A 61,585-nucleotide genomic window follows, 5' to 3' on the forward strand; every position below is an offset into this window, starting at 1 on the left:
TAAAATCTGTCACTACCTCCATTTCTTCCCCATCTATCTGTCAGGAATTGAGAAGGCCAGATGCCATGATTTTAGTTTTCTTAATGTTGAGTTTCAAGCCAACTTTTGCACTCTCCTCCTTCACCGCAATAGCAATAGCAATAGCACTTAGACCAGGGGTGTCTAACTTGTGACGACACTTCGTTACTTGACATATTGCAAATTTTCCCCCCTTCGCTAAAACAGGCGTGGGCATGACCAGCATATGATGCATCCGGCCCACAGGCCACAAATTTGACACACTGACTTAGACTTATATACCACTTCACGGTGCTTTACAGCCCTCTCTAAGGGGTTTACAGAGTCAGCATATTGTCCCCAACAATCTGGGTCCTCATTTTACCGATCTCGGAAGGATGGAAAGCTGAGTCAACCTTGAGCCGGTGAGAATCAAACTACCGAACTCTATCTGATCATAGTCCAGTTTGGATTGAATTTGATCGGGAAAAGGAGGCTAGGAGATCATGGAGGTTGAATGAGAATTTATTTAAATATGAACAAAATGTAAATGAATGTAAAAAGCAAATGAAAGAATTTTTTATTATGAATATGAAAAAAGAGACATCTATAGAGATGATTTGGGACGCTAGCAAGGCTTATATGAGAGGAAATCTTATACAAATGAATATTAAATACAAAAATAAATTGCAGAAAAAGAAAAAAGGAATTGGAAGAGGAAATTAAAAAGAAAGAACAATTATTGATAAATAGCCCAGGAAATAGTAAAATAAAAGAATCAATAAATATATTAAGAGGTCAGTTTAATGGCAGATCAAGTAGCAATTAATTTACAATATGTAAAACATAATACATTTAATAATGCCAATAAGCCAGGAAGATGGCTTGCCTATTTAATAAGGAAAAAACAGAAATCATGAACGATTGATAAAATAGAATATAGGGGTAAGGAAGTTTATCAAAAGAACTTGATTAAAAAAGCATTTTTAGAGTATTATAGTAAGTTATATACTAGGGATATGATTGATGATACAGAGATAGAAAGATATTTACAACAACAAAATATTTGTGAGCTTACAGAAAATCAAAGAGAAGAACTGAATCAATTAATTACTTCAGAGGAAATTTTGTTAGCAATTAAGCAACTTAAAATCGGTAAAGCACCAGGTACAGATGGTTTAACAGCTGTTTATTATAAAAATTTACAAAATGAGATGGTTGAACCACTTAAAGAGTTATTTAATAAAATTCAAATGGGAGGAGATGTTCCCCCTTCATGGAGGACAGCCTTTATTTCGTTAATACCGAAGGAAGATCGAGATGGTATTAAAGCAGAGAAGTATAGGCCTATATCACTTTTAAAAACTGATTACAAGATATTTACCAAGATACTTGCTAATAGATTAATGCCAGTGATGAATCAAGAGGGGAATTGAGAGTGTGATTAAGTGTGGAGTGACTAGAGATTATAATTTAGGAATTATTTTAGATTATGATTGTTAGTTTTGATACCTTGCATTTTGTTCTGGGAAATTGGGGTGGGGTGGGGGTAAGGGGAGGGAATTGGGGATGAGGCAAGAGATGGAGTGATGGTTAATGTACAGGGATTATTGAAGATGTATAAATATAATTAATGTAGGGTCGGGTCTGCCCAGTTACCATTTTAGAACGGTGGGGAGGGAGAAAAGAGAAAATAGGAGGTAGGAAAGAGGAGAAGAGGAAGGAAGAGGGGTAGAAGAGGGAGAAGGAAGGTGGAGGGTGGAGGGAGGAGAGGATGTAGATAAGAGAAGGAGAGGAAGGTTAGGAAAGTAAAAGAAGGTAGAAGAGGGAAGAGTGTTAAAAAGGGGGGCTGGTGACTGGGCAAGCCCGACTAATTGTATATAACTGTACATTGGATGAGTTGTTTGACATGATTGTAAAAATAAAACTTTTTTATGAAAAAAAAAACTACCGAACTACAAACCATGATGCTAACAAGGAAAGCTACACCGCATTGCTTCCCACAAACAGGACTACCCTATAGATCTTCCGGGCTCCTGGCTTATCCTTTTGGGGAAAGCCAACTCTTCAAAGATTTCCGGCACACAGAAGCTGGGAAGTGGCTCAATAGGCTAATGCAGTCTGTTATTAACACACAGCTGCCTGCAATTACAATTACCGCAGGCTTGAGTCCCACCAGGTCCAAGGTTGACTCAGCCTTCCATCCTTTATAAGGTAGGTAAAATGAGGACCCAGATTGTTGGGGGCAATAAAATTTGACTTTGTATATAATATACAAATGGATGAGACTATTGCCTTACACAATGTAAGCCGCCCTGAGTCTTCGGAGAAGGGTGGGATATAAATTCAAATTAAAAAAAAAAAAGCAATGTAATACAAGCAACCCAGATGGTGCCCAGAACTGTGAACACTGTTGTATTCTGAAATACTTATAATTTCCCAATGTTCTTTAAGGGGAGATAGCGTAGGCATGTTCCTGATTTCCTCTCTCCAATATTGTCATCTAATGCAGGGGTGTCAAACACAAGGCCCGCAGGGCAATGTGGTCGGATCCAGCCTGAGGGGCCATCCTGGAAAATGTAAGGGGCCGGCCCACATCACTTTGGCCCTGTCTACCCAATGCGAAGAGGAAACCTTCAGCCAGGGTGGCTTCGGCCCGGTCTACCCAATGAGAAGAGGAAACATTGGGCCAGAGTGGCTTTGGTCTGGTCTACCCAATGCGAAGAGGAAACCTTGGGCCAGAGTGACTTCGGCCCGGTCTACCCAATGCAAAGAGGAAATCTTGGGCCAGGGTGGCTTCGGCCCGGTCTACCCAATGAGAAGAGGAAACATTGGGCCAGAGTTGCTTCGGCCCGGTCTACTGAATGAGAAGAGGAAACATTGGGCCAGAGTGGCTTTAGTCTGCTCTACCCAATGAGAAGAGGAAACATTGGGCCAGGGTGGCTTCGGCCCGGTCTACCGAATGAGAAGAGGAAAAATTGGGCCAGAGTGGCTTTAGTCTGCTCTACCCAATGAGAAGAGGAAACATTGGGCCAGGTGGCTTCGGCCCGGTCTACCCAATGTGAAGAGGAAACATTGGGCCAGGGTGGCTTCGGCCTGGTCTACCCAATGCGAAGAGGAAACATTGGGCCAGAGTGGCTTCGGCCCGGTCTACCCAATGAGAAGAGGAAACATTGGGCCAGAGTGGCTTTAGTCTGGTCTACCCAATGAGAAGAGGAAACATTGGGCCAGGGTGGCTTCGGCCCGGTCTACCCAATGAGAAGAGGAAACATTGGGCCAGGGTGGCTTCGGCCTGGTCTACCCAATGAGAAGAGGAAACATTGGGCCAGGGTGGCTTCGGCCCCGTCTACCCAATGAGAAGAGGAAACATTGGGCCAGGGTGGCTTCGGCCTGGTCTACTCCATGCGAAGAGGAAACATTGAGCCAGCGTGGCTTCGGCCCGTCTACCCAATGAGAAGAGGAAACATCAGGCCAGCATGGCATTGGCCTGGTTTACCCAATGTGACAAGGAAATATGCCAGCAGTTTGGGGAGTGGTGTGAAGCTGGCCACGCCCACCCAGTCAGCCAATGCCCAATGAGTGGCATCAAGCTGGCCACGCCCACCCAGTCGACCACACCCACCCACCCAGTCAGCCACGCCCGCCCAGCCCCACAAAATCAACCACAGCCCTGACGCAGCCCTCAATGTAATTGAGTTTGACACCTCTGATCTAGAAAGTGTCTTTTCTATGACAGCCCTTGCCCTATGGAATATCTTGCTTTCTGAGGTTCAGCAGGCCTTCACCTTTTTGAACCTTTCATAAAGCCTGAAAGACAACGCATTGGGAGATTATACAATGATGTGCTTGCGTGGACAGTGCCAGATTTTTTTTTATTGTTTGTAACCAGTGGTGGGTTTCAAAAATTTTTATTACCAGTTCTGTGGGTGTAGCTTGGTGGGCGTGGCATGGCTTGGTGGGCGTGGCATGGGAAGGATACTGTAAAATCTCCATTCCCACCCGACTCCAGGGAAGGTTACTGCAAAATCCCCATTTCCTCCCGATCAGCTGGGACTCAGGAGGCAGAGAATAGATGGGGGGCGGGGCCAGTCAAAATTTTTACTACCGGTTCTCCGAACTTCTCAAAATTTCCGCTACCGGTTCTCCAGAACTGGTCAGAACCTGCTGAAACCCACCTCTGTTTGTAACGTTTTAATTCAATGTGTTTTACAGGTTTTAAAATGATGTTTTAAGGGCCGGTGAATAGCGCAGGCTGGTAAAGCCTGTTATTAAGAACACAAAGCCTGCAATTACTGCAGGTTCAAGCCCGGCCCAAGGTTGACTCAGCCTTCCATCCTTTATAAGGTAGGTAAAATGAGGACCCAGATTGTTGGGGGGGCAATAAGTTGGCTTTGTAAAAATATACAAATAGAATGAGACTATTGCCTTATACACTGTAAGCCGCCCTGAGTCTTCGGAGAAGGGCGGGGTATAAATGTAAACAACAACAAAAAATGTTATTGGGAGTCACCTAAAGTTGTCTGAAAGATACATGTTTTAAATAAATAGATAAATTTCCTTAAACTTCCCGCCCAGATCTGAAATTTCCTGACATTAAAACAATATACAGGGCCGAAACACTTTGTTTGATTTTAATTGAAAATAGTCTTATATTGCCCAAATTACATGACATTGGGTGGTAGACAACATCTCTGTACTGTAAACCAGGGGTCTCCAACCCCCCCCCCCACCGGTCTGCAGCTCAGTGTTGATCCAGGGAACTGGGCCATGGAAGTGGTGTGTGTGTGGTCCACCAAGCTGGAAAAATTGGAGACCACTGCTGTAAACTATATTGTACACAGGATAGTCCCATTCCTGTCTGTGGATCATCAAGGAGGTTGAGGATGAGAAAACCAAAGTTTTACATTTAGGCAGGAAAAACCAAAAGTATAAGTACAGATTAGGCGAGACCTGGCTCAGAAACAGCAACTGTGTGAGGGAGTCCTAGTTGACGATCAATTGAATATGAGCCAGCAGTGTGGAGCAGCAGCCAAAAAAGCTAATACAATCCTGGGTTGTATAAACAGAGGCATAGAATCAAGATCACATGAAGTATTAGTACCACTTTACAAAATCCTAGTATGACCACACCTAGAATACTGCAGCCAATTTTGGTCACCATACAAAAAAGATGTTGTTGTTAGTTGTGAAGTTGTGTCCGAACCATCGCAACCCCATGGACAACGTTTCTCCAGGCCTTCCGGTCCTCTACCATCCTCTGGAGTCCATTTAAACTCATGCCTACTGCTTCAGTGACTCCATCCAGCCACTTCGTTCTCTGTTGTCCCCTTCTTCTTTTGCCCTCAGTCTTTCCCAGCATTAGACTCTTCTCCAGTGAGTCCTTTGAAAAAGGTTCAGAGAAGAGCAACTAAGATGATCAAATACCTGGAGACTAAACCATATGAAGAACGGCTGCAGATTTGGGGTTTGGCTAGTCTAAAGAAAAGAAGAATTAGGGGGTGACATGATAGCAGTATTCCAGTATTTGAGGGGCTGCCACAAAGAAGAGGGTGTCAAATTCAAAGCACCAGAAGACAGGACAAGAAATAATGGTTGGAAACTAACCAAAGAGAGAAGCAACCTGGAATTAAGGAGAAACTTCCTAACAGAACCATTAACTAGTGGAACAGCTTGCCTTCAGAAATCATGGGAACTTTATCACTGGAGGTTCTCAAGAAGAGACTAGACAGCCACTTGTCTGAAATAGTATAGGTTCTCCTGCTTGAGTAGAGGGCTGGACTAGAAGACCTTCAAGGTCCATTTCTATTCTATTCTGTTCTGTTCTGTTCTGTTCTGTTCTGTTCTAATCTTTAAAAAGTCAGTGTAAAAGGACTATAGAACAACAAGACAGGAAGCACATGAAATTAGAGGAAGACCCAAACTTCAGGGGATAGAAGGGAAATGATGTTTCTGTGCCCCCCGAGCCAGGGCCCCTGCCAGAAAGTGACTCAGAAAGTGAGGGGGAAGGGCCATCAGGACTTACCTCTGGAGCACCGGCTTCCCTGGCTCAGCTCCAGGAACCAGAGGCAGGCCAGGTGGAGGAGATAATGAGACCTCCATCCCCTGACTCTTCCACCCCCCCAGGCCACACCTCCAAACCCGGCTGATGGCAATCAGGCCTGGCTGGACCCTAGGTTTCATAGGCAGGAGAGTCGGGAACAACAGAAGCAGGGGTGGGCCAGGCCTAGGAAGTGCTGAGTCATGGAGCCACCATCCCACAGGATATAAAAGCAGCAAGGGCTGCTATACCACTTCGTGGGAAGCAAATCAACTGCTTAGAGGGAGAATTAGAGCTGAAGTCCTATTTGTTCCTGGTTTCCTGGCTGACTCATCGGCATCAGAGAGATAACAGAGACACTTGGCAGAAGCTCGCTAGTTTGCTGCCAGAGCTGATAGTTGCCGGCTAATTTAGTCATCTCTCGTGTCTCCCGGACTGCGGAGGGGGACAGATCAGGAAAGGAGCAATCAAGCTCAAGGTAAACAAAAGTGAGCTAATATCTAGAAGTAATACTGGAGCTCCATAATAACCTGTCCCCAACTTGGTCCTTCATGTCTTCACATCTTTAACTACTAAACTAAAATCCCAACACATACAAATATTAAATATCTATTTTTTTTAAAAAAATTCTTTGAGACATCTAATTAACCAGAAACATATCCCAATCAAATTACTTTGCCAGAGTATTTTAATGTTTCAAGAAGTGTTTAACATTTCTGTGTTGTCTTCTATAGATCATTTTTGGATCAGTCATTTGGAGGACAATCAGGAAATGCAGCTCTTGCTTTTCTCCCTAAGATTCTAGGCATCTTTCAGCATCTTCAACATCTTCAACAGTTGTAGAAGGTATGGAGGTCTTCAAATACGTACACTAAGTTCCCCTGACATTGAATCCAAGCTATGATGTAGCAGCATCTTAGAGGGTTATGACAATTAAGTAGGATTACTTTGCATTCACGCTCAAACCATCTCTACTTTTTGCTGTTAGCTGTTCCTTTGTGTTCAGGTCCGGTCGTATCAAAACGATGTAGCATTTGGGAATGAACATGCAGCCCACCAGTCCAGCACTGGAGGCCAGGATGGAGAAGACCTGCACGGCCACCATGTACTTTCCTTTGGTGCTGAGATAGGTGGGCACGAAAGACACCCAAACACTGCAGAAGACCAGCATGCTGAAGGTGATCAGCTTGGCTTCATTGAAGGCCCCAGGGAGGTTCCTGGCCAGGAAAGCCACTGTGAAGCAGATGGCAGCCAAGAAGCCCATGTATGAGAGGGCACCATAAAACATGGTGACAGAGCCTTCGTTGCACTTCAGGACAATCTCTTCTGGCTGGGAGTGCATGTCAGCCTCAGGGAATGGGGAAGAAACTCCCAGCCAGATGCTACAGATGATCGCTTGGAGACTAGAACCGGAAAGGACAATACAATTGGCCAGAGTCTTTCCCAGCCATCTCCTCACAGCATTCCCAGGTCTTGTGGCCAGGAAAGCCAACACCACTGTAATCGTTTTGGCTAAGATGGAAGACACTGCAATAGAGAAGATGATGCTGAAGGATGTTTGTCTGAGAAGGCAGGTAGCTGCCCTTGGACGACCAATGAAGAGGAGGGAAGTCAAGAAGGACAATAGAAGAGAGACCAGGAGGATGTAGGAGAGGTCCCGGTTGTTGGCCTTGACTATGGGAGTTTCTAAGAATTTGATGAAGATTGCTAAGATGAATGCTGTGACCAAAGACAAGATGAGGCTAAAGGAAGCCAGGATTATCCCCATGTCTTCTTTGTAAGACAAGAAAGTTACTTTCTTGGGGATGCATTCGGTTTGCTCTTTATTTGGATGTTGATCTTCTGGACATCTTGTGCACTTCTCTGCATCTGGGTAGAAGACAGGCAAGACCTCAAATATTCATTTTATACAAACACAATAAAACACTCTTTTTGAATAGGCATATAATAAGTTATCGTTAAGATCAGTGATGGGTTTCAGCCAGTTCTATCCAGGTTGAGCGAACTGGTAGCGGCGACTGCAGCAGGCTCAGCCCACCCGCCTGGATGTAATGCAGTCCTATTTTGCCATGTTTTGGAGGCCGTGTGCTTGCAATTGCAAACCGGTAGGGAAGGCAAGTGAATTCCACCTCTGGCTTAAGATATTGTTCCTCAAAATGCTGATCTGTTAAAGGAGACATTTGGTTGAAAACGCCTTAGTAGAAAAGAGGAAGGAAAACAACCAGCGTCAACAAAAAGGATGGCTCTGGTGAAGCCAGGAGTAGAAAAGATTGGTTGGAGTAGACAGGATGGTCCTAGTGAAGGGATGAGACTCCTAGGAGCTATGTCACCAGACAGGTTAATTCCAAATATATGAATCCAGATGCAGGTCAATGAGAACTCCATTGTTTACATCTGTATTCATTTCTCAGTGATTGGCCGATGTGCTACTGGAACTATTATTATTTATTAAATTTATTTGCCGCCGGAGGAGAGGGGTGGAAGAAAAGAGAAGAGACCCTGCCCTGTTTAAGTCTCAACTTCCAGTTCTCACACCCATCATAGTCCACAACATTACATTGGGAGACAAAACAGGTGTCCTATGCACTGCTTTGCATCTTCAAACCAACTTGTTTGAAGGAATTTTAGAGGTCTTCTAGTCCAACCCGCTGCTCAGGCAGGAGACTCTATACTAAAGTGACCAGATTTCAGTGATGGCAAAGCGGGATACCATTGATGATGGGGGGGCTGCACATGCACGCTGGGTCTCACCACCTGACTGAAGGAGGAGAAGCGGCTGCTGCACTGCTTCTTGGCTCTTCCTGTTGTGTCTTGCCTGCTCTCACAGCAGCCGGGGCCTTCTTATCTGCTCCCGAACACGGAGGAATGTATGCCTCCCGGTCCCAGCCCTGGCTCCATGCCCAAGCAGGCTGCAGAGGAGGGAGCATCCCCCGGCCCCAGCCCTGGCTCCATGCCCAGGCAAACGGAGCAGCTAGACCCCTCCCCCTCCTCCACAGCATGTGAGCCTGAGGAAAGTTTATTTCCAACAGCTGCTGATTGGAGTGACCCTCGCATCAGAAGACTTGATAGGCAGAGGCAACAGAAGGAAGGGAGGGGCAGGCCTGGATAAGTGCTGAGTCATGGAGCCACACCCCATGGCCTATATAAAGGATCTGCTTTCTGGCAGTCTCTGAGTCAGGCAAAGTCGAACTTATCTTGCTGAAGTCACTTACTGGTCTCCTGCCTGCTCTGAGGACTTTGCTAGGGCTTTGGGCAGAGCTGCAGAGGCAAGCCTGATTCGGATTTCCCTGACCCGGCCGTCAGCGGAGGAGTGGGACACGACACTTCCAGGCAGGCTCGGCTCTCCTCTCGGCTCTTCCAGGCACCTTCTCGGCTCTTCCAGGCAGCCTCCAACGAGCGAAGTCAAGCGGCATCTCTCCTCTGCCCCTCTCGCAAGAGCGGGTGGAGGAAAGACGCCGCTTGATGTCTGTAACACCCACTCCCCCGCCTCCGCCTCCTCCTCCTCCTCTTGCGTTTTCAGAATGGGAGTGAATGGAGTCTGCGTCTGAAGGTGGGACTTTTAAAAAATTTTTTTTAAAAAAAATAGGGACTTTTTTGAAATGCCGCGGGACACGGGACAAATTATTAAAAAGCGGGACTGTCCCACCAAGAGCGGGACATCTGGTCACCTTACTCTATACCATTCCAGAGAAATGGTTGTCCAATCTCTTCTTTAAAACCTCCAGTGATGGAACACCCACAACTTCTGTTTTCACCTGATTTTAATTTTAATTTTATTCGCTGCCACAGTCAAATAATAAGTACATTATTATTTATCTTACTTTGGAAACTACCAAACTAGGCTGACTAGTGGATTAGGCACATGAGGAGAGAAATCCTTTGTGTGTCTAATCACACTTGCCCTAATAAAGTATTCCATTCCATTCTATCAGATGTGGGATACAGAAATCTAGACTCCTACTTAACAGCAGCAAAGAGATAAGGAAACTAATCCTTGGTTTCCATCTTGCAATAATCCAATTGTTGGTAACTCAGAGCTGGTAGGTTTCTTCTGCTGACCAATCCCGTGTGACTTCCCAGCTGTGCCCTTCCTCTTAGCCCCACCCAGAGGTGGTATTCAGCAGGTTCTGGCCAGTTCTGGAGAACCAGTAGTGGAAATTTTGAGTAGTTCAGAGAACCGGTAAAAATTACCTCTGACTGGCCCCGCCCCCATCTATTCTCTGCCTCCCGAGTCCCAGCTGATCAGGAGGAAATGGGGATTTTGCAGTATCCTTCCCCTGGAGTGGGGTGGGAATGGAGATTTTACAGTATCCTTCCCCTGCCATGGCCACCAAGCCATGCCATACCACACCCACCAAGCCACGCCCATAGAACCGATAGTAAAAAAATTTTGAATCCCACCACTGGCCGCACCTTGTAGATCAAACGTGGAAATTAACTCCACAGAAAGACGGAAAACACTTTTAGTAAAGTAAAGCTATTAGTATTAGATAATTTAATGTAAATAAAGAAAAGGGGATAAGAAAGAAAATAAAATAATAAAGATGATTTGTGGGGAAAGTTATAAAAGCGAAAGAAGACCACTAAGAAACACTGTTTAGAAATAGGAAATATTTATGTTATATGCAGGGGTGAAATGCTCCTGGTTTGGACCGGATCGCCCAATCCAGTAGCGATGGCGACAGGGTGGTTCGGAAAACCGGTAGCAAAAATCCCTGCCCCCCTATGCCCAGCTGAGCCATGCGTTGTTGTGTTTTTTTACTTTTAAAAGCGTTGTTTTCTTCGGTCGAAAAAATGCTTTTAAAAGTTTAAAAAAAGCCTCTGATGATTGCGCGACTCAGCTGGGATTGTCAGAGGCTTTTAAAACCTCTTCAGGCGGAAGAGGTTGTAGAAAAAATGCTTTTAAAAGGCTCCTCTGACGATCCCAGCTGAACTGCCTGATCGTGAGAGGCTTTTCTTTTCTTTTAAAGGCAAAACAAAATGCTTTTAAAAGAAAACAAAAGCCTCTGACGATCAGGCAACTCAGCTGGGATCGTCGGAGCCTTTTAAAAGCATTTTTTTACAACCTCTTCGGCCAAAGAGGTTGCAGAAAAAATGCTTTTAAAAGAAAAAAAAAAAAGGCCACGCCCACCGGTCACATTACTACCATCCCCAGCAAGCCATGCCCACAGAACCGGTAGTAAAAAATTTTACATTTCACCCCTGGTTATATGTTGTGTTTGTCAGATTGTGTATCACATTAAAACAATTTTAAAAAAACCTTTTTATTAAGATTGGCACTAATAACTGAATCTTAAAAATCTAATTCCTCCACCTTCTTCTAGTTCAGTTTATAGGGAAAACGTCTCTCTGAGTTATTTCCAGATATCAAATGTGTGTTCTTTAAAAAATGCTTTAGTTCCTTTAGTCTTCATTCGTATCTCCGTCATGACCGTCATGACCGTCCACCGACCCGTACGCTCACACAGAGAGGGGCTCCTCAGGGTGCCGTCCGCCAAACAATGTTGGCTGGCGGCCCCCAGGGGAAGATCCTTCTCTGTGGGGGCTCCTACCCTCTGGAACGAACTTCCCCCTGGTTTGCGCCAAATATCTGACCTTCGGACCTTCCGCCGCGAACTGAAAACACATTTATTTATTCGCGCGGGGCTAGCTTAAATTTTGTTGGTTTTTAAATTTATATTATGAATTTTAATGGGTTTTTAGAATTTTAAATGTTTTTAAAGTCCTAGGCCAATTGTGTAATAAGTTTTTTAATTCTTGTTTTAATTGTATATTGTATTGTTTGTTTTTATTTTGGCTGTACACCGCCCTGAGTCCTTCGGGAGAAGGGCGGTATAGAAATCTAATAAATAATAATAATAAAAATAATAATAATGATCATCTTTGTTCCTCTCTAAAAACCACTTGCAGATGGTTGGCAAGCTTGCTTCCAAACATCTCCGAATGGAAATGCTTCAGTGACTCTCCACCCCATTCTTCACAGCCCTTCGTGCTCCTTACCTTCCTGTGTGGAGATGGTGCCTTTTGCACACATAGCACACCCGTAGCAGCAAAGAGGCCTTCCTTCCAGGACCACTTTGGCTTGGCCAGGACGACAACTTTCGGTACACCTGGAGCGAGGCAGAGACTGACCCAAAGAAAAGGAACATCAACCACAGAAGATTAAATAATTCCATAGTCATGAGACATAAATCTTTTCTTACTTCTCCCTTTTTGGGAAGGAACAATGTGCATTTGTCAGGGGTGGGAGCTTTTTCCAGCGATTTGGAAAAGATAGGCTCTTTTCCAAATTGTGGTGCAGTGGTTAGAATGGAGTATTGCAGGCTGACTCTGCCCACTGCCAGCAGTTCGATCCTGACCAGTGTTGACTCAGCCTTCCATCCTTCCAAGCAGAGGTGGTATTCAGCTGGTTCGGACCGGTTTGCCCGAACTGATAGTGGAAATCGCGGGTGGGCCTGCCCACCCTTCCAGCGCTATGCTGTCCTATTTAGGCACATTTTGAAGTCACACGCATGTGTGCAAGCTGTACGTACGAGCACAGTACATGCGCACACTCACATTTGAGAACCAGTAGGGAAAATAAGTGAATACCACTTCTGAATTCTACACTGAGGACAAGTCTCGGCTAGCTCAGCCACAGTTGTGTCAGACGCCGTGAGACGAAACAAGCCAACTTGGTTTTCTTTCTGATAGTGACTTCGTTTATTGGGTCTGCTACAAACTGGGTCTCAGTATTAGTCGAGGTCTCTCTGTATAAAGTCAGCGCTGAGAGCTTCTGCCTCTCAGCCCCTTTTAAACATCCCGTGCTGCTCATGCCCCGCCCCATGGCTGAACTGCTCCATTGACTGGACGCCCGGCCGTTCTCTCCCTCCTCGTCTGACAGCCTCAGCTGCCACGTCATCTGCTAAATCCTGGAACTCAAGCAGCTCTTCCTAACGCCCAGCCCTCGTCTCCCTCTATCCCAGCGGCCAGTGTGCAGATTCCTTTCTCATGCTTGCCGAACGCAGATCCCGCAGCCCTCAAACAAGTCCTTGATATGTCATCCCTTTGGATCTTTGTTTAGGGGCTGCTCCCATGATCCAGATCCCTGTAGCGTCATGTGTCGAGCCGGAGCTGGACTCGACAACGAGGTTGGGATAGATGACCTCTCAAGCCCACTTCTGGCTCTGGGGTTCAATGGATAAGAAAGGGGCACAGCTGGGTGGGAATAAATAAAGTTATGAACCCAATGCCTGATGGGGGGGGATGGTTGCTCAGCACTCTGGGAGAAGCAGTGAGGATTTCTGAAAGGAGATACAAAATAGACTCAGGAAGTTATTAATGACACAACTTTCAGGAGCTACAGCTATGACTGGATTAGCTCATTACATGAAACCAGGAATTCTTTAAACATGGCAATTAAATTAACCACAGTTTTTTTTTATTTCATTTTGTCACAACAGTATACACAAACATTGTCATAAGTAAAAAAAAACATATCATGAAGAAAAAATATATATATATATAAGTAATGCTCTCTACATGGGGCTCCCCTTGAGGGGCATCCGGAGGCTTCAGTTGGTTCAGAATGCGGCTGCGCGGGTGATAGAGGGAGCCCCTCGTGGCTCCCGTGTGACACCTATCCTGCGCAGACTGCACTGGCTACCTGTGGCCTTCCGGGTGCGCTTCAAGGTTTTGGTAACTATCTTCAAAGCGCTCCATGGCATAGGGCCGGGTTACTTACGGGACCGCCTACTGCTACCGAATACCTCTCACCGACCCGTGCGCTCTCACAGAGAGGGACTCCTCAGGGTGCTGTCAGCTAAGCAATGCCGTCTGGCGACACCCAGGGGAAGGGCCTTCTCTGTGGGGGCTCCCACCCTCTGGAACGAACTCCCCCCAGGACTTCGTCAACTTCCGGACCTCCGAACCTTCCGTCGCGAGCTTAAAACACACTTATTCATCTGCGCAGGACTGGATTAGATTTAAAATTTATACTGGTTTTTAATGGGTTTTATTATTTATGCTGCTTTTTAATAATTCGGCTATGTAGAATAAGTTTTTTAATTGTATTTTAGTTTGTATTTATATGTACTTTTTTACTTGCCTGTGAACCGCCCTGAGTCCCTAGGGAGATAGGGCGGTATATAAATGTGATAAAATAAATAAATAAATAAATAAATAAAGAATATGCATCAGCTATATTAATTTGATATAATGAAGGGAACAATTGGACAGGAACGGTAGCCACTTTTGTGCTCTTATGCACGCCCCTTATAATTATAATGCCCCTTATAGTTGGCAAGATTTTTTTCCTGTAGTTAATACATTTCCAAAGCCTGAAGAGAGAGTAGTTGAAAACTTCCCCAATGAGAGTAATGTCTGAAGGAACATGGAATAAAAAACCAAACACTAGTTCATAAACTACAATAATTATATCAATACATTAGGCCCAATCAACCTTGTTACGACACGTGAAGTGTGAATTCAGTATATTGTCACGCCTGGAAACCCTACTAGGCCTCAGGTTTCCAGACGCTGTCACATTTTTCCCCTGAGGGGAAGAAAGGGGGGTTGAGGGGTATGGTAACATTCTTCAAGCGGTCAAGGTCGGATGGTGTTCACATCTGCAGAAGGAGTGGCAAGAAGAGGTTTCGAATAAAGTGGAAGGACGTTGGACCATGTGACCAGCAAAGGGGTTAGGGGGGTGGAACTCTTGAGGTTTGTATAACTGGGGAAAAAATCCGGAAGTTTCATTTTTGGAATTTCACTCATCGTGTGCCAGTTTCCTTATGCTAGTAAAGAACTCTGGTGGCTCAACAGACTAATGCAGTCTGTTATTAACAGCAGCTGCTTGCAGTTACTGCAGGTTCAAGTCCCACCAGGCCCAAGGTTGACTCAGCCTTCCATCCTTTATAAGGTAGGTAAAATGAGGACCCAGATTGTTGGGGGCAATAAGTTGACTTTGTATATAATATACAAATGGATGAAGACTATGGCTTGACATAGTGTAAGCCACCCTGAGTCTTCGGAGAAGGGTGGGATATAAATGCAAAAAAAAAAAAACCTCTGAAAGACAATGGCTTCTGAGGTTTTTTATATGCAGAGGAGGTTTTTCTGGAACCTTGACATACATGTCCCTTCGAGGATTGACTGTCAGTAGCGTTCTCCCCTCTAATTCCTGGATCTTGGACTCACGTAATCTACCGTGTTTCCCTGAAAATAAGACCCTGTCTTATATTATTTTTGGAACCCCAAAATAAGCGCTTGGCCTTATTTTTCAGGAGGACTTATTACTTTGGGGAACATGGAACGAAACGGGGCTCTTGATGCCGACTTACCTGATTTCCAGTTCTGTCTTCCAATCTCTAACCAGAAGAAATGGCGGGGACCGGCTGCGTACACGTTTAAATATTTTCAGCGAGGTCTTATTTTTGGGGAAACACAGTATTTTACTGTTTGGATTAGCAAGCAAGTACTGTAGCACATAACATCGAACATGTCACTAAAAGGCAGAATCGTAAAACTGCGTCTCGCTTATTTTGGCCATGTCACCTGGGAGAATAACTAGAGAAAGAAAGTCTGTTTGGAAGAGTTAGCAGTAAAAGGAAACCAGGCCGCCAAAGAACATGGTGACTGGATACCATCAAAGCATAGAAAAACTCAAAAGAAATAGTACAAGATTAGGAGATGCGGAGAGACCTGGCCCATAGAATTGCCAAAAGGTGGGTGGCACTGAATGGATGACATTATTATCATCATTGTTTTGACCGCAAGTCAACCAACTAGGGAAAGGAAATTTCTTTCATAAGCCATGGATACCCTGTTTCCCCAAAATAAGACATCCCACGATAATAAGCCCAATCGGGCTTTTGAGTGCATGGAAATAAGGTCAAGCGCTTATTTCATGGTTCAAAAAAACATAAGACAGGGTCTTATTTTCAGGGAAACACAGTAGCAATCATCCAATCACAACTTCTAAGAACATAAATAAGGAAGAAGAACCAAATAGCATCTGAATCTGGTTAATCCTCATGTTTTGTCCCCCTCGCCTCAGTCCGAGCAATGATTTAATTAGCTGGCACTATCAGCTCTGGCAGCAAACTAGCGAGCGTCTGCCAAGTGTCTCTGTTATCTCCCTTGATGCCGATGAGTCAGCAAACAATACTTCAGCTCTAGTCAAGTAGTTGATTTGCCTGCTACGAAGAGGCATAGCAGCCCTCGCTGCTTTTATATCCCGTGGGATGTGGCTCCATGACTCAGCACTTCCTAGGCCTGCCCCGCACCTGCTTCTGTTGTTCCCGCCTCTCCTGCCTACGAAACCTAGGTCCAGCCAGGCCTGATTGCCATCAGCTGGGTCTGGAGGCATGGCCTGGGGGGGAAGAGTCAGGGGACGGAGGCCTCGTTATCTCCTCCACCTGGCCTGCCTCTGGCTCCTGGAGCTGAGCCAGGGAAGCCGGTGCTCCCGAGGTAAGTCCTGATGGCCCTTCCCCCTCACTTTCCAAGTCACTTTCTGGCAGGGGGCCCAGCTCAGGGGGGGGCACAGACACAACACCTCAGTAGGTCTCTTGACCCTGGAGTCCAACTCAGTGATCCAAGGAGCCTAGCAATTTCATCGGAAACCGTGATCCCAAGCAATCCTTCATCCCAGCTCCACCCACTTCCCAAACATAACCCAATGGGTTGAGAGATTGGAAAGCATGACATGAAGACTCTCAGCTCACCTGGTTAAACTTCCGGGACCAGTTTGTGACCTCCTGGTCAAGGATGAATTCCAGATCTTTGGACCCCCGTGGTCGATCTATCCTCCCAAACTTCACTGCCCCAAAGGACTTATTAGGAAAGGGCATCCAGTTCACGATATCAAATTTGGCAGCAAGGTCCCCTTTCTCATCCAGAAAAACTCCCTTCATGCAAGTATTGTAGAAGTGGGAAACTCCCAGGAAAGGATGAAGCTACAATGGCAAAGAAAAGAGTAACGCGAGAGAAGGACAACTAACTTCTCCAAGTAGGAGTTGGCATCATCCGTACAACTCGAGTCCAGAAGTCACGACAAAGGTTGGTGAAGTGGGAGCTTCCCTGCCTCAGAAACCTCACAAAACGGAAGACGGTGGAAATCTAAAACTTACCACAACATCTAAAATATACTTGAAGCCTGAAAGCTCACCTTCAGGATTTTCAAAGGAAACCAAATACCTGCCATTTCTGAAGGATCAGCCTCCGATCTCTTTCCTTCATCGCTTTCGGCTTGGACCTGGATAAGTAGGCAGCGTGTGACGCCCGAGCGACTGCCCAGGCGAGGTTGTAAATGCCGTAGCCATCCAGAGAGAGAGTTTTTTCTACCACCTCTTCCCGCAGGGTCTCCAGATCTTCATTCTCCTGGCACCTCATCCTTCCTTTCACAGAAAAGACGTGTTTGGAATACGAACAATTAAATGCCTTTCTGCCAAACTTTTGCATAGGGATGAAAAACGCTTCATCATATCGTGGTCTTTTTCCAACATGGATTAAGAAAGAGAAGAAACCCTGGAGATGCCGAGGAGACAGAATGTCATAAGATAAATTCATGAAGAGGTCCCACGTTGCCGTGGTGATCCAAACTTTCGCCAGGAGAGGCTTGATGTGACTTTGAACAGAGATTTGAATAAAGCGTATAAAGTGGTAGAAATAGCGAATTTCTCCATAATATATTAAAACGCTGACGTGGTTCCACAAGTCAAATGGTTCATTGCGTAGGAGACTCATTTTCCAGGACAAGGTTGGGATGCTCACTGAGAAGGCAACGCAAATTGTGTTGCTGGTTAATATGGGGTTCAAAGTCTGCAGGAATCTTTTGCCGTTGTTAGTGTCCGGGGCAAGGAGACCGACCCAATTCCACCCAAAACGTTGGAGCATTTTGGCGATTCCCCAATACAAGTAATCTTCTTTGGGGACCATCCGGTAGATGAACGGGAACCGGGTTTTGTCATTCAGAGTTTCAGACACAAAACCGTAACTGATCTTATGAAAAAAAAAAAATGGAAAAATTTTGATGCCAAAACTTGGAGAATTTGATCTTTTGATGAAAGATCATTAATTATACGTGTACCAACACACAGACACACAAACAAACAGAGAGATATACTCAACAGTATATATGGCTCAACAGACTAATGCAGTCTGTTATTAACACAGCTGCTTGCAATTACTGCAAGTTCAAGTCCCACCAGGCCCAAGGTTGACTCAGCCTTCCATCCTTTATAAGGCAGGTAAGATTGTTGGGGGCAATACAAGTTGACTTTGTATATAATATACAGATGGATGAGACTATTGCTTAACACAATGTAAGCCGCCCTGAGTCTTCGGAGAAGGACGGGATACAAATTCAAATTTAAAAAAAAAGTGTAGGAATGTTTGAAGGGTAACCAATGGCAGGGGAGAACTTCCGTTCCCTTGCCCTAATATGTAAAAAATGTAAAAAAAAGATGTAAAAAAGATGCTGAGACTCTAGAAAGAGTGCAGAGAAGAGCAACAAAGATGATTAGGGGACTGGATGCTAAAACATATGATGAACGGTTGCAGGAACTCGGTATGTCTAGTTTAATGAAAAGAAGGACTAGGGGAGACATGATAGCAGTGTTCCAATATCTCAGGGGTTGCCACAAAGAAGAGGGAGTCAAGCTATTCTCCAAAGCACCTGAGGGTAGAACAAGAAGCAATGAGTGGAAACTAATCAAGGAGAGAAGCAACTTAGAACTAAGGAGAAATTTCCTGACAGTTAGAACAATCAATAAGTGGAACGACTTGCCTGCAGAAGTTGTGAATGCTCCAACACTGGAAATTTTTAAGAAAATGTTGGATAACCATCTGTCTGAGATGGTGTAGGGTTTTCCTGCCTGGGCAGGGGGTTGGACTAGAAGACCTCCGAGGTCCCTTCCAACTCTGTTGTTATTATTATTATTATTATTATTATTATTATTATTATTATTATTATTATTAATACTTTGATGGTCAGGCGAATCTAAGCACCAAGACAATTTCCTGGTGAGGACACCTGGATGGTCATGACATTTTCCTAGGCAGGCCATATCAAGAGTTGGCTTTTCTTCCCAAACCCCATTCAGACCTGTGGCATTTTGTAGAGGCTCGACATGGTAGAAATCTGATTGGAAATATCAGATTCGGCCCCTTCAATCACAGCCAGAAGCCTCTTCTCTGTTCCACAAAGGTAGTTTGGAACATTTGCTTGCCCGGTGGAGAGTAAGTCCATCAGGGCGTCAGCAGTCATTCTTGCTTCATAATAGTTCTCGTAAACGTCATAACCCAGGGATATATTGGGCAAAATCTGGGAATTCTGGTTGATCTCATGAATGGCAAGAAGAAAGGAGAGAAGGAACCAGTATGAATGGTAGCCTTTCCTGCATGAAGCCACAAAACAACACACCTTTAATGCAATTCTAAATTTTATTTTATTTTTTTTATTTGCATTTATATCCCGCCCTTCTCCGAAGACTCAGGGCGGCTTACACTTTGTTAAGCAATAGTCTTAATAGAAATTGCCTTAAATTGCCTTAATAGAGAGATTCAATCACGATCATCTGAGGTACTAATATTTATTTATTTATATTTATTTATTTTGTCACAACAATATATATAAGTATCATACAGAAAAGATTATATAGTGTATAAACATATGTAAGAGTAAATATTAGGAGGAATAAGCATATATATATATATATAAGAAGAAGAAGAAGAAAAAGAAAAACAATAGGACAGGAACGATAGGCACGTTTGTGCTCTTATGCACGCCCCTTATGGTCCTCTTAGGAATGGGGTGAAGTCAATAGTAGAAAGTTTTTGGTTAAAGCTTTTGGGATTATGGGAAGAGACCACAGAGTCAGGTAAAGTATTCCAAGCACTGATGATTCTGTTACAGAAGTCATATTTTCTGCAATCTAGATTAAAGCGGTTAACATTAAGTTTAAATCTATTGGTTGCTCTTGTATTATTGCAATTAAAGCTGAAGTAGTCTTTAACAGGAAGGACATTACAATAGATGATTCTATGAGTTAAACTTAGGTCTGTATCACTCTATAAAGCCTTAGTAAGACCACACCTAGAATACTGCATCCAGTTTTGGTCACCACACCATAAAAAAGATGTTGAAACTCTAAAAAAAGTGCAAAGGAAAGCAACAAAGACGATTTGGGGACTGGAGATTAAAACATAAGAATAACAGTTACAGGAACTGGGCATGGCTATTCTAGTGAAGAGAAGGACCAGGGGAGACATGATAGCAGTATTTCAATATTTGAGGGGCTGTCACAGAGATGAGGTTGTCAAGCTATTTTCCAAAGCACCTGAAGGCCAGGCAAGGAATAATGGATGGAAACTGGTCAAGAAGAGATTAATATAGAAATCAAGAGACATTTTCTGAGACTGAGAATAATCAACCAATGAAACAAAAGTTGCCTTCAAACGTTGTGGGAGCTTCATCACTGAAACCTTTCAAGAAAAGACTGGAGAGCCATCTGTCAGAATAAAAGAACGGAATAACAGAATTGGAAGGGATCTTGTAGGTCATCTAATCCAAGACCCTATACCATTTTCTAGCTTTTTCTAGAAATGATACAGTCTCCTGCTTGAGCTGGGTAACCTAGATGACCTAGAAGGTATATTCCAACTCTGTTATTCTATTCTAAATATTCATTCAGTGTTTTATCAGATCTTGCAGTTGAGCAGGATGTGAGATTAATAACACGTTCACATCAACACAATTGAACGTGTCCAGAAATATTTTACAAGAAGAGTTCTCCACTCCTCTGAAAACAACAAAATACCTTATGCCACCAGACTTGAAATCCTGGGTTTAGAAAACTTAGAACTCCGCCGCCTCCGACAGGACCTGTGCTTAACTCATAGAAACATCTATTGCAATGTCCTTCCTGTTGAAAACTACTTCAGCTTCAATCGCAACAATACAAGAGCAAACAATAGATTTAAACTTAATGTTAACTGCTTCAAACTTGATTGTAGAAAATATGATTTCTGTAACAGAGTCATTAACACTTGGAACACACTACCTGACTCTGTGGTCTCTTCTCAAAATCCCAAAATCTTTAACCAACAACTATCTGCTATTGACCTTACCCCATTCCTAAGAGGACTGTAAGGGGCGTGCATAAGAGCACAAAAGTGCCTACCGTTCCTGTCCTATTGTTTCTTTTCATTATATCCAATTAATATAGTTATTACATACTTATGCTCATATATGCTTATATATTATATAGATATTTCATTTCATGTTAATGCCTATATATACTGATATGACTAAATAAATAAATAAATAAACAAACAAACTTTGGTGATCCATTCGAAGTCTCTCCTTACTACTGCTACTACAATTACTAATAATTTTGTCTCAGATTCTTCTTTCCAGAAGCAAAAGAGACAAAATACAAAATATTTCACTGAGGATTATTCCTGATGGAGAGGAACATTAGATATCCTTGAAAGTTTCTTCCATGCAAAGAAGTACAAATTCAGCTCTAGAAACCGACTTACAAAGTTGGCTGGTTCAAGAGAGGCTCCTGAAAGGTCGCTAGACTAAGCTGACCTGCTCTTAGAGGCACAATCCCTCCAAGCAAGAGATCTCCTGGGCGGTAATAGTTGTACACGGTATCCCGATCCTCGGTGAAGTCGAGCGGGCATTTTCTCCCATTGGTTCTGGTGGGCAGCAGAAGTAATAGGAGGAGGAGGAGCAGTTTTCTTCTCATGGCAAAACTTGGTAGCATGTCAGGAAACGGAGTTCTCTCCCAAAAAGTTAGACTGCACCCACCACTCAAGCAAGCCATGATGTTACATCTCGGTGTCCTGTCCCAATCTCTGCCTAGCCACATTGGCTCCCTGTGCATCAGGCAAGATTCAAGATGATGTGGCAACAGGCTGGTCTCAACGTTCAGGGATCCAGGGATGATGGTTGGACAAAACTCCCTTAGGATTTGAAGGAAAGAAGGAACTATGATTTTCACAATTATACAGCACCTGGCCTCCAGGAGCAGGTGCAGAGGTGGAGGAAAGTCAGACATGGGCTTCTGGTGCTTTGTGAATTTTCCCTGAACAAATGGTCACCAAAACAACCAGGATTAGATAGAGAATCAACCTAGAACTAAGAAGAAATTTCCTGGCAGATAGAACAATCAAACAGTGGAACAATTTGCAGAATGGTGAATGCTCCAACAGTGGAAGTTCTTAAGATGAGATTGGATAACAATTTATCTGAAATGGTGTAAGGTTTCCTATCTAAGGAAGGGGTTGGACTTGTAGGCCTCCAAACTCACTTCCAACTCTGTTATTCTACTCTACTCTACTCTACCCTACCCTACCCTACCCTACGCTACTCTACTCTACTCTACTCTACTCTACTCTACTCTACTCTACTCTACTCTACTCTACTCTACTCTACTCTACTCTACTCTACTCTACTCTATTCTCCTCTATTCTCCTCTCCCCTCCTCTCCTCTACCCTACCCTACCCTACTTAAATGTCAGTCTCCTAATTTTATCCTTTCTCTCTAAATGCTCTTTTAACACACAGTGGGGCAGAATAAGAATCTTGGTAATGTTTCTGAATTGCAAAGGGAAAAATAAAAGCTTTTCTTTCCTACATCCCGAATAATATTCACCTAATGATGAAGCAATGCTTGCATCCAGGTTTTGGGTTGGAGCTCAGCCCTATAAGTCCTTAGGTATCCCATCCATCTCTGACTTAGAAGTGAGTCTGAACCAGTGGTGAAATCTGAACCGGTTTGCTACCGGTTCACTGGCCGCGCATGCACAGTACGTGCCAAAAGGAGGCTTTGGAAGGTAAGTAGAACAGCAAGGGGGAGGATCAGCTGTGCTGCATAATTTAGCTTCGCTAGGAAGCAGGATAAACCCCGCGGCATAACTGATCGTCAGAAATACCGGCTCAGAGGAACCGATAGCTAACTTCTGGTTCAACCGAACCAGTAGCTTTTTAAATTACCGGTTCAACTGAACTAGTAGTTAACTACCGGTTTGCCCGAACTGGTAGCTTTTTTTTTACTACCGGTTCACTTGAACCGGTAGTTTTTATCACTACCAGTTTGCCCAAACCAGAGCAAACTGGTAATATTTCACCCCTGGTCTGAATTATTAGTGATTGATCCAGTGTAAATTTTTCTGAGTTAGAAGAGAAAATATCTTGTGATGGAAGACAGCTGATTGCCTGGCCTTGCTGCCAATAGGTGCCAAGGCACATTGTGTCTTTTTAAAGGACATCAGAACTCAAGAGGGGCCTCTGTGGCTCAGACTGGTAAGACAGTCTGTTATTAACAACAGCTGCTTGCAATTACTGCAGGTTCAAGGTTGACTCAGCCTTCCATCCTTTATAAGGTAGGTAAAATGAGGACCCAGATTGTTGGGGGCAATAAGTTGATTTTGTATATAATATACGAGTGATGGCTTAATTAGCCGGCACTATCAGCTCTGGCAGCAGAATAGTGAATGTCTGCCAGATGAGTCACCCAGGAACAAACTTCAGCTCTTAGTTAATCAGTTGATTTGCCTGCTACGAAGAGGCACAGCAGTTCTCGCTGCCTTTATATCCTGTGGGATGTGGCTCCATGACTCAGCACTTCCTAGGCCTGCCCCACCCCTGCTTCTGTTGTTCCCTCCTCTCCTGCCTACGAAACCTAGGGTCCAGCCAAGCGTGATTGCCATCAGCTGGGTCTGAAGGCATGGCCTGGGGGGAGGGAAAGAGTCAGGGGATGGAGGCCTCGTTATCTCTTCCATCTGGCCTGCCTCTGGCTCCTGGAGCTGAGGCAGGGAAGCCGGTACTCCCGAGGTAAGTCCTGACAGCCCTTTCCCCTCACTATCCAAGTCACTTTCTGGCAGGAGGCCCAGCTCGGTGGGCACAGACACAACGGACGGACCTAGTCGCCTAGCCAGCATCCACGATTAAAAGAAAGAAATACAGAGATATTTGACTACCATATTTATTTGTTTATAGAGAAGTACCCCATGAACATGGATCAGGATAATAAGGGAATACTGGGGAGGGAAATTCAAGGACAGAGGAAGAAAAATCTGGAAGACAGTTTGTCATTTCCTGGAAACCAAGGCCAGTTTATGAGGAAAACAGGAGGGAAAGGCAGTTGACAAAAAAGGCAAATGAAAGTCCTAGGCTGCATCAATAGAGGGATAGTATCAAGGTCAGTGGTGGGATTCAAATAATTTAACAACCGGTTCTCTGGCCTAATGACTAGTTGGGTAGGTGTGGCTGGGTGGGCATGTGACTTGGTGGGAATGGCCAACTCAATATCACTCATGTCGGGCACCTGTGGGCCCAGCCCAACACCCTTCCTCCTCCTCCCCCCCCCCCGCGGGTCAAAAACATCACGAAAAAACATGAATGCTATATTAGAGAATGAAAGCCTGATGACAGATAGCAGAAAATTGGGAGGGAAACAGATTAACAGAGTTGGAAGGGACCTTGTAGGTCATCTAGACCAACCCCCCCACCCAAGCAGGAAACCCTACACCCAGGGGTAAAATGCTCCCAGTTCGGACCGGAATAGCTGATCTGGTAGCAATGGCAGCGGTTGGTTCAGAGAATCGGTAGCAAAAATCCCTGCCCCCCCCCCCGCTCATGCCCACCCAATGCCTGGTCACCTGCTTGCTGCTTCTTTTTAAAAAATGCTTTTAAGAACTTTTAAAAAGGCTCTGATGATCCCAGCTGAGCTGCCTGATCGTCAAGAGCCTTTTTTTTACTTTTAAAAGCATTTTTTACAACCGAATAGGTTGTACAAAATGCTTTTAAAAGTAAAAAAAAAATCACACACCACAGCTGCTCACCCCTCCGCCTGCGCTGTTCTACTTAATATAATAATAACAATAATATCAGAGTTGGAAGGGACCTTGGCGGTCTTCTAGTCCAACCCTTTGCCGAGGCAGGAAACCCTACACCATTTCAGACAAATGGCTATCCAACATTTTCTTAAAAATTCCCAGTGTTGGAGCATTCACAACTTCTGCAGGCAAGTCATTCCACTTATTGATTGTTCTAACTGTCAGGAAATTTCTCCTTAGTTCTAAGTTGCTTCTCTCCTTGATTAGTTTCCACCCATTGCTTCTTGTTCTACCCTCAGGTGCTTTGGAGAATAGTTTGACTGCCTCTTCTTTGTGGCAACCCCTGAGATATTGGAACACAGCTATCATGTCTCCCCTAGTCCTTCTTTTTATTAAACTAGACATACTGAGTTCCTGCAACCGTTCTTCATGTTTTAGCCTCTAGTCCCTTAATCATCTTTGTTGCTCTTCTCTGCACTCTTTCTAGAGTCTCAGGATCTTTTTTACCCCATGCCTCCATTTGGCATGCATTGTGCGTGCGCATGCGCACCTTGCATTTGATGCGTGGTGTGCAGTGCGCATGTGCGCGCCCAGCGTGCGTGCTCAGCCAGCAAACCAGTAGTAAACTGGCTCAGATTTCACTCCTGCCTACACCATTTCTGAGAGACGGCAGTTCATTTTGTTTATTTCCTGCCTTTATGACACTGAAAGATTTCCAGACACCTCGTAACATTCAAGCTTTTCAGCTTGAGCTGGAAGGGAGGTGCATTAGCTTCCTCAACCTGTATATGATCAAACTTGAAGCAAGATTATAGTGACCAGACGTCCTGCTTTTGGCGGGACAGTCCCGCTTTTTAATAATTTGTCCCACGTCCCATTGCAATTCCAAAAAGTCCCGACTTTTTTTTTTGTTTCACTTCCATTCGGAAAATGGGAGGCGACAACACAAGAGGAGGAGGCGGAGAAGGGGGAGTGGCGGAGAAGGGGGCGCGAGAGGGAGGAGAGATGCCGCTTGACTTCACCCGAGAGGAAGAGAAGAGTGGAGAGGAGAGCCGAGGAGAGCCGAGCCTGCCTGGAAGAGCTGAGAAGCAGCAGCCGCTCCTCCTCCTTCAGGTAGGTGGCAAGACTCAGCGCGCATGCGCAGCCCCCCCGCCCCCCATCAATGGTGTCCCGCTTTGCCATGGCTGAAATCTGGTCACTTTAAGCAAGATCATGCTCTTCCCTCTTGAAAAGAAAAGCTATAATTGTGCTATACATCTGCACTAGCATCCAGAAAGTGCGATAAATTCCAAGGATCCAAAGACTTCTGGGGCCAGATTCACACTTTCGTTTTGTTTTGAATTTTTTTATTGAATTTTAAAAACAAAACAAAAACAGTGGACTTTGCTCCATGTCTCTGGTTTTTAACATCTATGTCAAATCTAATTTACCATGTCGTATGTTCTCAGTTTATGTATATCTCCTAATTCCATTTATATCAAGTATATACCATGTTATACAACTCTATATATATATTATTACAACTCTATACATATTTAATATAACTATTCTACCCTCATAATTACAATATACAATATACATTGATATATACATTTTCAGACACTCCTTATCCCTACTTTCTGGCATTCTTTCTCCTCTCAAGCCAATCATAAAATTTATTCCAGACCTCGTAGTGCCTTGATTCACATTTATCTTTAAGTTCTAGGGTAAGTCTATCCATCTCCATTATAACCATGCAGTTATAAATTTTATTTATTATGTCTTCTTCTGAGGGTACATCTTTGCACTTCCACTTTTGGGCAAATGTTAGTCTTGCTGCGGTTAGTTTGTGCAATATTAAATAAGTAACACTTTTATCTTGTTTGTCATCCATCATACCCAATAAGAAAAATTCTGGTTTGACCTCGATTTTGAGTATTAACATTTCGTCTAACCAGCTTCTTATTTGCTGCCAGATTCAAACTTCCTTCTGCTCATCACACTTCCCAAAGCCTGACACTCAGGCCAGCCTAGCAAATTGGATGATCGGATTCTGCTGTTTGTTGATGTATAATTTAGAATTTGTCTTCTATTTAGAATTTGTCTTCTATTTAAGGAAGGAAGGAAGGAGGGCAGCCCGCCGCTGCGCCCACTTGCAGGCCACTGTCCACGAAGAGGCCACCCAGGTAGCTGCGCAGCACCAGCAGCAGCTCATGGATCATGGCACTCCACAGGAACTGGGCCTCATCTCCTCTTCACAGGAGCCCCAATGACGCCTCTGGGCTCCTTAGGGCAGAACCAGCCAGGGCGCTAGATCACCTCCCTGCAAAGCCCTTGTCTGCTGAGAAGCTTGGCTGAGGCCTCCCTTGCCATCCACTAAGGCGCCTGGACTCCCAGTGATAGATGAGGTTCTTCAGGCACTGAGCTGGCTGTCTGTTTAGTAATTCCAGCCCCTCCCTCCAGGTGCCTTGTCAGAGCTGCCTTGGTATTTTGCCTGCTTGGATGTCACTTGCTTGGAGGGGGCTGGGGGGGGGCAGTTAGAGGAGTGCCAAGATGTCAAAATGAAAGGGGAGGGGAGGGGAGGAGTGACTGGGAGGGAAGGGGCAAGGCCAGGCTGGGCAATTCAGTCAGTTCATCGAACTAGACAAAAAAAGTAGCTACCGGTTCTCATGAAAACAAACCGGCTGAATCCCACCACTGATCAAGATCACATAAAGTGTTAGTACCACATTTGTAATATTGCATCGACTTTTGGTCACCACAATACAAAAAAGATGTTGAGACTTCTAGAAAGAGTGTAAAGAAAAGCAACAAAGACGGTTTGGGGGCTAGAGGCTAAAACATGATGAACATTTGTGGGACCTGGGCAGGGGTGAAATGCTCCCGGTTCGGACCGCGCAATCATCGGAGGTTTTTTTTTTTTACTTTTAAAAGCATTTTTTCTGCGGCCGAAAAAATCCTTTTAAAAATTAAAAAAAAAAGCCTCTGATGATCAGGCAACTCAGCTGGGATCATCAGAACCTTTTAAAAGCATTTTTTACAACCTCTTTGCCGAAGAAGTTGTAGAAAAAAATGCTTTTAAAAGTTAAAAAAAAAGTTGGCCACGCCCACCCAGTCACATTACCCACCACCACCAAGCCACGCCCACAGAACCGGTAGTAACAAATTTTACATTTCACCACTGGGCCTGAGTATATCTAATCTAACCAAGAGAAGGACTAGGGGCAGTGGTGGGATTCAGCCAGTTCGCACCACTTCGGGAGAACCGGTTGTTAACTTTCTGAGCAGTTTGGTGAACTGGTTATTGGAAGAAATCAGTAGGGCAGAGAACCAGTTGTTAAATTACTTGAATCCCACCACTGACTAGGGGTAACAGAATAGTCTTCCAATATTTAATCTCTGTCACATAGAAGAGGGATCCATCTAATCTCCAAAGTACCTGAGGGCTGGACAAGAAGTAACAGATGGAAATTTGTCAAGGAGACCTCCATCCTAGAACTAAAATTTCCTGACAATGAGAACAATTAATCAGTGGAACAGTTTGCCTCCAGAAGTCGGTGTTCCATCACTGGAGGAATTGGACTGCCATTTCTCTGGAATGATACAGGGCATAAAGGTCAAGGTAAAGGTTCCCCTCGCACATACGTGCTAGTCGTTGCCGATACTAGGGGGTGGTGCTCATCTCCATTTCAAAGCCGAAGAGCCACCGGTTCATGCTCACTCTCACAAATCTAACTGCGTACTGACCAGTGCAACCACAAACAAGAGCCAGGGCTGTGTATCATCGTCTGCGCATGCCTCTTGCGTATCGTGGATTGAGTTTGGGGAGGGGCACTGGCTACTAGCTCTGCTTGTCTGTTACAGCTGGGTGGTGTGGGGGGAGATGTGCGAGCTATTCTGGGACGAGGCTCTTTTGTTTGCTGTCGCACTATAGCGCCATTTAGTTTCACTTACGTAACGTGAACTAAACTTATGCGTGGGCGATACAAATAGTATATTTTCAGAAATTTAAATTGTCACAGCGAATTTTATGAAAACCTAATGAAAATGTTTTTAAATAATGCTATGATTTTTTTTTAAAAAGTCAATTAAATTTAAAAAAAGGAAAGTGCTTCAGTATCGGAAAAAACCACTACCGCTCACCATGAAAGCTGGAACGCCTACTAGTGGGCGGAAGGGACCAGGTTGACTACCACTGCATTATATAGAGGACAAAATGAATCATGTTCTGTCTTTAAGAAGAAACAATAGAGATAAATAGAAAAGGAAAGGAATCACTGCAGCCAAGCAAGGAAATAAAACTGGAGAGGAATTGGACAGACAGGGAAGGGTTGGCCGGCTGATTTGGTTGGATGGAATTTTGCGATTCCTGTTTTTCTGGTTTGCACCATCCTTTGCAAAGCGCTTATATAATCATAAGTAATTAAGGAGCTGGACTAGAAACTGGGAGACCATGAATTCTAGCGCCCCTTGGGCACCAAAGCCAGATGGGTGACTTTGGGCCCATCGTTCTCTCAGCCAACGTATCTCACAGAGTGGCGGTTCTGGGGGAAAATAGAAGGGGATATTTATTTTTGAGTCCTGAAGTCCTTTTTAAAGAAAGGGTTTGTCTTGGCACCTATGGCCAGTTGGCCCACGTAATCGGCCATCTTTTGTGACTGAGATGCCTTCTCTTCTAACTCAGAAAAACTTACACTGGATCAACAAATGGCTCAAACTTCCCTCTAAATGAAAGAACTTCTGCACTGCAGAGGATTCCTAAGGCGTGATAGGACTGGAATTCAACACAAACTCTACATGCAATCACTGCTTTATAATTAGGTGGAGAACATTATCTGGGAACTAGGGAAGAAAACCTTTTATCTTCCACTTTGCAATTCTGGAACACTGCTAGGATTCCTGCCCTGCCCCGTTGCTTGTATTAAAAGTGCACTTAGGAGAGAAATAATAATGTTAGGACACCGCCACTTTATAAAGCGATTCTTCAGATTAAATCCGTTAAAGAGAGAAAACCGAAAGATACATTTTTATTCAAGAAATTATCACAACAAAGCCGAGATTGCCCATCTGTGCCTTAGAACCAGCATGGTTTTTTAATCCCAGTACGCTGAGGAAACCAGAATAGTAAATAGAACACAGAACGTGCTGATAGCAGTGATGAAATCCATTTTTTTACTACCAGTTCTGTGGGTGTGGCTTAGTGGGTGTGGTGTGGCTTGGTGGGCGGGGCAGGGGAAGGATACTGCAAAATCCCCATTCCCTCCCCAGTCCTGGGGGAAGGATACTGCAAAATCTCCATTCCCACCCCACTCTGGGGCCAGCCAGAGTGTCCTGTCCCCCCTCGCCTCCGTCCGAGCAATGGCTTAATTACCCGGCACTATCAGCTCTGGCAACAAACTAGCGAGCGTCTGCCAAGTGTCTCTGTTATCTCCCTCGATGCCGATGAGTCACCCAGGAACAAACTTCAGCTCTTAGTTAAGCAGCTAATTTGCCTGCTACGAAGAGGCACAGCAACTCTTGCTGCCTTTATATCCTGTGGGGTGTGGCTCCATGACTCAGCACTTCCTAGGCCTGCCTCACCCCTGCTTCTATTGTTCCCGCCTCTCCTTGCTACGAAATCTAGGGTCCAGATAGGCCTGATTGCCATCAGCTGGGTCTGGAGGCGTAGCCTGGTGGGGGGAAGAGTCAGGGGACGGAGGCCTCGTTATCTCCTCCACCTGGCCTGCCTTTGGCTCCTGGAGCTGAGCCAGGGAAGCCGGTGCTCCCGAGGTAAGTCCTGATGGCCCTTCCTCTCACTTTCCAAGTCACTTTCTGGCAGGGGGCCCAGCTCAGGGGGCGCAGACACAACACAGAGATGGTATTTGCCAGTTCTCCGAACTACTCAAAATTTCTGCTACCAGTTCTCTGAACCACTGAAAATTTCCACTACTGGTTCTCCAGAACCCATCAGAACCTGCTGGATTTCACCCCTGGTTGACAGCCCTTGCAATTAACAGTCTGAGCAATCAGAGGGTTAACAAGAGAGATGCAAACTAAGATTTTGGCTGCAAAGAGAGCAAACTCCGGAGTTGCTCTACTGTCACTCTGCTGGGTGATTCTAGCGGCAATCAATTGAGAGATACAAACAGTGAAGGGTATCATAGTAGATCTTCCAAAAAAGACTAGATTCAAGGCTCTATAAGGACAAATGCTTAATATCACTGAAGTAATAAACTGTAGTTATTCTTCTCCATTCTCTTCAGAATCGTCATTCCGTATCTTCCACTCTTTTAACATTTCATTGTGGTTAAAAAAAAAACACCACACACAGCATAAAGCTGTAATCCGCAAAATTTTTGACACACAATGCAATTCCAGTCGGTTTTTATGGGTTACTCTTGAATGAATTTTTCTATGCTCATACGGGCACCGATGTTGAGTAAATACCATTCCCCATACAATTATATGATTTTTCATGCGTGTGGATCTTTTGATGGGAAGTGAGGGACCCGGATTCAGTGAAACATTTTCCACACTCCGTGCATCGATATGGCTTCTCCCCAGTGCGGATTGTGTTATGTTCAGTAGAATGATGTTTTTGACTGAACCTTTTGTCACATTTCTTGCCCCGATATGTTTTTTCCCTTGTATGGATCCGTTTATGGGAGGGGAGAAGTTTTTGAGAATGGAAGCTCTTTCCACACTCCATGCATTTATAAGGTTTCTCCCCAGTGTGGATTCTGTTATGAATAGTATAATTATATTTTTGTCTGAAGCTCTTGGAGCAGTTCTTGCATTTATAGGGTTTTTCTCCAGTGTGGATCCGTTTATGAGAGGTGAGAGAACTTGAAGCTCTAAAGCTCTTTCCACACTCCAGGCATTTATATGGTTTTTCCCCAGTGTGGATCCTTTTATGGGAAGTGAGAGAACGGGACTCAGTAAACCGTCGTCCACAATCGGCGCATTCATATGGTTTCTCCCCAGTGTGAATCCTTTGATGGCAAGTAAGGGAACGTGACTCAGTGAAGCATTTCCCACACTGCATGCACTTATACGGTTTCTCCCCAGTGTGGATTCTGCTATGTCTAGTATAATGATGTTTTTGACTAAAACTTTTTCCACATTCCTTACATTGATATGGTTTTTCCCCAGTGTGGATCCTCCTATGGATAGCAAGGGACCCCGAATTAGTGAAGGGCTTTCCGCACTCCACGCATTTATATGGTTTTTCTTCAGCGTGGAACTTTTTATGGGAAGTGAGAAAACTGGAAGCTCTAAAACTCTTTCCACACTCCGTGCATTTATATGGTTTCTCCCCAGTATGGATTCTGTTATGTTCGGTGTATTGATATTTCTGAATGAAGCTCTTTCCACATTCTTTGCATTTATACGGTTTCTCCCCAGTGTGGATCCTTTTGTGGTACGTAAGGTGACTGTTCTTGTGGAAGCCCTTTCCGCACTCCGTGCATTTATATGGTTTCTCTTCGGTGTGGATTCTGTTGTGTATAGCATACTGATAATTTTGACTGAAGCTCATCGCACAGTTCTTGCATTTATACGGTTTCTCCCCCGTGTGGATCCTTTTATGGGAGGTAAGAAAACTTGAAGCTCTGAAGCTCTTTCCACACTCCTGACATTTATAGGGCTTTTCGCCGGTGTGGATCCGCTTGTGGTAAGTCAGGGAACCTGATTCAGTGAAGCATTTTCCACACTCCTGGCATTTATACGGTTTCTCCCCCGTGTGCTTCCTTTTATGGAAACTAAGGTGTTTTGCAGAACGGAAGCTCTTGATACATTCCGTACATTTATATGGTTTCTCCCCGGTGTGGATTCTTATATGGGAAGCAAGTAACACCGAAGCTCTGAAGCTCTTCCCACACTCCTGGCATTCATATGGCTTCACCCCTGTGTGGATTGTTTTATGAGACGCGAGGGAACCTGATTCGCTGAAGCATTTCCCACACTCGGTGCATTTGTACGGCTTTTCCCCGGTGTGGATTCTTTTATGGCAAGTGAGGGAACTTGATTCGGTGAAGCATTTCCCACACTCCAAGCACACGTAAGGTTTTTCCCCGGTGTGGATTCGGTTATGAACCGTATAGCTATGTTTCTGATTGAAACACTTTCCGCATTCTTTACATTCATACGGTTTCTCCCCGGTGTGGATTCTTTTATGGCAAGTGAGGGAACGAGACTCGGTGAAGCGTTTCCCACACTCGGTGCACTTGTACGGTTTCTCTCCCGTGTGGATCCTAGTATGGCAAATAAGATGACTTGGATTTTTGAAGCACTTTCCACACACTGTGCATTTGTATGGTCTCTCTCCTGTGTGGACCCTATAATGAGAAGTAAAATGACTTAAATCTTTGAAGCATTTTCCACACACCAGACATTTGTAGGGTTTTTCTCCTTGTATTCTCTGACATAAAGTAAGGAGAAAGGTCCTTCTGGAACGTTTTCCGCTTTCATTCTGTTTCTCTACAATGTGGCTTCTGCAACGATTGCATAATCCTGATACATCTGAGGCTACTTTTCCACACCTTGGACACGCGTCTCTTTTGGGGTGAACATCTTTGGCTAAGAAGACGTTGATATCTGCACATGGTAAAGTAGAGCATTTCCCCGGCTCCCCCTTTAACACTTTTTCCAAAGGACGTGGCTTTCCGGAAAACTTTTCCGCAACTTCTTTTTTGTCTTTTGGCAAAGGTGCTGCTGCCTCTTGGCCGGAACTCTCCATCTCCCATCCGTCACCTGCTTCAAAGAGAAGAAAAATTGACACAAAGTGAGGTGCAAATGGGCTCAAGCATCATTGTTGAAAGCCCTTATTTGAACACTATCAAACCTTCCCTCCACCTCTTCTTCCTTTTAGCACTTTTTGTGATTCCTCTACCCAGTGGTGGTATTCAACCGGTTCTATTCGGTTCGGGTGAACCGGTACGGCAGCTGGAGGCTCCGCCCACCTGACCAAACGTAATTACGTCCCATTTATCCATGTTTTTCATGCTCTGCGCATGCGCGGAAGGCCCTGTGTATGCGCGGAGGTGCAAATTCACATCGGCAACGAAGGTAAGTGAATACCACCCCTGCTTCTACCTCAGAGGTGTCAAACTCACGGCCCACCGGCTGGATGCATGATACGCTGGCCATGCCGACCCCCGTTTTAGCGATGGGGGGGAAGTTTCAATACATCACATCATGTGTCATCACAAGTTTGACTCTATCTGCTTCGGTCATAACAGGGGGCTGTGCTCGGTATCGGGTTGATGTCCTTCTTGTCCTTCATGATGCAGAATGCAGAACTGAATCCTGCCTACCCTATCCCTGAGCAATATCAGCCCTACTACTCCTTCAGATTCAGTTCCAAAGAAGAAGAAAGCAGGGGGTAGTTTCGATATTCAATAACGGGCTTGATGATGGAGAACCTACCGGTTTAATTTCAAACTGAGAAAAGGGAAGCGCTAATGGACTTGGATCTTGAGAACTGAGCTTCAGGGTCCTCTTCATGAGGGAACTCTGCCTTGAAAATAACTGGGTCTCAGTCTGGTTATGTGTTGTGCCTCGTCCTCCCTCCTCTCCTCAGCCGGGCCCCTCCCTCCTCCTGCCGGGCCTGCTATCAGATTCAGAGTCTGATAATGAAGAGGAACGGCCTGGCATGCCTCCAGCCCCCAGCCCTGCCCCATGCCTGGAGGAGATGTCAGGAATGAACAAACAAACCTCACTCACACGCAGCCATCAGAGGAAGTCAGCCAGGGATTGGAATTATCTGGACCTACTCCTTCCGACCCCTCCCTTTCTCAAACAGCAGAAGACAATCTAAAGTGGGAGGATCCTTGCTTCCGGAGATCTGAGAGGCGACGTCAGCAGAAGGAAGGGAGGGGCAGGCCTGGATAAATGCTGAGTCATGGAGCCACACCCCATAGCCTATATAAAGGATCTGCTTTTTGGCATTCCTTGAGTCAAGCAAAGTCTCATCTGGTTTGCTGAAGTCACACCTTGGATTTATACATTTTTCTTTTATGTTCATAAGTGCTTTGTGAGCAGTGTATTGTCTGGGTCAGTTTGCATACACATAGTAATATTTATCCAATTTCTAATCTCTATTTCTATTATCAAGCCATTGATAAAAAAATTCCATGTTAAAAAATATTTCGTATCTTCTTTATCCTTTATCTTTAATATCAACCTATCCATTTCTGCACAATCTAGTATTTTTTTTTATTACACTCTCTTCTGTAGGTATTTCCTCATTTTTCCAGTCCTGTGCAAATAGCAATAGCAATGGCACTTAGACTTATATACTGCTTCATAGTGCTTTACAGCCCTCTCTATACGGTTTACAGAGTCAGCCTATTGCCCCCAACAATCTGGCTCCTCATTTTACTGACCTCAGAAGGATGGAAGGCTGAGTCGACATTGAGCCTGGTTTGATTTGATCTGCCAAACTGCTGGCAGCCAGTGATCAGCAGAAATAGCCTACAGTACTACACTCTAACCACTGCACCACTGAGGCTCATGTACAATTCTTGCTGCTGTCCAGACATGCAGTATTACCCTGTTTCCCCCAAAATAAGACATCCCTTGATAATAAGCCCAATCGGGCTTTTGAGCACATGGCAATAAGGCCAAGTGCTTATTTCAGGGTTCAAAAAAATATAAGAGAGGGCCTTATTTTTGGGGAAACACGGTAAGTATATAGTCCCTTTATCATACTTTTCTGGTAGTTTGCCTAACAAAAATATTTCTGGCTTATAATGTCAGTTTCGGAAGGCATTTTTCTTTTTGCTTCTTAACCGCCACATATTTTAGCTGGGGAAGTTGGGAGGGGGTTGTTGTTGGAGCGGTAGAAAGTTAGTCATAACAGCATTCCGTATTCAAGGACTTTTGTCTGCATCTGATGTAGACTGCTGGAAGACTGTATCCAATTGAGTGTGAAGAATGGATTGGACAATGTGATGAACTTGTGGGTATGGGGCAGGGCTGTGAACTGTCAACTGGGTGTGGAAAACCTGGAAGCTTTCAGTTTTGGGTTTTCCCAGCTGTGCCAAAATGACATCTCTAATAAATTGGAACTTTGAGGAACCTCAAGCCTCAGAGCTTTATTTCGTTGGGGGTGTTCCTTGAAACCCTGACATTAAACCTATGTGTTGTTGTTTTTTTTTGTTGTTGTTTTTTTGTTTACATTTATACCCCGCCCTTCTCCGAAGACTCAGGGCGGCTTACAGTGTATAAGGCAATGTATACATTTTTGTCCAATTTTTTTTTTTGCCTTTCCACATGTCCACCATATAGGATACTATGTGCCCGGTGTCTGATTAAATTTTCAACATTTGGCGGACATGTTTTGGGACATCTCTGCTAGCCTCGCCGGTGATTTTAGCCCTTCTTAACTAACCAAAGAGAAGTAGAAATGCAGCTGAGGACACTCTCTTCTACTATAGGAAAAGAAGAGGCCAGCATTTTCCGAGAAAGAAATCAGCTGCATATATCTGGCTAGCTCGAAAATACCACAATTTCAGGCTAGAGAAACACCAGTTCCTTACTTAAGGAGGCCACGTTCTTTGCGTTTTCCAGCATGACCTCTTGGTACAAAGTCTTTTGCTCACAATCCAGCAGGGTCCACTCCTCCACAGAGAAAAACACAGCGACATCCTCAAAGGAAACGGAATTCTGAAACAGAAACCACACATTCTACAAATGTCCCCCTTAAGAAACAATTGAATAATATATACACAAGTTTTTCTTCTCAAAGAACAAACCTGGTTCCCAACTAGAATAGATAAGCAACTGCCCTGAGTTCTGAGCTTCTGATTAAAAATATACCTGAGGGATAATCTTCTATGAATTTGGTGAATTCTAAATTATGTAATCACACTGCCGACAAAAGTGGTATAGTCAAGGCTTTGGTTTTCCCAGTTGCAATGTATGGCTAGGGGCCGGATAGCTCAGGCTGGTAAGGCCTGTTATTAAGAACACAAAGCCTGCAATTACTGCAGGTTCAAGCCCGGCCCAAGGTTGACTCAGCTTTCCATCCTTTATAAGGTAAGTAAAATGAGGACCCAGATTGTTGGGGGGGCAATAAGTTGACTTTGTAAAAATATACAAATAGAATGAGACTATTGCCTTATACACTGTAAGCCGCCCTGAGTCTTCGGAGAAGGGCGGGGTATAAATGTAAACAAACAAAAAAAAAAGTTGGACCATAAGGAAGGCTGAGTGCCAAAGAATGGAGGCCTTTGAACTCTGGTGCTGGAGAAGACTCCTGCGAGTCCCTTGGACTGCAAAGCAAACAAACAAGTCAGTCCTAGAGGAGATCAACCCTGACTGCTCTTTAGAAGGCCAGATCCTGAAGATGAAACTGAAATACTTTGGCCACATAATGAGAAGGAAGGACTCACTGGAGAACAGCCTAATGCTGGGAAAGATTGAGGGCAAAAGAAGAACTGGATGACAGAGAACGAGGTGGCTGGATGGAGTCACTGAAGCAGTCGGCATGAGATTAAATGGACTCTGGAGGATGGTAGAGGACAGAAAGGCCTGGAGGAATGTTGTCGCGATGGGTCGGACACGACTTCGCAACTAACAACAACAACAAATTATATAATGTACAGTAGCAATGTAACTTGTTGTACACCCTTCTATTAACGTCCAAGGACACAGGTAAAACATGAAGAAATCGCCTTGTTACCAGGGAGGTTAAGAATAAAATTAAATATACTTCGCTGAACTTCTTGAGGATAAAAATGGATCTTGTTGCATTTTTAAAAATCAAAACCTAATCGAAGGAAGGAGGACTAGAACAAGAGTAGATAAATGGTAGATATTAACTACATAGTATAAACTTAAGAGGAACTTTCTGCTTCCTCTTAAAACAGATCATCTTAAACTACAGTCAATTAAGAATTTTAATACACTAAGCCGGCCTTACTCAACTTATCATCCTAATTTCTTTCCACTTTTAACATCCACATCTGTGTCCAATGTATTTAGTTGGTTTTTTTTTAAGACTGCTGACCGATAATATTGCATGGCCATGTATTGTAGAGTTCAAACCATAATTACATTACCAGGTACATTCCATTCAGCATCCAAGGGAGAAGAGGGTGGCTTTGCATTGCAAGCTGGTCTCACTTGAATTACCTGCACAGTACCTGCAGCACTATGTGACTTCCTATCAAAGTATCAGGAAGCCGCTTATGAAAAAAAACCTCCCCTCCATTTTGGACAGGGCTGGACGATAGCGGTTTGAGGACGGAAAGATCTTCCTACCTTCCTTGGAAAAACAAGGGCTCCACCACGGACAACCAATGTTCCAGAAGATAACATCGATGTTACTTTGGTCTCTGAGAGTGAGAAAAAAACAACAGAAGAACTACTTGTTATAAAAACTCCTCCTCTATTCTTTCACATTCAGATATCCATTCTTTGTGTCTGCTAACTGGGTGACTGAGAGGTGTGGAGTGCCTTGTGGGCAGAGAACAGCCCATCTAGAATATACAGATTAACAGAGTTGGAAGGGACCTTCTATGTCATCTAGTCCAGGGATTGGCAACCTTAAACACTCAAAGACCACAAAGGTCATAACCAGAAGTCCCCGTTCAATTCTGGAGCCGACTGGAAGTTCAGTTCCCCCATCACAGTCTCCTCCTAGCGAGGCATTCTTTTTCCTCTGCTGACCGGAAGTCCGGTTCCCTCACCATAGAGTCTCCTCTAGTGTGGCATCCTTTTTCCTCTACCTGTCCTAACCAAAAGCCGTATCAATTTTCTCACCTTAGTGTAGGACTTTACTTTTCTCTACATTGAATTTCATTTTGTTAGATAGGGCCCAATGTTCAAGTCTGTCAAGATCCATCTGGATCTTAAGCTTATCTTCTAGGGTTTTGTCTATTCCTACCAGTTTAGTGTCATGTGCAAATTTATTAAGTTCCCCTTCTACTCCCTCATCTAAATCGTTTATGAAGATATTGAAGATACTGGACCTAAGATGGAACCCTGTGGTACCCCACTGCTTACTTCCCTCCATGTAGACTTAGACCCATTAAGGACTACTCATTGAGTATGGTGTGTCAGCCAATTACGAATCCATCTGGTGATGATGCTATCTCGATGGGAACAACCACTACAAGAACTGGAAGCAGAAAGACACATTATATACTTTCAGATCTCTTCCCCAACCCAATTTAGGAGTGGAGACCACAGAATCTGCTGGAACCAAGTACTGCAAGGGAGGCAGAATACAAGGTTCTGCCTGTTAAAAGCTCCTACAGTGATCTCGTTTTCCTAAACAAAAGCAACACTTCTTAGTGGTAACTTATCCCCTTCCCCAATCACCCAAATTCTCCCTTATTTTTAATTAGCCTTGATTCCATTTATTCAGCACGCCTAGAGCAAATTTAAGAGATCACCTTCCCAGTTCCAGGAACTGACCCCAGAGTTAGTCTTTTCAGCAATGAGCAGTGATGGCGCAGTGGTTAGAGTGCAGTACTGCAGGCTACTTCTGCTGACTGCCAGCTGCCTGCAGTTTGGCAGTTCAAACCTCACCAGGCTCTGTAAAGTGGTCTATAAGTATTCCTTTTACTAATTGGCAAGCTTGTGATCTATTTATGAGTATGTGCTGTTTGGTCTCAGATGGCTGCATTTTTGGATGGCTAGGAGCCCTTTTCTTAGGCAGTTTGTACCCTTGTTACCTCTTCATTATTGTGCAGTAATGGTATACGGTATCCTGCTTGAGCTGGGGGTTGGACTAGAAGACCTCCAAGGTCCCTTTCAGCTCTATTCTGTTGGTAATGTGAACAACCTGAACTGTTTTCCACTAATTCCCAATAGGGGTCAGGATAGAACCGCAAGTGGTAAAGGTATGCAATAAAGCACCATAGAGCTTGAAGATATTTTCGAGAAGACCCTTCCCCATATCCTTTGGAGGTGTGTCGAGTGTCCCCCTCCCCATCAACAAGAAATACTCACCTTTTTCTCAGTTGGAACAGCCCAGTGCAGTTGTTTTCAACCTTTTCCTCACCACTCTCTTTAAATATCTTTTGTGGCCATGGAGGAATTCAAATTTTTTTACTACCGGTTCTGTGGGCGTGGCTTGGTGGGCGTGGTAGGGGAAGGATACTGCAAAATCCCCATTCCCTCCCAACTCCTGGGGAAAGGATATTGCAAAATCTCCATTCCACCCCACTCGGGGGCCGGCCAGAGGTGGTATTTACTGGTTCTCCGAACTGCTCAAAATTTCCGCTACCGATTCTCCAGAACCTGTCAGAACCTGAATTTTCACCCCTGCCGTGGACCTCTAAGACTTAACTCAAGATTTAAATTTTAAATCATAATATTTCTTCAAGACTTTGAGGATCCCCTATGATGACATCACATCCCCCTCCCCGGGATGCACAAACCACAGGTTGAGAACCAGTGGTCCAGCAGAAAGACCAGTTCCTTTTTAACTGCATGCTGCGACAAGATGTTCTTGAGCGATGTTATAGCCACGGTAAATAACAAAATGAAAAAGGAATTCACGAATGAAAGGAATTTGGGCAAAGTCAAGTCAGAGGCGTTGTGGTCCGCCAGCAGCCTGCAGAGCTGGCAGTGAAGTCGGACAGTGATGAAGCTGAGGAAGAACATGGGCCAGTCCCGGAGGCTGGGGAAGGCCCGGATGAGGGCTCTGCGTCGGAGGCAGAGATGGGGCCAGGGCCATCGGGGAGTGATGTGCAGACTCCAGAGCCTCCAGAGTCTGACAGTAGTGAGGCAGAGGAACAGAAGCCTGTTCGTAGTACACGCATGAGAAGAGCGGCCAGACGGCAAGAGCAGCTAAAGCAAAGAGGACAAGTCGGGAGTAGGGCCAAGAGATGATTGGCCCCTTCCTTAAGGCTTAAAAGACCAGCAACAGCGTTTGGGCTCTTTGTCGGAAAACAACATTGATAGACTTGCTCCTTGTCTTGCTGCATTTATTTCTGGTCGGCGTTTTCTGCTTCTGAACTTTTGCCAAGAAAAGCCTTTGGCAGTTGGCCTAATTAGACCAAGATTGGTGATAAGACTGAAGAATTGTGTTATGAAGAATTTTCTTTGATTTAGTTTGGACGACGCTGAGAATGAGTTAATTCTCAGCTGTTCTAATAAAGTCTGTTTTTTTCTGAACTGATTGCATCTAATACTACCTACTTGGGCCTGGGTCACACCACTTGGAGCAGTGGTGGCACAGTGGTTAGAATGTAGTGTTGCAGGTTAACTCTGCCCACAGTCAGAAGTTCAATCCTGACTAGCTCAAGGTCGACTCAGCCTTCCATCGTTCCCACGTCGGTAAAATGAGGACCCAGATTGTTGGGGGCAATAGGCGGTAAACTGCTTAGAGGGGCTGGAAAGCTCTGTGAAGTGGTATATAAGTCTAAGTACAATTGCTATTCTAAGGCAAGCAATGTCGGTTGGCGGCCCCCAGGGGAAGGGCCTTCTCTGTGGGAGCTCCCACCCTCTGGAACGAACTTCCCCCGGGACTTCGACAACTTCCTGACCTTCGGACCTTCCGCCGCGAGCTGAAGACGTATCTATTCTTTCACGCAGGACTGCCATAGAATTTTTAGAATTTACTTTATTGGGTTTTAAATTTTAATGGGTTTTATCGTTTTAAATGTATTTTAAATTGGGGCCATATTGAATAAGTTTTTTAATTATTGATTTTATTTGTATTGTATTTACTCATTGTTGTTTTTACTTGGCTGTGAACTGCCCTGAGTCCTTATACAGTATAAAAATTAAATTATTATTATTATTATTATTATTATTATTATTATTATTATTATTATTATTATTATTATTATTATTATTATTATTATTATTATTATTATGGAGGCTTTACCTGATCGTCTCTTCCGAGTTGGATCTTCCTGAGGGATTCCCCCAAACAGCATCTCTAAGGAGGGATCATCCCCCTTTCCTCCGAGCCGTTCAGCAGCCATTTAACTCAAAGGCTTCCAGACCCAAAACCGCACCAGTCTTTCTGCGAATTCTGCGGTATATAAATGGAATAAATGATTATTGTTCTTATTAATGCTTCTGCTTGCATACTTCAGCCTGCCTTCCATTGAGGATCTGTACACAGTATGGAAAGAAGGCTGTGAAAATATCTACAGACCCCTCACATCCTGGACATAAACTGTTTCAACGTCTTCCCTCAAGACAACCCTATAGAGCATTGCACACCAAAACAACCAGACACAAGGACAGTTTTTCCCCCCATGCTATCCCTCTGCTACACAACTAATTCCCACAACACTGTCTTATGCCACCTAATAGGGCCATATTACTATTCTGCATCTCATCTTTCCTATTGCCGATTACTTGAGCACCTTATGATTATCACTTTGTGGTTTGTACCTTAAGATTTATGTTGATTGCTTTTATTTAGTATCCTATGACTATCAGATACAACAGACATATCCGATACAACAAGACTATTGTATCTTGTGATTTATGATGATTGTATTTTATGATTATGATCATGATGTATCTCTTGTTGCTTGTATTTGGACTGAGAGCTTCTGCCCCGGAGACGGATTGCTTGGGTGTCCAATCACACTTGGCCAATAAAGAATCTAATCTAATCTAATCTAATCTAACCTAATCTAATCTATTAACCTAATCTAATCTATTATTTCTTCTTTTCTTATTCTTCCAGTCCTATTCCTATTGTTCTATTCCATTCCATTCTATTATTTTTCCATTCCATTCCTATTCCTATTGTTCTGTTGTCCTGTCCTGTTCTACTCTACTCTAGTCTTATTCTTCCATTCCTATTCCTATTGTTCTATTCTAGTCTAGTCTAGTCTAGTCTAGTCTAGTCTATTCAACTCTACTTTTATTCCTATTCCCATTCCATTCCATTCCTATTCCTTATTGTTCTGTCCTGTCCTGTTTCACTCTACTCTTATTCTCCTACTCCCATTCCTTCTTTTCTTTTCTTTTTTCTTTTCTATTCTATTTCTACTCTACTCTTATTCTTCCATTCCTATTATTTCCATTCCATTCCATTCTTATTCTTCCACTCTATTCCTATTCCTGTTATTCTGTTGTCCTGTCCTGTCCTGTTCTAGTCTACTCTTATTCTTCCATTCCTATTCCTATTCCTATTCTTCTGTTTTGTTCTGTTCTGTTCTGTTCTACCCTACCCTACCCTACCCTACCCTTATTCTTCCATTCCTATTCCTATTCCTATTCTTCTGTTCTGTTCTGTTCTGTTCTGTTCTATTCTACTCTACCCTACCCTACCCTACCCTACCCTACCCTTATTCTTCCATTCCTATTCCTATTCCTATTCTTCTGTTTTGTTCTGTTCTGTTCTGTTCTGTTCTATTCTACCCTACCCTACCCTACCCTACCCTACCCTACCCTACCCTACCCTTATTCTTCCATTCCTATTCCTATTCCTATTCCTATTCTTCTGTTCTGTTCTGTTCTACTCTACCCTACCCTACCCTACCCTACCCTACCCTACCCTACCCTTATTCTTCCATTCCTATTCCTATTCCATTCCATTCTCCATCCAATGTTCCATTCTATTCCCAAACTAAGAAAGGTTAAAAAGGGGGGGAGGGAGGGGGACAGATAAGACCGTGAGAGGGAGGGGGAGGGAGAGAGAGAGAGACAGCGAGAGAGAGAGAGAGAGAGAGAGAGAGAGAGAGAGAGAAACCCCACCTTGTATTTCCCAGGTTTTTCCCAAAGACGCTTCTCCAGAAGTCCCCGCCGTTTGGAAGCCTCTCATCAAAGGCAAAGATTAAATCATTTCAGGGATGATGATGAGAGGGGAGAGGGCAAGCAGCGGGGCCCCTCCGGAGCTAAGCTTCCCTCGGACCGACCCTTGGAGACAAGCCCCTGGCTCTGATCGGGGTAAAGAGACCGGGGCTTCTTTAGATCCTCTGGCTCCCCGGGAGGGAGCTGTCCGGGCTTCAGCCAAGAGCCTCCCCGGAGGCGAGACTGGGCAGCCCAGTCTTTGAACTTGCTGCCCCGCCCGGGATGCCCAGCTAGAGAGGCTTTTTCAGCCCTGCCCGGAGACTTCCAGGAGGAAAAGCAGGCAGGGAATCTTCTCGGCCGGCACCCGCCGGGGAGAGGCGGCTCTGCCCCTTCGCCCGATCCACAAACGAAGCGCGCAGGGGAGACTCCGCGCAACGCCTTCCTCCCAGCACAGCACAGCCGCGCAGCTGCAGCCGCGCGCATGCGCCTTCTTCCCCGGCAAAGTTCCCCCCGCCCCCCAAAACCAGCCAGGGTTTTGGGTGGAGGGGGGACTTGCAGAGGCACCGAGCGGGTCTCCTTCCTAGAGAGGCCGTTCGGGCACTTCCGGTCTTTCCCCATCCGGGTTTCTGTTGAGATTCTTGTGGGGGAGGGCTCTTTCCGGCTGAGGTGGGAGAGCGGGGAGGTGTGGCAAGAGGGCGCCCGCGGGCGCCTCCTGTTTCCATAATGCTGGGATGCGGAGGGGAGAAATTAGGGGTTTATTTATTTATTTTATTTTTATTTATTATTTATTTATTTATTAATCATACTTTTATACCGCACCATCTCCCGTAGGACTCAGGGCGGTTCACAGGCATATTAAAATAAAACAATATAATAAATAAGCAATATAAAACCCAATTAAAACTAAATATTATAATAGCCAATCACTAAAACGGTAAAAACCAATTAAAAACCAATTAAAATTTAACTCAAATGATTTATTCTTAGGTTAGTCCAGCTCGGGTTAGGAGCTTGAGAAAGGGGGTGGGTAAAGATGAACTTTGTCCGGAAAATGATCTTTCCAGGCCACAGTTGAGAGTAGAGCAGAGCAGAACATAGGGGAGTAGAGCAGAGCAGAGCAGGGGTCTCCAACCTTGACAACTTTAAGACTTGTGGACTTCAATTCCCAGAGTTCAATTCCCAACTCCCAGAGAACTCTGGGAGTTGAAGTCCACAAGTCTTAAAGTTGCCAAGGTTGGAGACTCCTGGAGTAGAGTATATGGAGTAGAGTAGAAGAGAAGAGAAGAGAAGAGAAAATGTGGAATGGAATAATTGGAATGGAATAGAGTAGAGTAGAGTAGAGGAGAAGAGAAGAGAAGAGAAGAGAAGAGAAGAGAAAATGTGGAATGGAATAGAATAGAATAGAATAGAATAGAATAGAATAGAATAGAATAGAATAGAATAGAATAGAATAGAATAGAATAGAACAGAAAATGTGGAATGGAATAATTGGAATGGAATAGAGTAGAGTAGAATTGAATTGAATTGAATTGAATTAATTAGAATAGAAAGTATAGTATAGATAAAGGTTCCCCCACACATGCATGCTAGTCATTCCCAACTCTAGGGGGTGGTGCTCATCTCCGTTTCAAAGACAAGCCAGCGCTGTCTGAAGACATCTCCGTGGTCATGCGGCCAGCATGATTAAACGCCAAAGGTGCATGGGATTGCCGTTACCTTCCCACCAAAGTGGTCCCTATTTTTCTACTTGCATTTTCCTTGTGTGTCCAATCACACTTGACCAATAAAATTCTATTCTATTCTATTCTATTCTATTCTATTCTATTTTTTTAGCTGGGACAAGTCGCGGGAGTTCACTCACGTTATGTGGCACTAGAGAGTCGAACTGCTGAACTGCCAACGTTCTGATTGACGAGCTCAGCAACTTAGCCACTGAGCCACCAGGTCCCTCCTAAGTACAGTATAGTATAATTATAATATAATGTATAGTATAATTATATAATGTAGGGTATAGTATAATTATACTATGTATATAATATATAGTACGTAATGGAATGGATAATATACAATTATAATCACTTTCCTAACGGAAACTTTCTCTTGTAGAGAAAGCCAGTTTTAAAAAGATGCCTTTGGAGAAGACAATGATACTGCCTCCCTTCTGCCCCGCATGGAAAATGCAGCCTTTCTCCCTTCTTTGCCTGAGCATCTGTATTGCACACAGAATCCACCAGAGGGCTCCCTCTGCCAAGCCAAGGGAACACAGTGCGCTTCACCATTGGGCCGCTAGAGGGCTTGAAGCCTGCAGCTGGCTTTCCAGAGGAGGAGGAGGAGGAGGAGAAGGAGAGAAGGGAATGACATCACAAAGCTTCGCCTCTCTAGGACGCTGCACTCTCTCTCCATCACCCTTTTGAGCTTTGCTGCAGGTAAAAAAAAATTGCTGCGGGTAGGGAAAAGTCTTGCAGGTGAGACAGCCAGATGTGGCCCTAAAGGAGGAGAAAGGAGGAGGGGTGTCTCTTCCCCTGCAAAGGGAGGCGGAGGGTCCCCACCCTGAGGAAGGAGAGACACATATCAAATTCTCATCCAAGTTCAGTCTTCTAAATCCTGGGAGCCGGAGAGCCCAAAGTCCATATTCCCCAGCTGCTCCTTTCCATGCAAACAACAGGCAGAGGGGGAGGGTGGGGGAGAAGCAGAGGACCAGACCAGAAGTGTTGCCTCCCCCACCCTGAAGAAAAACCCAGGATTCCCAGGAAAAAAGTGGGGGCTGGGGAAGTCCTTCCCGCCCCGCTTTCTGGGAACAGCCAGAGTGAAGGGAGAGGGAAGATTTGCCTTGTAAATAAATTCAAGCAGGAGATGCCCCAGAGAGGTCCTGATTCGCACCTGGTGCTGGATGAGGCTCAAAGAGAGCCGAATCCTTCACAATTCAGCCTGTCTTAAAGAAGGGGAGTGAAGCAGGACAGCATCTCCAGACCTTGTTTGGGAGTGTGAACTTGGCTCCTACTGTTGGCTGACATTTCAGAAGCTCGGGGGATGTTGTGTGATCCTTCCTGTGTGTAAGAGTATGACTTGGCTCTCCAAAAATCAACCCTGAAAAAGGGAAATCTTAAGCCAGGGTCGGGTCCTTGCCTTTCATTCGAAGTTTCGTGGTTTGCTCATTTGTTTGGGGTTTGACATGTTGCGTGAACCCTGCTTGGAGGTGAATGTAGGTTTAGTTTTTAAAAAGCAAGCCCTTCCTTGTGAAAAAAAAAAAGAGAAAGAAATAGGTATCTTGTCTCTTTATGTACACTGAGAGCCTATGCACCAAGACAAATTCCTTGTGTGTCCAATCACACTTGGCCAATAAAATTCTATTCTGTTCTATTCTATTCTATTCTATTCTATTCTATTCTATTCCAAATCCTTGATGGAAGTCAATTTCGTATTTTTTCAACCACGTGTCGCAAACCCTCACACGACGTATCTACTCAATGCCATTGCAATCCCATATCCGGTCAGAAAAATATTTCCTTCCATGGGGATTAATATTGCACAGTGGTAAAATCCAGCACTTTCTAATTCTCGGGATAAAGTTAAGATCACGTGAAGTGTTAGTACTGATCGGCTGTCTGCCAAAACAAAGCAAGGTTATGGCACACACTTGAAAGTAAAACAGGAAGCCTGTAATTGTGGAGTCTTTCTGGCAAGAACAAAGAATACTTATTCCCAGGGAATATGCACCTGTAAAGTGAGCCACGCGGCTAGGACGTTGAGCTTGTCGATTGAAAGGTCGGCAGCTCAGCAGTTCGAATCCCTAGTGCTGCCGTGTAACGGGGTGAGCTCCCGTTACTTGTCCCAGCTTCTGCCAACCTAGCAGTTTCGAAAGCACGTAAAAATGCAAGTAGAAAAAATAGGGACCACCTTTGCTGGGAAGGTAACAGCGTTCCGTGCGCCTTTGCCGTTGAATCATGCCGGCCACATGACCACGGAGACGTCTTGGGACAGCGCTGGCTCTTCGGCTTTGAAACGGAGATGAGCACCGCGCCCTAGAGTCGGCAACGAATAGCACGTATGTGCGAGGGGAACCTTTACCTTTACTTTAAAGCTTGTAACAATTCTGGGTGATTAGAAAGCTGATAAAAGTGACAAGAGTTAGACATCTTGCAGAGCTCAGCTAGAAATTAGGAATAGAGATGGCCTGGAGCAAATAGAATGTGTATTAGATAACTCTTGGAGCATTCATTAGCCAAGGCTTAGGAAAAGGGACGGTTAGAGACCAATAGAATAATTGTTAGATCATTACTAAAATGTTTATTAGATGGTATTTCTTATATAGCCTGCCTTATCTTGTCTTCAATTTCCTAACAGAACAATTAATCAGTAGAATGGCTTGCCTCCAGAAGTTGTGAGTGCTCCAACACTGGATGTTTTTAAGAAGAAATTGAACAAACACTTGTCTGAAATGGTGTAGGGTCTCCTGCTTGAGCGAGGGATTGGATTAGAAGACCTCCAAAGCTGGGGTTACTATTTGTTACTACTGGTTCTGTGGGGTTCTCTTTGGCTGAAGAGGTTGTAAAAAAATGCTTTTAAAAGCCTGTGATGATCAGGCAACTCAGCTGGGATTGCCAGAGGAAAAAAAGTTTTAAAGAGTTCTGACGATCCCATCTGAGTTGCCTGATCGCCAGAACCTTTTAAAAACATTTTTTCTACAACCTCTTTGGCCGAAGAGCTTGTAGAAAAAATGCTTTTAAAGGATCTGACAATTCCAGCTGAGCCGCGCGATCATCAGAGGCTTTTTTTTTACTTTTAAAAGCACTTTTTCGGCTGAAGAAAAAATGCTTTTTAAAGTAAACAAAAAAAACCTCTGGTGATTGCATGGCTGGGGCGGGTGGGGGTGGGGCAGGGATTTTTGCTACTGGTTCTCTGAACTACCCACTGCCATCACTACCAGATCGGGTGATCCGGTCCGAACCGGGAGCATTTCACCCCTGCTCCAAAGCCCCTTGTTGTTCTGTTCTGAATTTATTTTCTTTTCCATCTTAGATACGCAAACTGGAAGCCATTTGTTCTCTATGTGTAGAGAAAATATTATGTATTGGCTGAAGAGGGCTGAATGTCATCTATCAACATAGCTGCAGCAGCTGAACCAGTGCTTTGAATGAAAAGTTGTTTGGAGAGCCACAAGATTCCTTGGACCCATTTGGCGTTGTGTTACAGGACAGAGAGAAAGAGAGAATGGAGACGCAACCTTCAGCGAGTGAGGGAACTGGAAGAACTGGTTGTTCTGAGAACTGCAGGAAGGTCTGGCCAAGAACTGGGCAGAAGATCCTGGAGAAGGAAACAATTGTCCCGTCAGAAGTTCAGTCCTGGAACTTCAGGAGTGTCCGATACCAGGCTTCTGAGGATCCCCGAGGACTTTGCAGCCGACTCCATGACTTTTGTAATCAATGGTTCAAAGCAGAAAAGCACACTAAAGCCCAGCTGCTGGACCTGGTTGTTCTGGAGCAGTTCCTGGCTCTTCTGCCCCTGAAGATGGAGAACTGGGTGCGGGAGTGTGGACCAGAGACCAGCTCTCAGGCAGTGGCCCTGGTGGAAGGCCTTTTCCTGGGCCAGGCGGAGGAGCAGAAGGAGCAGGTGAGGGACCTTCACTTTGGGAGCCCAGAAGGGGTTGCATGGAATCAAGAATGTGGTCGGCTTTTTCACCCTTCCCTACCAGAAGTTTCTGGCATTCATAATACGTGGAAATGTTTCGCTAGTTCTTGTTTTATTTGGGAAAACAGGCATTCCTTGCTTACTTTTCCGGCCTTACTGTTGAACTTTGGAGGCTTTCAAGAATCCATTTCTCAAAGCCAATCACATATTAAAAGATTGTATAATGTATTGTTAGAAATAGACTCAGAAACGGAATTAGTTAAGGATTGTATGATAAAATGGGCACAAAATATTTAAGAACCTATAATGATGGAAACTTGGGAGAAAATCTGGGTTAGAAATGTTAAATTTACACAAGCACAAAATTTAAGAGAAATTTTTTATAAAATGTTTTACAGATGGCATTTAGATCCTAAAAAACTAGCGTGCATGGACCCGAACTTGCAAGCTAAATGTTGGAGACATGATGGGGATGATGCTACTTACTTTCATATATGGTGGACTTGTAAAAAAATTAAGCCAATTTGGATAAGAATTTGGTGGATTATACAAAATATTTTGAAAAAGAAGATAAAATTTACTCCACAATTGGTTTTTTTTGGGTATAATTATATATTGTACGGAAATAGAGACTAAATTGATTTTAAATTTAATATCAGCAGCCAGACTATTGGTTGCACAATACTGGAAGAAGGAACACTTGCCTACGATTGAAGAATGGATATTAAAAAGTTGCAAACTTAGCAGAGATGGCGAAAATCTCAGCATTCCTGAAAGACTGCTCACAAGAAAGATACATATTGGAATGGAGAAGATGGATTGACTATATTCAAAATAGATGCCAGACTAAGAAATACCAAATAGCTTTTGAATGAACAGTTTACAAGAATTATATTTATGTTTTTTCTTTGTAAAAGGACAGTTAAGATTCTAGGGGAGGATGGGAGTTTACAGAGAGTTAGCATAATTTAACTTATGATTGTTAGATTTAATACCCTGTATTTTGTTCCGGGAAGTCTGGGGAGGGGAAGGGGGTTTGGGAGAGGGAGAGAAGAGGGGAGGCTGGGGAGGGGGGAAGGGGAAGGAGGGGTAAATCTTTGTAAAACTTTTTCAATTAAAAAAAAAAGAATCCATTTCGTGTTCTGTGATGTCCACTAATTCTTCTTTTCTCCTATCTCCTATTTCAAGTCCTTCACAATGGACATCAGGAATCCTGAGGGAAGCAGGAATCCATCAAACTCCCTTCAGGAGCTGTTTCTGAGGAGCATTTCTCTGGCAGATCCAAGTCAGGATATTTTGGGAGGTAATCGAAGGTCCTCCGTTCTTCAGAGAGTTCCAAGCTCTCTCCTCTTCTTGTAAAACATGTCTTCCTGTTTTATTAATTACACTTTTTAAAATACTGTTTTTACCTCACAGGGAAGACTCAGTTGGAGTTGTCTGCTCATTATGGTGCAGTTGAAACAGTGGTTGAACCTCCAGCTCAAGTAAGTGGAGCAGATTCATTCATTAGATTCATCTTCTCCTTTTCCTTCAGGAAGTCTTGGTGGTATACAGAGCACTCTCTCCTTCCATGGTCTCGAACAGGGGTCAGCAACCTGCAGCTCTGGAGCCACATGTGGTTCTTTCATCCCCTTGCTGTGGCTCCCTGTCGCTCAAAATATGCGTCACAACCGCCAATGTGTGACACCTGCCGGCACGCGATTTATTGAGCTTTTTGACTCCCGGTAGGCCAACCATGGATAAATCCAAGAAAAGAAAAGTTTCAGAAGAAAACAGAATGTTTAATTCAACTACATATGCTAGTTTTGTGGCCGGTCAGGAAGTAGTCAGACGTGGGAAGAGTTTTGTGGCTCCCAGTGTTTTCTCTTCTTTGAGAAATGGGTCCAAATGGCTCTTTGAGTGTTGAAGGTTGCCAACCTCTGGTCTAGAAAAAGTAGACTACTTTATTGCCACTTTGAATGTACACTCATCGGCATACATTAAAATGAAATTACCTTGCATACAGCTCTCAAAGGGTCTCCATCTCTGATATAGACATAAACTTGACAAAATAAATAAATAAACAAACAAACAAATTCAAAATTATGCATGTACCCACATATATTTTATGACACTGAGAAACAACACAGTCTAGTTCGGATGTATACATGTACATAGTGACAGTAACAACTTTTGCAAGTTTACCAGATGGATGGCATAGGGAACAAAGCTGTTAAAGAATCTGGGAGTCCTGCTAGAAATATTTCTTTTTCTTTTTATAATTTAAAATATTTATTTATTGATTAGCCCTTGGGCCATATCAAAGTGCAGAGTTCCAGAAACAAATTAATACTAAAATTTGACAAAAGCAATTTAAAATGGAATTGGAATAAACTACGATTTAAAATGAAGTAGGAATAAAATACGATTTAAAATGAAATAGGAATAAAATACGATTTAAAATGAAATTGGAATAAAATATGATTTAAAATGAAATTGGAATAAAATACGATTTAAAATGAAACAAAATGGAATAAAATACAATCTAAAATGAAATTGGAACAAAATGCAATAATTTAAGATATAGATAAAATATGATAAAAATTATATTTCGGTGTCTCCCCTACAATCTATCCCAATCAATCCCACATATGCAGATCTCGACCGAAGATATTTCAAAACCTCCTCCCAGGGGAGAGCAATAGAAACAGACCATGAAGTCGGTGGGTGGGGTCTCTAAGAATGCTTTGAGTTCCATAAAGAGACTAGGATTACTTTCACTGAAAGGCACTGAAAGTCTTGTCACATCAATCAAGTTGACTAAACTTGCCTGAACTATTTCTTCATTCAAAGCCTATCTATTTTTTCACCTAAACCTACCAAGCACAGCCATGTATCTTAGTGTATATCTTTGCTTTGGGATAGACCTGACAAATCCTTCTTGAGCCTATTTGGTTTCTTTGTTTCCTTCTTCAGGAGGGTCTTGTGACCTTCAAGGAGGTGGCTGTGTATTTCTCGGAGGAGGAGTGGTCTGAGCTGGATCCGGACCAAAAAGCACTCCATTGGGAAGTCATGATGGAAAATTATAGGAATGTAGCCTCGCTGGGTAAGTAGGTTTGCTGCTCCCCAGTCAGAGAGTTTTGTGATTAAATGCCGTCAGCTGTTTCATATTAAAAAGTTTCTCTAACCAGGTGTCCCAAAGGTGCTTTTTTTGAAAGGCAACTAGACTTTCCTTATTTTTCCTTGAAGACGTTTTGCTTCTCAGCCAAGAAGCTTCTTCAGTTCTGACGGAATGGTGGAGCATGGAAGAATTTATATTCCATCTTATTTCTTCCAAATCCTTCTGTTCTCTACCATTCAGTCAGAACTGAAGAAGCTTCTCTCTATCATCTATCTATCTATCTATCTATCTATCTATCTATCTATCTATCTATCTATCTATCTATCTATCTATCTATCTATCTATCTATCTATCTATCTATCTATCTATCTATTTATCTATCTATTTATCTATCTATCTATCTATCTATCTATCTATCTATCTATCTATCTATCTATCATTCCTTGCTAGCATTGATGATGTTATCTAGGTTGGGTAGCAATAGCACTTATTGACTTTTATACCCCTTCACAGTGCTTTTACAATCTTTTCTAAGCGGTTTACAGAGTCAGCATATTGCCCCCAACAATCTGGGTAATGAAATAAAATACCCAAGCTCAGAGAGCACCAAGGGCCCCTTTAAATGATCTTATCCAAAAGCAAGGGTGAAATGTAAAATTTGTTACTACCGGTTCTGTGGGCGTGCCTTGGTGGGGGGGGTTAATGTGACTGGGTGGGCGTGGCCAACTTTTTTTTTTTACTTTTAAAAGCATTTTTTTCTAGAATCTCTTCAGCCGAAGAGGTTGTAAAAAAAATGCTTTTAAAGATTCTGATGATCCCAGCTGAGTTGCCTGATCGTCAGAGGCTTTTCTTTTCTTTTAAAAGCATTTTTTTTTTGCCTTTAAAAGAAAAAAAAGCCTCTGATGATCAGGCAACTCAGCTGGGATCGTCAGAACCTTTTAAAAGTATTTTTTTTGCAACCTCTTCGGCCAAAGAGGTTGTAGAAAAAATTCTTTTAAAAGCCTCTGATGATCCCAGCTGAGCCACGCGATCATCACAAGCTTTTTTTTTTTACTTTTAAAAGCATTTTTTTCGAAGAAAAAATGCTTTTAAAAGTAAAAAAAAAAACCTCTGACAATCACGCAGCTCAACTGGGCATGGGCGGGGGCAGGGAGTTTTGCTACCGGTTCTCCGAACCACCGCCACCATCGCTACCGGATCGGGGGCGATCCGGTTTGTACTGGGAGCATTTCACCCCTGTCCAAAAGCCTCAGGTTTTCGTTTTGCAGCATGGGGTACAAGACAGACCTCAGGGTCAGATCTTACATCAACCTGATACCAGGCATGGCCTCGTGTTTTGAACATATCCTGATAGATACAGGCAGAAGATTCACAAAAAAAGAAGAAGACATGAGTGGGGGGAGGGGGTTTAGTATTGGTGATGTTCAAAGAAAAGATGCAACAGTGATGGTTGATGCCATTTGCTCCTCAGTTTATATTAACTTTTCTTCTTATTATTTTTTTCCTGTTCCGAACAGAGGATGAATGGGAGATGCTGGGTTCCATCCATGAAGCACCAGCGCCATTACCAAAAGATAAGATGAAAGATGCGGAGACATTTTTGGGAAATCAAAGTTTTGAGGAAAAACAGTTAAAAGGGGAGCTGGGAAAATGCTCTGTTTTAGATATCAGTGATTTCTTGGGTAAAGATGATCACCCAGAAAAAGCGGCTTGGCCGGAGTGTGGCAAAACCCCTGAAGATGAATCAGGATTATGTGACTGCTGCAGAAGCCACACCGTAGGGCAACAAAACGAACATGGGAAAAGTTCCAGAAGGACCTTCTCAGTTACTTTGCGTCAGAGAATGCAAGGAGAGAAACCGTATAAATGCCTGGAGTGTGGAAAAAGCTTCAGGGATTCGTGTTATCTGACTTCCCATAAAAGGATCCACACAGGAGAAAAACCGTACGAATGCAAGGAATGCGGAAAGAACTTCCGTTTTGCGCAGAGCCTCACATCCCACAATAAGATTCACACGGGCGAGAAACCCTACGAATGCCCCAAGTGTGGGAAGACCTTCAGTCAAAAATATCAGTATACCGTACATAACCGAAACCACACCGGAGAGAAACCGTATAAATGCACGGATTGCGGGAAACGCTTCACTAATTCAAGTTGTCTCACTTCCCATAAAAGGATTCACACCGGGGAAAAACCGTATAAGTGCCCGGAGTGCGGAAAAAGTTTCAGAGCTTCAAGTTCTCTTACTGCCCACAAAATGATCCACACTGGGGAGAAACCCTATCAATGCAAGAACTGCGCGAAGAGTTTCAGACAAAAATGTCAGTATATTGTACATAACAGAATCCACACCGGGGAGAAACCGTATAAATGCTTGGAGTGTGGGAAAAGTTTCCGTTCGGCAAAACACCTGCCTTCCCATAAAAGGATCCACACCGGGGAAAAACCGTTTGCGTGCAAGGAATGTGGAAAGACCTTTAGTGAGAAACATCATTTTACTGAACATAACCGAATCCACACTGGGGAGAAACCTTATAAATGCGCAGAGTGCGGAAGATGTTTCACGGTGTCGAGTTCCCTCACTTCCCATCAAAGGATCCACACTGGGAAAAAATCATACATCTGTCTGGTGTGTGGAAAGGGATTTACCCAACATCAGTCCCTTTATGAGCATAGAAAAATTCACTCAAGGGAAACGCGTAAAAAGAAACAGAGTAGAACGGTATAAACAAATTGTCAAAAATTTTGGACTCTACGGTCCTGAGCTCTATTTATTACTGTGGAAAAATGAAATCTTAGCGAATGAATGGAAGATAAGACAGAATCAAGATTCTGAAGAGAATGGAGAATAAATACAGCTGAATTCTTGAGCAATGTTGAGCATTTGTTATACAGCGTCTACTCATCTAGTCTTTCTTAAAACATACACCTTGGAATCTTTCGCATTTTGCATCTCTCAATTTATTGACTGCTAGAAGCACCTAACATAGTGACGTAACAATGTCTCCGGCCTTTGATTTTGCTCTTTTTGTAGCTCTATTTACATCTGTTTAGCTCTATTTACATCCTAGATCTTGACAGACACTGGGCCCTATCTAACAAAATGAAATTCAATGTAGAGAAAAATAAAGTCTTACACTTACGCAAGAAAAACCAAAAGTACACATATAGACTGGGTGAAACCAGGCTTAATAGCAGTGACTGTGAGAGGGATCTTGGAGTCTTAGTGGACAACCAGCTAAATATGAGCCAGGAGTGTGCAGTGGCCAAAAGCGACAAAAATATGAGGCAGCAGTAGGCAGCGGCAAAAAAGCCAATGCAATCCTAAACTGCATTAACACAGGGATACAATCAAGATCAAGTGAGGTACTAATATCACTCTATAAAGCCTTAGTAAGACTACACCTAGAATACTGCATCCAGTTATGGTCCCTATGTTATAAAAAAGATGTTGAGACTCTAGAAAAAGCACAGAGAAGAGCAACCAAGATGAACGGTTGCAAGAACTGGGCATGGCTAGTCTAGTGAAGGACCAGGGGAGACATGATAGCAGTCTTCTAATACTTGAGGGGCTGCCACAGAGAGGAGGGAGGTCAAGCTATTTTCTAAAGCATCCGAAGGCCAGACAAGGAATAATGGATAGGAAATAATCAAGGAGAGATTCAACCTAGAAGTAAGGAGAAATTTTCTGACAGAACAGTCAACCAATGGAACAGAAGTTGCCTTCAGAAATTGCGGGAGCTTCATCACTGGAGGCTTTCAAGAAGAGATTGGACTGCCATTTGTCAGAAATGGTGCAAGGCCTCCTGCTTGAGTGGGAGGTTGGACTAGATGACCTACAAGGTCCCTTCCAACTCTGTTAATCTGTTAAATCTCTTTAACATTAATTATCAGGGCTGTCAAAACTTCCAGTTCTCTTTTAATTAGTCTTCTGGCTTCCTCATCTCTTGGAATGACAAAAACCCCATGCCGGTTTTAAGCCATGGATGGGCAATCTCAGCTTTGCTGTCATCGTGTAATTTCCTGAATAAAGGTCTCTTTTGATTTTCATTCTTTTAAGGACTAGTCTCCAGAATTGTTTTATATAAAGTTTCATTCTCGTCGCTTCATTCTTTCTTTTTAAATGTGCCTTTTGCTCATGCAGGACAGGACAGGAATCCGGACACTATTCCCGAGTTACAAGGTACGGAGATAAAAGGTTTCCTTCCCTAAAAGGTAAACGGTCCCCTACACATGCATGCTAGTCATTCCCGACTCTAGGGGGCGGTGCTCATCTCCATTTCAAAGCCCAAGAACCAGCACTGTCCGAAGACGTCTCCGTGGTCATGTGGCCGGCATGACTCAACGCCAAAGGCGCACGGAACGCTGTACCTACTAACACAGAACAGTGGTCCCTGTTTTTCTACTTGCATTTTTTACCTGCTTTTGAACTGCTAGATTAGCAGAAGCTGGGACAAGTAACAGGAGCTCAGCCCCGTTACGCAGCACTAGGGATTCGAGCCACTGAACTGCTGACCTGATTGACAAGCTCAGTGTCTGAGCCACTGAGCCACTACATCCCTTCCTTCCCTAGATTCCTTCCCTAGATCCCCAATAATATTCCCCACCTAATGACGAAGCCATGGTAACATCGGGAGTTTGGGTTGAAGTCCAGCCCCATAGGCCTTTAAGAATTCCATCCAAAGCAGAGATTCTCTGATTTAGAAGGGAGTTTGAACCATCGGTGATTGATCCACGGTGGCACAATGGTTAGAATGCAGTATTGCAGGCTACGTCTGCTGACTGCCGGCTGCCTGCTAATTGGCAGTTCAAATCTCACCAGGCTCAAGGTTGACTCAGTCTTCCATCCTTCTGAGGTTGGTAAACTGAAGACCCAATATGCTGACTCTGTAAAACCGCTTAGAGAGGGCTGTAAAGCACTGACGGTATATAAGTCTAAGTGCTATTGCTATCCAGTGTAACATAAGCGGTATATAAGTCTAAGTGCTATTGCTATCCAGTTGACATTACTTTCTCAGAAAAGAAAGTAATGTCAACGTTCCAGAAAACCCCTCCTGCAGAAAAGACTCCGAAACCAACATCTTTCAAAGTTCTTTTACTAGCATAGGTAAACTGGCACAGTTGGAGGAAAACCGAAACTGGGGATTCCGGTTCCTCCCTCAGTAATACAAATCCCAAAATCTCCATCCTCATGACCCTTCTGCCGGTCACATGCTCCAATCCTCAACCATCCCATGTCGAAGCATCACTGCGGCCACTCCTTCTCCAGATGCGAACCCAACCTGACCTTGACCGGCAGAAAATGTTATTATGTCTAATCATCCCTTGCACTACCACCCTCCTCCCCTCCTTTCTCACAGAGGAGAATTGTGGCAGCGCGTGGAAGCCTTTGGCCTAGTATGGCTTCCAAAGTTGACAGGCGTCCCCTCTTGCAGAAGAAAATACTTCCTAGAAAAGAAAATAGACAAAACCCAAAATGGGATTAACGGCTACTAACTCCCCTTCTAACTCCCCTCTCTCCCCGCCACGAGGACTTTATGATGAAAGTTGCTGATTACTTGGCTCAGCGGACCATCGTTATCAAGGCAAACCCTCTCTTTAAAAAGACATCAGAATTCAAGATGAATGCCTCCTATTTGTCTCATCCTGTGAATGAGTTGGCCAAGAGAGAAGAAAAGACCGGTTATTAACCAGAATAACAGCTGGTTTCCATGCTTAAGGGGAACTAGAACTCGTGGTCCCCCAGCAACCAAATCACTTACGATAATGTATTATTATTTATACATTTTATAGGCTGCCTATCTGAAAACAATAGAATACCCTATCCCACCAGACTCGAAATCCTAGGCTTAGAAAACTTGGAACTCCGTCGCCTTCGACAAGACCTAAGCTTAACTCACAGAATCATCTATTGTAATGTCCTTCCTGTTAAAGACTACTTCAGCTTTAATTGCAATAATACTAGAGCAACTAATAGATTTAAACTTAATGTTAACCGCTTTAATCTAGATTGCAGAAAATATGACTTCTGTAACAGAATCATCAGTGCTTGGAATACTTTACCTGACTCTGTGGTCTCTTCCCATAATCCTAAAAGCTTTATCCTAAAACTTTCTACTATTGACCTCACCCCATTCCTAAGAGGACCATAAGGGGCGTGCATAAGCGCACAAACGTGCCTACCGTTCCTGTCCTATTGTTTTTCTTTTCTTCTTCCTATATATATGCTTATACCTCCTTATATTTACTCATATATATGTTTATATACTATATAATCTTTTGTATGATTCCTACATATATTGTTGTGACAAAATAAAATAAATAAATAAATAAAAAATAAATTATAACATGACGGTTACAACAAGCTCTCACGAAGGGGCAATACGAACTAGATAAAGAAATTAACATAACATAACATAACAAAATAACAGAGTTGGAAGGGACCTTGGAGGTCTTCTAGTCCAACCCCCTGCCCAGGCAGGAAACTCTACACCATTTCAGACAAATTAGACATAAAATTTCATCCAGTTGATTCAGACAGCCAAACATTTGTCAACCCTTCATCGGAGGGCATCGGGGGGGGGGGAGAGTGACTTATTCTTGATACTCTGCTTATCTGCTGAAATCTAACTTTCTAATGCCTTTTGGGAGGAAATCATGTCCCGCCACACAGCCTTGGCACTCGGAGCAAAAAGTTAAAAATCACAAATAGAATGGGCTGAACATAACCAAGATCCAGCAGGAAATGCCAAACTAATCAGATGACCAGGTAGTCCCAGGCTGAGTTTAGATTTTCTTTGTTGAATAAGAAAAAATCCAGCAAAAGATAAATATTACAACTAGCTGTGCTAAACAAGCAGAGACCGTAACTCGGCAGTCTCCAAATGCCAGCTAAAAGTAAAGTAAAAGTAAAGGTTTCCTCTGTCCAGTTGCATCTGTCTCTAGGGCTGGTGCTCAGCCAAGGTAGCCAGCATTGTCCAAAGACATTTATGTGATCATGTGGCCAGCATGACTATACACCGAGGCCAGTGGTGGGATTCAATTTTTTTTACTACCGGTTTTGTGGGCGTGGCTTGGTGGGCGTGGCTTGGTGGGTGTGGCAGGGGAAGGATACTGTAAAATCTCCACTCCCACCCCACTCCAGGGGAAGGATACTGCAAAATCCCCATTTCCTCCTGATCAGCTGGGACTCGGGAGGCAGAGAATAGATGGGGGGCGGGTGGTATTTACCAGTTCTCCGAATTACTCAAAATTTCCGCTACCGGTTTTCCAGAACTGGTCAGAACCTGCTAAATACCACTTCTGATTCCGAGGCACACAGGATGCTCTTACCTTCACACCAAGTGGTACCTATTTATCTAATTGCATTTGCTTGCTCTTAAACTGCTAGGTGGGCAGGAGCTGGAGCAAGTGACAGGAACTCACCCCATTGCATGGCACTCGGGTCTTGAATCCAGACTGTCATCTTTCCAGCTAAAAAGCTCAGTATCTTATACCGATGAGCCCAGGCTTTCAATACTTTCTCAGAATTCCTTTGCTCATCTTCATGAAACAAAAGCAAGGTTTATCCATAGAAAGGGCTTTCAGGAAAGACTCTGCAAAGCTGCCTCCGGCAACTGATTCCAGATATTGCATTCTTAGAAATAAACCTCAGTTGTCTTTCAAGCAGCTGCCTGGGTATTTTATTTCCAGCTTGGGAACAATTCTGGTAAGATTTCTTTCTAACAACTTGGGGACAATGGTAAGGTTGCAAACAGTGGTGAAATCCCAATTTTTTTACTACCGGTTCTGTGGGCGTGGCTTGCTGGGCGTGGTGTGGCTTGCTGGGCGTGGCAGGAGAAGGATACTGCAAAATCTCCTTTCCCACCCCACTCCAGGGGAAGGATATTGCAAAATCCCCATTCCCTCTCCCCATTCTGGGGCCAGCCGGAGGTGGCATTTGCTAGTTCTCCGAACTGATCAAAATTTCCACTACCAATTCTCCAGAACCTGTCAGAACCTGCTGTATTTCACCCCTACTTTCAAGAGTCACTGGGGCAACAGATATGGCCTGGGCATTTCCCAGGCAGCATCAGACCATTTGTGGCATGTCCCAGGCTCTGTCCCAGGCTCTATCTGCATCAACATTGGTAGTAAAAGGAATTTACAAAGCCTTTTCTGAACCAGAGGTTTCATAGTTGGTAAGTAACTGTTGTGAACCAGGTTCCTGGACCCGGACTCCTGGACTTGGATGATTCAGAAAGTGAGGGAGAAGACCTGGCAAGGCCTGCTTCTCTTGGGCCCTCTCCCTCCCTGGCACCCACCCAAAGGGAGGAGGAGGGGCCGGCAAGGCCTGATTCTCCCGAGCCTTCTTCTGATTTGGCAACGCCCCAAGAACAGTTTTGGAGTGATGCAAGACTGCACAGACGTGACCGGCGCGCGCAGCAGAGGAAGCGTTGGGACAAAGCCAAAGAATGATGGTCATGCAGTGACATCTGCAGAGACTATAAAAAGGAGGCAGGACTTCCTGGTTTTTTGTCAAAGCAGTGAATTTTGCACAGGCAAACTGTATCAATGGAGGGAAGAATATATTCGTGAGTAATTCTGGCCTTATCTATAATTTCCTCGTTATCTCCAGAGACTTGGCAGGCCCGTGGGTAGACGTGGCCAGGACTTTTATCTATGTAAATAAATTAGAAGAGAAGGCCTTTGACTGACTCTTTGTTGGGAGTATTGGGGGAGGGAAACAGAACAGTAACCCTGAAAATTTTGTGTCATGTGCCCAGTAAGTGTGCATCAAGGCAGGCTCAGCCGCTCCTAGAATCTTATTAGCCTGTCTTGGGTCATGAATCCAGAAATAAAACCCCAATTCAGGGGTGAAATCCAGCAGGTTCTGACAGGTTCTGGAGAACCGGTAGCGGAAATTTTGAGAACCAGCAAATGTCACCTCTGGCTAGCCCCAGAGTGGGGTTGGAATGGCGATTTTGCAGTATCCTTCCCCTGAAGTGAGGTAGGAATGGAGATTTTGCAGTATCCTTCCTCTGGAGTGGGGAGGGAATGGAGTTTTTGCAGTATCCTTCCCCTGGAGTGGGGTGGGAATGGAGATTTTACAGTATCCTTCTCCCAGGAGTGGGGTGGGAATGGAGATTTTACAGTAATCTTTCCCTGCCACGCCCACCAAGCCACACCACGCCCACCAAGCCATGCCCACAGAACCTGTAGTGAAAAAAAATGGATTTCACCATTGCAGCAATTAAATACAGTAGAAATACAAGGGAATATGATAACTATCTTCCAGGACTTGAGGGGCATTCATAGAAAGAGAAGATTGACTTATGCTC

The 61,585-nt window shown here is 43.9% G+C and overlaps 3 protein-coding genes across 6 annotated transcripts; 1 reads left to right on the forward strand and 2 right to left on the reverse strand.

Annotated features, from left to right (window-relative positions):
- Positions 1-6,977: 6,977 nt before the first annotated feature.
- Positions 6,978-27,063, reverse strand: LOC131190437 (vomeronasal type-2 receptor 26-like). Its single transcript, XM_058167760.1, has 6 exons — positions 26,995-27,063; positions 19,119-19,355; positions 17,210-18,013; positions 16,738-16,968; positions 12,035-12,161; positions 6,978-7,903 (listed from the first exon to the last, which is right to left on the reverse strand). Exons 1-6 carry the CDS (start codon positions 27,061-27,063, stop codon positions 6,978-6,980), a joined length of 2,394 nt encoding a protein of 797 aa, XP_058023743.1.
- A 4,126-nt stretch (positions 27,064-31,189) lies between these two features.
- On the reverse strand, positions 31,190-44,056 carry LOC131193424 (zinc finger protein 420-like). Of its 2 annotated transcripts, none has more exons than XM_058173561.1 (5): positions 43,502-44,056; positions 41,667-41,816; positions 38,087-38,160; positions 36,361-36,487; positions 31,190-33,571 (listed from the first exon to the last, which is right to left on the reverse strand). In XM_058173561.1, exons 2-5 carry the CDS (start codon positions 41,764-41,766, stop codon positions 31,239-31,241), a joined length of 2,634 nt encoding a protein of 877 aa, XP_058029544.1. In that variant the 5' UTR covers positions 41,767-41,816; positions 43,502-44,056; the 3' UTR covers positions 31,190-31,238. The 2 variants fall into 2 exon arrangements, with proteins under 2 accessions (XP_058029544.1, XP_058029543.1); XM_058173560.1 differs by having other exon boundaries at positions 31,190-33,574; positions 43,502-44,052.
- A 1,800-nt stretch (positions 44,057-45,856) lies between these two features.
- On the forward strand, positions 45,857-56,318 carry LOC131193436 (zinc finger protein 154-like). 3 transcript variants are annotated; one of them, XM_058173590.1, is made up of 6 exons: positions 45,857-45,963; positions 48,557-49,147; positions 50,354-50,468; positions 50,582-50,649; positions 52,121-52,250; positions 53,783-56,318. In XM_058173590.1, exons 2-6 carry the CDS (start codon positions 48,749-48,751, stop codon positions 54,991-54,993), a joined length of 1,923 nt encoding a protein of 640 aa, XP_058029573.1. In that variant the 5' UTR covers positions 45,857-45,963; positions 48,557-48,748; the 3' UTR covers positions 54,994-56,318. The 3 variants fall into 3 exon arrangements, with proteins under 3 accessions (XP_058029573.1, XP_058029574.1, XP_058029575.1); XM_058173591.1 differs by having other exon boundaries at positions 45,939-46,002; XM_058173592.1 differs by lacking the exon at positions 45,857-45,963 and adding an exon at positions 47,894-48,033.
- The last annotated feature ends 5,267 nt before the right edge of the window (positions 56,319-61,585 follow it).

Source organism: Ahaetulla prasina, chromosome 2, assembly GCF_028640845.1.
Source record: "Ahaetulla prasina isolate Xishuangbanna chromosome 2, ASM2864084v1, whole genome shotgun sequence".
NCBI classification, from domain to species: Eukaryota; Metazoa; Chordata; class Lepidosauria; order Squamata; family Colubridae; genus Ahaetulla; species Ahaetulla prasina.

Excerpts from the sequence above, each read along its gene's own strand:
- LOC131193436 (XM_058173590.1), top strand. The coding sequence starts at position 48,749 with ATGGAGACGCAACCTTCAGCGAGTGAGGGAACTGGAAGAACTGGTTGT. Across the intron at positions 49,148-50,353 it reads CGGAGGAGCAGAAGGAGCAG|TCCTTCACAATGGACATCAG; the intron begins GTGAGGGACCTT and ends TCCTATTTCAAG. Across the intron at positions 50,650-52,120 it reads TGGTTGAACCTCCAGCTCAA|GAGGGTCTTGTGACCTTCAA; the intron begins GTAAGTGGAGCA and ends TTCCTTCTTCAG.
- LOC131190437 (XM_058167760.1), bottom strand. The coding sequence starts at position 27,063 with ATGATCCATGAGCTGCTGCTGGTGCTGCGCAGCTACCTGGGTGGCCTC. Across the intron at positions 19,356-26,994 it reads TCGTGGACAGTGGCCTGCAA|ATCAACCAGAATTCCCAGAT; the intron begins GTGGGCGCAGCG and ends GCCATTCATGAG. Across the intron at positions 18,014-19,118 it reads GCCTCTACAAAATGCCACAG|ATCAGTTACGGTTTTGTGTC; the intron begins GTCTGAATGGGG and ends TTTTTTCATAAG.
- LOC131193424 (XM_058173560.1), bottom strand. The coding sequence starts at position 41,766 with ATGGCTGCTGAACGGCTCGGAGGAAAGGGGGATGATCCCTCCTTAGAG. Across the intron at positions 38,161-41,666 it reads AACTCGGAAGAGACGATCAG|AGACCAAAGTAACATCGATG; the intron begins GTAAAGCCTCCA and ends TCTCACTCTCAG. Across the intron at positions 33,575-36,360 it reads AAAGAACGTGGCCTCCTTAA|CAGGTGACGGATGGGAGATG; the intron begins GTAAGGAACTGG and ends TTCTCTTTGAAG.